Source organism: Oncorhynchus mykiss, chromosome 12, assembly GCF_057628025.1.
Source record: "Oncorhynchus mykiss isolate SJ-2025 chromosome 12, ASM5762802v1, whole genome shotgun sequence".
Taxonomy (NCBI): domain Eukaryota; kingdom Metazoa; phylum Chordata; class Actinopteri; order Salmoniformes; family Salmonidae; genus Oncorhynchus; species Oncorhynchus mykiss.
In genome coordinates, this window is record NC_143033.1 from 61,746,664 (window position 1) to 61,807,611 (window position 60,948).

The 60,948-nt window shown below is 42.7% G+C and overlaps 1 protein-coding gene and 2 pseudogenes across 4 annotated transcripts; 2 read left to right on the plus strand and 1 right to left on the minus strand.

Annotated features, from left to right (window-relative positions):
* Positions 1-26,057: 26,057 nt before the first annotated feature.
* Positions 26,058-38,916, minus strand: LOC110539152 (COP9 signalosome complex subunit 6). 2 transcript variants are annotated; one of them, XM_090191489.1, is made up of 10 exons: positions 38,862-38,916; positions 37,065-37,190; positions 31,615-31,746; positions 31,168-31,256; positions 30,911-30,973; positions 29,773-29,820; positions 29,568-29,682; positions 29,320-29,412; positions 26,415-26,515; positions 26,058-26,223 (listed from the first exon to the last, which is right to left on the minus strand). In XM_090191489.1, the coding sequence occupies exons 1-10, from the start codon at positions 38,902-38,904 to the stop codon at positions 26,083-26,085; spliced, it is 951 nt and encodes a 316-aa protein (XP_090047615.1). In that variant the 5' UTR covers positions 38,905-38,916; the 3' UTR covers positions 26,058-26,082. The 2 variants fall into 2 exon arrangements, with proteins under 2 accessions (XP_090047615.1, XP_021481788.1); XM_021626113.3 differs by having other exon boundaries at positions 38,817-38,877.
* A 363-nt stretch (positions 38,917-39,279) lies between these two features.
* LOC110539153 (F-box/LRR-repeat protein 12-like) lies at positions 39,280-41,962 on the plus strand (annotated as a pseudogene). Its single transcript, XR_016484765.1, has 3 exons — positions 39,280-39,402; positions 39,525-39,600; positions 39,980-41,962. The product of XR_016484765.1 is annotated as an F-box/LRR-repeat protein 12-like (transcript).
* Positions 41,963-56,214: 14,252 nt separating this feature from the next.
* Positions 56,215-57,779, plus strand: LOC110538918 (homeobox protein Nkx-3.2-like; annotated as a pseudogene). The gene is made up of 2 exons (XR_016484766.1): positions 56,215-56,719; positions 57,262-57,779. The product of XR_016484766.1 is annotated as a homeobox protein Nkx-3.2-like (transcript).
* Positions 57,780-60,948: the final 3,169 nt, after the last annotated feature.

Genomic DNA, 60,948 nt, shown 5'->3' on the forward strand with positions numbered 1-60,948 from the left:
AATCCTCTACCTCTCTAACCCACTAACTCTCCCCTCTCTCCCCCACTAACTCTACCCCACACACTCTCTACCCATCTACCTCTCTACCCTTCTACCTCTCTACCCCACTAACTCTACCCCACTCACTCTCTACCCCACTCACTCTCTCACCCCTCTACCCCACTCACTCTCTACCCCACTCACTCTACACCTCTGACCCCACTCACTCCCTACCTCTCTACCCCACTCTCTCACCTCTCTCACCCCACTCACTCTCTACCTCACTCAGCATCTACGTCTCTACCTCTCCACCCCACTACCTCTCTACCTCTCTAACCCTCTAACCCTCTACCTTTCTACTTCTCTACCTCTCTACCCAACTAACTCTCTACCCCACTAACTCTCTGCCTCGCTACCCCACTCACTCTCTACCTTTCTACCTCACTAATTCTCTACCTCTCTACCCTACTACATCACTACCTCTCTACCCCACTTCCTCTTCTCCACTCACTACCTCTCAACCCTTCTTCCTCTGTACACAACTCTACCTCACTACGCTCTACCCTACTAACTCTCTACCTCACTACTCTCTACCTCACTAACTCTCTACCCCACTACCTCTCTCCCTCCCTACATCACTAACCCTCTACCTCTCTAACCCACTAACTCTCCACCCACTAACTCTCTACCCCACTCACTCTCTACCCCACTCCCTCTCTACCCCACTCACTCTCTACCCCACTCACTCTCTACCTATCTACCTCTCTACCCACTACCTTTCTACTCCACTAACTCTACCCCACTAACTCTCTACCCCGACTCAGTCTCTACCTCTTTACCCCACTACCTCTCAACCCTTCTACCTCTCTACCCCATTAACTGTCTACCTCTCTACCCCACTCACTCTCTACCCCACTCACTCTCTACCCCACTCACTCTCTACCCCACTCACTCTCTACCCCACTCACTCTCTACCTCTCTACCCCACTCACTCTCAACCTCGCTACCCCACTCACTCTCACCCCCACACTCTCAACCTCGCTACCCCACTCACTCTCTACCTCACTCAGCATCTACTCTCTACCTCTCTACCCCACTACCTCTACCCCACTACCTCACTACCCCTCTACCCCTCTACCTCTCTAACCCTCTACCTTTCTACTTCTCTACCTCTCTACCTCTCTACCCAACTAACTCTCTACCTCTCTACCCCACTAACTCTCTGCCTCGCTACCCCACTAACTCTCTACCTTTCTACCTCACTAATTCTCTACCTCTCTACCCCATTACCTCACTACCTCTCTACCCCACTCAGTCTCTACCTCTCTACCCCACTTCCTCTCTAACTCACTACCTCTCAACCCTTCTACCTCTGTACACAACTCTACCTCACTACGGCTCTACCCTACTAACTCTCTACCTCACTAACTCTCTACCTCACTAACTCTCTACCTCACTAACTCTCTACCTCACTAACTCTCTACCTCACTAACTCTCTACCTCACTAACTCCTACCTCACTAACTCTCTACCTCACTAACTCTCTACCTCACTAACTCTCTACCTCACTAACTCTCTACCTCACTAACTGTCTACTTCACTAACTCTCTACCCCAGTAACTCTCTACCCCACTAACTCTCTACCCCACTAACTCTCTACCTCCCTACCTCTCTAACCCACTAACTCTACACCTCTCTACCCCACTCACTCTCTACTTATCTACCTCTCTACCCCACTCACTCTCTACCTCTCTACCTCACTCACTCTCTACCCCACTCACTCTCTACCTCTCTACCTCACTCACTCTCTACCTCTCTACCCCACTCACTCTCTACCTCCCTACCTCTCTAACCCACTAACTCTACACCTTCTCTACCCCACTCACTCTCTACCTATCTACCTCTCTACCCACTCTCTCTCTACCTCTCTACCTCACTCACTCTCTACCCCACTCACTCTCTACCTCTCTACCTCTCTACCCCACTACCTCTCTACCTCTCTACCCCACTAACTCTCTACCCCACTACCTCTCTCCCCTCTACCCCACTCACTCTCTCCCCCTCTACCCACTCACTCTCTCCCCTCTACCCCACTCACTCTCTCCCCCTCTACCCCACTCACTCTCTCCCCCTCTACCCCACTCAGTCTCTACCCCACTACCTCTCTACCTCTCTACCCCACTACCTTTTCTACCTCACTACTTTTTCTACCTCACTACCCCACTACCTATCTACCCCACTACCTCTCTACCCCACTACCTCTCTACCCCACTACCTCTCTCCTCTCTACCCCACTACCTTTTCTACCTCACTACCTTTTCTACCTCACTACCTTTTCTACCTCACTGCCCCACTACCTATCTACCCCACTACCTCTCTACCGCTCTACCTTCTACCCCACTAACTCTCTACCCCACTAACCCATTACCCCACTCACTCTCTACCTCTCTACCTCTCTACCCCACTCAATCTCTACCTATCTACCTCACTCACTCAGTCTACCTCTCTACCTCTACACCACTCACTCTCTTCCTCTCTACCCCACTAACTCACTCACTCTCTACCTCTCTACCCCACTCAGTCTCTACCTCTCTACCCCACTTCCTCTCTAACTCACTACCTCTCAACCCTTCTACCGCTGTACACAACTCTACCTCACTACGGCTCTACCCTACTAACTCTCTACCTCACTAACTCTCTACCTCACTAACTCTCTACCCCACTAACTCTCTACCCCACTAACTCTCTACCCCACTAACTCTCTACCCCACTAACTCTCTACCTCCCTACATCTCTAACCCACTACCTCTCTAACCCACTAACTCTCCACCTCTCTACCCCACTCACTCTCTACCTATCTACCTCTCTACCCCACTCACTCTCTACCTCTCTACCCCACTCACTCACTACCCCACTAACTCTCTACCTCTCTACCCCACTCACTCACTCACTCACTCACTCTCTACCCCACTAACTCTCTACCTCTCTACCCCACTCACTCACTCACTCTCTACCCCACTCAGTCTACCTCTCTACACCACTCACTCTCTACCTCTCTACCCCACTCACTCTCTACCTCTCTACCCCACTACCTCACTCACTCTCTACCTCTCTACCCCACTCACTCTCTACCCCACTAACTCTCTACCTCTCTACCCCACTACCTCTCTACCCCACTCAGTCTATACCTCTCTACCTCTCTACCCCACTACCTCTCTACCTCTCTACCCCACTACCTCTCTACCCCACTACCTCTCTACCCCACTACCTTTTCTACCTATCTACCCCACTACCTATCTACCCCACTACCTCTCTACTGCTCTACCTTTCTACACCACTCACTCTCTACCTCTCTACCCCACTAACTCTCTACCTCTCTACCCCACTAACTCTCTACTCCACTAACTCTACCTCCCTAGCTCTCTACATCTCTAACCCTCTAGCTCTCTACCCCACTCACTCTCTACTCCACTAACTCTCTACCTCCCTAGCTCTCTACATCTCTAACCCTCTAGCTCTCTACCCCACTCACTCTCTACCTCTCTACCCCACTCACTCTCTAACACTCTACCCAACTAACTCACTCACTCTGTACCTCTCTACCCCACTCACTCTCTACCTCTCTACCCCACTAACTCTCCACCTCTCTACTCCACTAACTCTCTACATCTCTAACCCTCTAGCTCTCTACTTCTCTACTTCTCTACCCCACTAACTCTACCCCACTAACTCATTACCCCACTCACTCTCTACCTCTCTACCCCACTCAATCTCTACCTATCTACCTCACTCACTCAGTCTACCTCTCTACCACTCACTCTCTTCCTCTCTACCCCACTAACTCACTCACTCTCTACCCCACTAACTCACTCACTCTCTACCCCACTCACTCTCTACCTCTCTACCCCACTCACTCTCTACCTCTCTACCCCACTAACTCTCTACCCCGCTAACTCTCTACCCCGCTAACTCTCTACCCCGCTAACTCTCTACCCCACTAACTCTCTACCCCACTAACTCTCTACCCCACTACCTCTTTCCTTCTCAGGATCTGGATCTTCTGCTGACCCAGGTGTGTGGCGTTATAGAGGCATTGCATGAAGGCATGTGCCCTTTGCTTGGAAAAGTACAAAAAGTACAGCTCACCTGGTCGTTGGCCAGCTCCTGGACAGCCTGACTGTCCGCATAACGAGCACTCTGTGACAAACAAAACACACACATGCTCTAAAAGCATGTTCTGTTGTTGTTCTCGGGTACACTAGGTGTGTGTGTGTGTGTGTGTGTGGCACAAAGTGGTCCTGACAGGGGTTAAAGTTCTCCGTTACTGTGACGCATTTACGTCATTGTGGATAGGTTGTTTTAGAGGTCGTGTAGAGGTCATTCAGATCTGAAATAAAACAACTCTGGGGGATGGGAGGGGGCTGGTGTCACGTTCTGACCTTAGTTTCTTTGTTTTTGTCTTTCTTTTAGTTTTAGTATGGTCAGGGCGTGAGTTGGGGTGGGCAGTCTATGTTTGTTTTTCTATGTTTTTGAGTTCGGCCTAGTATGGTTCTCAATCAGAGGCAGCTGTCAATTGTTGTCCCTGATTGAGAATCATACTTTGGTAGCCTGGGTTTCACTTTTGGTTTGTGGGTGTTTGTTTCCGTGTGAGTGTTTGGGCCACACGGCACTGTTTCGGTTTGTATATTTCACGTTTATTATTTTGTTCCAGTGTTCAGTTGTGTTTTTGAATAAATCAATATGGACACTTACCACGCTGCGTTTTGGTCCGATCCTTACTCCTCTTCAGACGAAGAGGAGGAAATCCGTTACAGCTGGTTTGGAGATGACATAGCCTAATACAGACGGAAGCAGTTTTGACCTTTGTTAAGCTTTTCACATGTGAGTTCCAAATATCTATAACCGTCGCCCCAGTGTGAGTTTCATTTATGCACGTGATGTCAGAATGCACTCACAGGACAGTGCTGCCCTCAAACACATCCTGCTAATTATCTATAGGCTTTACTATGTTTTATTTTGAACAGTTTTATGTTCCACCTCATTACTTCACACTGTTGCAGACAATTTATGTTCAAGGCTTTAAAAAAAATATATATATATATTTATATATATATATATATATATTTCACCTTTATTTAATAATTAACTAGGTAGGCTAGTTGAGAACAAGTTCTCATTTACAACTGAGACCTGGCCAAGATAAAGCAAAGCAGTGCGACACAAACAACAACACAGAGTTACACATGGAATAAACAAACATACAATCAATAATACAACTTTTTTTTTAAAAGTCTATATACAGTTTGTGGAAATTAGGTAAGATAAGGGAGGCAATAAATAGGCCATAGTGGCGAAATAATTACAATATAGCAATTAAACACTAGAGTGATGGATGTGCAGAAGATGAGTGTGCAAGTAGAGATACTGGGGTGCAAAGGAGCAAAATAAATAAATAGCTGTATGGGGATGGAGTAGTTGGAAGAGCAATTTACAGATGGGCTATGTACAGGTGCAGTGATCTATGAGCTGCTCTGCCAGCTGGTGCTTAAAGTTAGTGAGGGAGATATGAGTCTCCAGCTTCAGAGATTTTTTCCAGTTCGTTCCAATCATTGGCAGCAGAGAACTGGGAGGAAAGGTGGCCAAAGGAAGAATTAGCTTTAGGGGTGAAATATAGCTGCTGGAGCGTGTGCTACGGGTGGGTGTTGCAATGGTGACCAGTGTGCTGAGATAAGGTGGGGCTTTACCTAGCAAAGACTTATAGATGACCTGGAGCCAGTGGGTTTGGCAACGAATATGAAGCGAGGGCCAGCCAACGAGAGCATACAGGTCGCTGTGGTGGGTAGTATATGGGGCTTTGGTGACAAAACAGATGGCACTGTGATTGACTGCATTCAATCTGCTGACTAGTGTTGGAGGCTATTTTGTAAATGACATCCCCGAAGTCGAGGATCGGTAGGATAGTCCGTTTTACGAGGGAATGTAAGGAGGCTTTGTTGCGAAATAGGAAGCCGATTCTAGATTTATTTTTGGATTGAAGATGCTTAAACAATATCATAACCGGAAGAAGAGTTTACAGTCTAACCAGACACCTAGGTATTTATAGATGTCCACATATTCTAAGTCAGAACCGTCCAGAGTAGTGATGCTTGGCAGGCGGGCAGGTGTAGGCAGCGATCGGTTGAAGAGCATGCATTTAGTTTTACTTGCATTCAAGAGCAGTTGGAAGCCACAGAAGGAGAGTTATATGGCATTGAAGCTCGTCTGGAGGTTAGTTAACACAGTGTCCAAGGAGGGGCCAGAAGTGTACAGAATGGTGTCATCTGCATAGAGGTGGATCAGAGAATAACCAGCAGTGAGAGCGACATCATTGATCATTGATATACAGAGAAGAGAGTTGGCCTGAGAATTGTACCCTGTGGCACCCCCATAGAGACTGCCAGAGGTTCTGACAACAGGCCCTCCAATTTGACACACTGAACTCTGTCTGAGAAGTAGTTGGTGAACCAGGCGAGGCAGTCATTTGAGAAACCAAGGCTATTGAGCCTGCCAATAAGAATGTGGTGATTTACTTAAACGAAAGCTTTGGCAAGGTCGATGAATACAGCTGCACAGTAATGTCTCTTATCGATGGCGGTTATGATATTGTTTAGGACCTTGAGCGTGGCTGAGGTGCACCCATGACCAGCTCTTAAACCAGATTGTATAGCTAAGAAGGTAAGGTGGGTTTCAAAATGGTCGGCGATCTGTTTGTTAACTTGGCTTTCGAAGATCTTAGAAAGGCAGGGTAGGATAGATAGATATAGGTCTGTGGCAGTTTGCGTCTGGAGTGTCTCCCCCTTTGAAGAAGGGGATGACCGTGGCAGCTTTCCAATCTTCTGGGATTTCAGACGATACGAAAGAGAGGTTGAACAGACTAGTAATAGGGGTTGCAAAAATTTTGGCGGATAATTTCTACCTGGTAGCAGGGACCGAGAGACTGAAAAACAGCTTCAATCTCAAGGCCATCAGACTGTTAAAACAGCCACCACTAACATTGAGTGGCTGCTGCCAACATACTGACTCAACTCCAGCCACTTTAATAATGGAAATTGATTGGAATTGATGTTAAATGCATCACTAGCCACATTAAATAATGTTTACATACCCTACATTACTCATCTCATATGTATATGTATATACTGTACTTGATTCTGGAAAGGTGGGTTTTAAACAGTAGAAGTTCAAATTGTTTGGGCACAGACCTCGATAGTAAAACAGAACTCTGCAGGCTATCTGCAGTAAATTGCAACTCCGCCCCCTTTGGCAGTTCTATCTTGTCGGAAAATGTTATAGTTAAGGATGGACATTTCAGGGATCTTGGTGGTCTTCCTAAGCCAGGATTCAGACACGGCTAGGACATCCAGGTTGGCAGAGTGAATAAAACAAACTTAGGGAGGAGGCTTCTAATGTAAGGGAATACCCCCCTGAATTGTACAAAAATGAATGGCAAAATATTGGCATTGGACAAACCATATACACGATGTCCAATACCAACCAAAGCGGCGTTGATTCGTTCAAAGTATATTGCAAATGCCATATGGCAATTGCCAATTGTAACACTTCAAAAATCCAGCAGGGGCGTGTGCGCTCCACCGGGGTTTTTCATATTGCAAATGCAACCCAAGTCAACATCCAAAAGCAAAATTTTGAAAAAAGGATTAAAAAAAAAAAAACGTATCACCCCTTAAAACCTGTTGAGGATATGGCAGACAAACGCCCCCTTTGGAGAGATTGGGTACCCCTAGTAAACTGGAAAAAAAATCTTTCAAAAATTGTTAATATATGCAAATAAAAATTATTATTGGATAGAAAACACTCTAAAGATTCTAAAACCGTTGGAATTATGTCTGTAAGTATAGCAGAACTCACAGGGCAGGCATTCTTCCAAACTAGTTTCTGTGGCCATGAAAGTTGGAGCAACTTTGACGTCATGCCCCCACCCCTCCCAACCAGCTATGATTCTGGGGACACTTTCTATCTCTTCCGCTAGATGTCCTCTTTCATTAGAGCTTCAAACCGTTCAAATCGCGCGAGAATTGACCCTATGGGAGTGAAATTAGTGCGTGCCACGAGAGAATAGGCTGTGCGTATGGGCGCGAATTGGTCACAGTCATTCCTTTGTTTCCAGCACTGAAGAGAAGGGCAGACGATGGGCGATTGAATTGAAGTTTGTTTTGCACGTCTAAAACATCATAAAGCTTGCTTCTGCACTTAGTTTGACCTGTTTAGTCGACATATAATGTGTAATTTTGAAGTTTTGATGCGCAACTTATCCGGACCAGAGGACGTTTTGGGTGCATTTCAGCTGATGTTATTAGCAGTAGCTAATACAAAGACGCAAGACTTGAAACCAAACGATGTATTGGGTAAGTATGAAGCCTTCCAGAACATTCTGAACGAAGACCATCGAAGGTAAGGGAATATTTATGCTTAAATCTGTGTTTCTGTTGACTCCAACATTACGTGGAAATGTAGCTTGGAACTGAGCGCTGTCTCACAATATGGAATAGTGTGCGATTTCTGTAACGTTAAAAATAAATCTAACACAGCGGTTGCATAAAGAAGCAGTGTATCTTTCTAACTATATGTAGAACATGTATATTTAGTCAAAGTTTATGATGTCTATTTTACGTTATCTTGCCGCGCTACATAGATTTCCTGCGGGCGTTTTTGAGTAATTTCTGAAGGTGAACTCACTGTAAATGGACATTTATGGATATAAATGGCATATTATTGAAAAAAAAAAATATGTACTGTGTAATATGTCATATTACTGTCATCTGATGAAGATTTTCAAAAGGTTAGTGAGCGATTTATTTTTTAATCCTGCGTTTGTTGATTGCATGTTTTGGCTATTGAAATGAGCTGTGTCTGGTGGTGGTTTTACATATATATGTGCTATGTTTTCGCCGTAAAACATTTTAGAAATCTGACTTGCTGGCTAAATGAACAAGATGTTTATCTTTCATTTGAGCTATTGGACTTGTTAATGTGTGGAGGTTAAATATTTTTAAGACTATTTTTGCGTTCCATGCGCCACCGTTCCAGCTGCACGTGGGAGGGTTGATCCCCAATTGGGAACCAGTATCGTAGACAGGTTAAAAAAGTGCTTTCTGGACCTTTTTTCGAAATTCTTTGAAAATTTTTGTCAATTACACATGTGTAAGAACTGTATGAATATACTTTTGTCCAATTTTGTTATCATACATTTTTTTTTTTTAATTGCATGCGCATAAGGCATATGTTTTGTCCATTTGCAATATGATTTCATAGGAAGTCAAAAGTCAAAAGTCAAAAATGTCAAAATTTGGTAAAAAACTTCACACATCCTTAAAAAAGTGCTTTCTGGACCGTTTTTCAAAATTCTTTCGATTTTTGTGTCAATAACACATGTATAAGAACTTTATCAACATACTTTAGTCATACTATATTATCATATATATATATTTTTTTACTTATGTTTTCTCCATTTGCAATATGATGTCATAGGAAGTCAAAAGTCAAAAGTCAAAAATGTCAACATTTCATTATGTCCATTGGTTTATGTTTCCTTACTTTTTCAAAGTCACTGTGCATTTGCAATATGTTTTAATGGGCAGGTACCATCACGAATTTGTCATGCTCAAAATTCAAACTATACTTTGCTCAAACTATACCTTTGTCAACTTGTATTATCATAATTTTTTTTGTTTTACTTGTGCATAAGGCATATGTTTTCTCCATTTGCAATATGATGTCATAGGAAGTCAAAAGTCAAAGTCAAAAGTAACGATTTTCCTCCGTGCAACTGTTGATCTGAAATGTGCAACTGGTGATCTGAAATGTGCAACTGGTAACCCAAAAAAAAAAATTTTGATTTTTTTTGTTTATGTTTCCTTACTTTTTCAAAGTCAATGTGCATTTGCAATATGTTTTAATGGGCAGGTACCATCACGAATTTGTCATGCTCAAAATTCAAACTATACTTTGCTCAAACTATACCTTTGTCAACTTGTATTATCATAATTTTTTTTGTTTTACTTGTGCATAAGGCATATGTTTTCTCCATTTGCAATATGATGTCATAGGAAGTCAAAAGTCAAAGTCAAAAGTAACGATTTTCCTCCGTGCAACTGTTGATCTGAAATGTGCAACTGGTGATCTGAAATGTGCAACTGGTAACCCAAAAAAAATTTTTTGGATTTTTTTTGTTTATGTTTCCTTACTTTTTCAAAGTCAATGTGCATTTGCAATATGTTTTAATGGGCAGGTACCATCACGAATTTGTCATGCTCAAAATTCAAACTATACTTTGCTCAAACTATACCTTTGTCAACTTGTATTATCATAATTTTTTTTGTTTTACTTGTGCATAAGGCATATGTTTTCTCCATTTGCAATATGATGTCATAGGAAGTCAAAAGTCAAAGTCAAAAGTAACGATTTTCCTCCGTGCAACTGTTGATCTGAAATGTGCAACTGGTGATCTGAAATGTGCAACTGGTAACCCAAAAAAAAATTTTTGGATTTTTTTTGTTTATGTTTCCTTACTTTTTCAAAGTCAATGTGCATTTGCAATATGTTTTAATGGGCAGGTACCATCACGAATTTGTCATGCTCAAAATTCAAACTATACTTTGCTCAAACTATACCTTTGTCAACTTGTATTATCATAATTTTTTTTGTTTTACTTGTGCATAAGGCATATGTTTTCTCCATTTGCAATATGATGTCATAGGAAGTCAAAAGTCAAAGTCAAAAGTAACGATTTTCCTCCGTGCAACTGTTGATCTGAAATGTGCAACTGGTGATCTGAAATGTGCAACTGGTAACCCCCCCCAAAAAAAATTGATTTTTTTTGTTCATGTTTCCTTACTTTTTCAAAGTCACTGTGCATTTGCAATATGTTTCAATGGGCAGGTACCATCACGAATTTGTCATGCTATAAAAATCCTGCAGGAAAGTGAAATTGACTGGCCCGATGAACTCGGGATGGCTTTGCAGTGATTCTGGTTTATCTCAATCGTTCGTTAGGGTTGATTTCAGAATGTGACTTTGGTGATGTTTTTTCACTAATAGAATCATATTGCAAATGCACGTGCAACTGGTCACCCAAAAATAAAAAAAATGTTGATTTCATTATGTCCATTGGTTTATGTTTCCTTACTTTTTCAAAGTCACTGTGCATTTGCAATATGTTTCAATGGGCAGGTACCATCACGAATTTGTCATGCTATAAAAATCCTGCAGGAATGTGAAATTGACTGGCCCGAGGAACTCAGGATGGCTTTGCAGTGATTCTGGTTCATCTTAATCGCTCGTTAGGGTAGATTTCAGAATGTCGCTTTTGGTGATGGTACCTCACTGTTTAAACATATTGCAAATGTACAAGAGTCAAGTGGACAAGAGTCCATCAGTCAATTAGATATCATTCTGACCACCAAACTGATACAAACTGACACCAAACCCACTTTTTGCAACTCGTTTAGTAGCCAACTATTACATACTTCAGAGCTGGCCCAAAATTCACAACGCCTTCGGTTCAAACCATAAAAAAAACCATAAAACACGTAGTTACGTTCTAGCTGCGGGTCCATTTCTTATGTTATGTGTTGGCCTAGCTGAGGCGACCCCGAATCCCAAGTTTCGGCTCGATAGGTCATTTGGTGTCCGAGAAAAACCCTAATTGGTGCTGAAAATCCACTATTTTCCATGACTTGCTACGGGGTCCTTGAATGAGCTATCGGACAGAAACGTTGGGGTCTGTCTATATGGGCCGAGACGTTCGCAATCCACCTAGTCTTGCGACTCTGGGACATTTCTAAATGTCGTCATTTTCGTGATGCAAAAATGAATTGAAAGTATTGCAAATGTACGAGGCTGTTTCTCGGTCCGAGAACCTTCTAGAGCCACGTAACTCACCACGCACCATCGACCGGAGGTCTAGAACAGGTTTCTAAAGTTTCGGAACTCTAGGTCTGACCGTTCTTTTTTAGCTCGAACAAAGCTAACTATTGCAGCCACTGTCTGTCTCTACGCACCCCAATACGTCCCTCCTTCCAAGTTGTGTTTTAGTGTGATTTTTTTTCCCTTTGATTTGTTTGGGGAAAAATGACTGATTTACAGTTCATGGGGGTTGCCTAATCACATATGAAGTTTTGGAAAGATCTGACTTTTTTAACCCTTCGAAACAGCCCCTGAGACACCAATTATGGCACTTCTGGTTGGCACAGGAAGCTATAAGTCAACACATATCCTCATTGGGGTATGCTTTTACAGAATCCTGAGTTTTAAGTCTTTACGTTAAGAATTGACTGATTTACACAGGCTTGAATGCACTATGTCTGTCAAACTGCAGGCAGGGTATGGATATACACTTTTAGGGGCATTTTAACCACTTCCGGTTGGTCCAGGAAGCTTAGAATCAACACAGCCTCATAGTGGCCTGATGGACTGGTACCGAAGACAGGTTCATACGGCATTCATAACCCACATAGGCCTCAGGTTGAAATTAGGGGTGCAGGCAATGTATTCCTATGGGGAGAGAAGTCATTGTCATCTGTGAGATCAAAAAACACTGTTTTACTGTTAAGGGTTAATGCCACATGGTCAAGGCTTGCACAGATCGGGAGGACCTTAGGAACATTCCTGTGGTGGAATTTTTCTTCTCACCCTAACGGTTCTCTCACTGTCACTCAAAATCAAATGACGTTGTGGGGCAGGCTTCATTTTGGGCCTACTTTTCTAATGGTCGTTGCACTTAGACCGAGCGAGCTACGGTCAAGCGGGATAGCTCGTTGAACTCAGCACAGTCTGGAGACTATGATGATGCCATTGTTTGTGTTGATTTCAGAATGCCATTTTGGTGATGGTCCCTCTCCGTTTAAACATATTGCAAATGCACAAACGTCAACTAGCAAGTCAGTGTCCATCAGTCAATTAGATGTCATTATGACACCAAACTGATATCAATTGACACCAAATCCACTTTTTCCTACTCATTTAGAAGCCAACTATCACATATGTCAGAGCAGGCCCATAATTCACAGTGCCTTCGGTTGAAAACATAATAAAAAGGTAAAACACATAGTTACGTTCTAGCTGCGGGTCCAGTTCGGACATTATGTGAAGGCCTATGTGAGGCGACCCCGAATCCCGAGTTTCGGCTCGATAGGTCATTTGGTGTCCGAGAAAAACCCTAATTGGTGCTGAAAATCCACTTATTGTTATGGGGAGTGAATGAGGACCCAAAAGCGAACTAACTTAAACAGAGCTTCTTTAATAACCAAACATAGGTAGGCTCAGATAGACCGGCAGATTCCGACAGGACAGGACAAGGTTACAGCAAACATGACGATAGTCTGGCTCAGGCATGAAACACAACAAACAAGAATCCGACAAGGACAGGAACAGAAACAGAGAGAGATATAGGGACCTAATCAGAGGGAAAAAGGGAACAGGTGGGAAACGGGGTGAATGGGTAGTTAGAGGAGACAAGGAACAGCTGGGGGAAAGCGGGGGAGAAAAGGTAACCTAACAACGACCAGCAGAGGGAGACAGGGTGAAGGGAAAGGACAGAGACAAGACACAACATGACACTTATTTCCATGCCTTGCTACGGGGTCCTTGAACGAGCTATCGGACAGAAACGTTGGGGTCCGTCTCTATGGGCCGAGACGGTTTCAATGCACCTAGCCTTAAGTCTCTGAGACTTTTCTAAACGTCGTCATTTTCGTGATGCAAAAATGAATTGAAAGTATTGCAAATGTACGAGGCTGTTTCTCGGTCCGAGAACCTTCTAGAGCCACGTAACTCACCACGCACCATCGACCGGAGGTCTAGAACAGGTTTCTAAAGTTTCGGAACTCTAGGTCTGACCGTTCTTTTTTAGCTCGAACAAAGCTAACTATTGCAGCCACTGTCTGTCTCTACGCACCCCAATACGTCCCTCCTTCCAAGTTGTGTTTTAGTGTGATTTTTTTTCCCTTTGATTTGTTTGGGGAAAAATGACTGATTTACAGTTCATGGGGGTTGCCTAATCACATATATGAAGTTTTGGACAGATCTGACTTTTTTAACCCTTCGAAACAGCCCCTGAGACACCAATTATGGCACTTCTGGTTGGCACAGGAAGCTATAAGTCAACACATATCCTCATTGGGGTATGCTTTTACAGAATCCTGAGTTTTAAGTCTTTATGTTAAGAATTGACTGATTTACACAGGCTTGAATGCACTATGTCTGTCAAAAAACTGCAGGCAGGGTATGGATATACACTTTTAGGGGCATTTTAACCACTTCCGGTTGGTCCAGGAAGCTTAGAATCAACACAGGTAGACCTCATAGTGGCCTGATGGACTGGTACCGAAGACAGGTTCATACGGCATTCATAACCCATATAGGCTTCAGGTTGAATTTAGGGGTGCAGGCAATGTATTCCTATGGGGAGAGATGTCACTGTAATCTGTGAGATCAAAAAACCCTGTTTTACTGTGAAGGGTTAATGCCACACGGTCAAGGTTAGGCTTGCACAGATCGGGAGGACCTTAGGAACATTCCTGTGGTGGAATTTTTCTTCTCACCCTAACGGTTCTCTCACTCTCACCCAAAATCAAATGACGTTGTGGGGCAGGCTTCATTTTGGGCCTACTATTCTAATGGTCGCTGCGCCTAGACCGAGCGAGCTACGGTCAAGCGGGATAGCTCGTTGAACTCAGCACAGTCTGGAGACTATGGTGATGCCATTGTTTGTGTTGATTTCAGAATGCCATTTTGGTTTTGAAAAGTTTTGAAAAGATCTGACCTTTTTAACCCTTGGAAACAGCCACTATGACACCATTTAAGGCACTTCTGGTTGGCACAGGAAGCTATAAATAAACTCATATCCTGATTGGGGTATGCCTTTACATAATCCTGAGTTTTAAGTCTTTACGTTAAGAACTGAGTTATTGTGTTATTTCAGAAAATCACAGAAATGTCGCAGAGCTCCGCAGCACACTTTAAAAAGATTCGTATGAACACCCTGCAACTGGATCTGTAACCGTGGGGAAAAAAAACGCCTATTTGTGAACATCACCAATTTGTCATTGTTCCGTTTCTCTTAAATGACGATAGATAAATGGCTGGTTCTTTTTTTATTGACACCGGAGGCTCCTTGACTTTGACCTGAAGTGGAAAAATAATTTCTCTATTTCCATTTTGGACCTTTAATCCCAGAAAAATGGCCATAACTCAAAAACCGTTGAGGCCTAGACGCCATCCCGTTCGGGGCCAACTGCCCATTATGCCAAACCTACGCTCACCAAGTTTCGGCTTCGAAATATTTTCCGTTTTTGAGATAAGGCCCCGTCGTGACTCGTGATGTTTGATTCCGTATGCCCTCGTGAGAATTTCCGGGATAGCGGAAAAATGGTCCAAAACTTGTTTATTTTATTAAACGGAAACCGAATGTCCGACAAAGTTCATTCGATGACTTCCCGGTAGGTCCGGCCCTACCGCACGGCCCGACGCCGACCGCGAATTTTACAAACGATTTCGGACGTCTAGTAAGGGACCGTACATTTGCAATATGGACTTTTTCACTAATCATACACGAAATGCCGAAATGTTCCCTTAGGTATGTTAACATGAACGATACCAAGGCTTTTACGGTTACAGAAGTCATCAAAAGAGAACGCCTGGGGAATGAGAGTGGAGCTAGGGGCTGCAGGGCCTGGGTTAACCTCTACATCACCAGAGGAACAGCGGAGGAGTAGGATAAGGGCACGGCTAAAGTCTATAAGAACAGGTCGTCTAGTGCGTTCGGAACAGAGAGTAAAAGGAGCAGGTTTCTGGGCACGGTAGAATAGATTCAAGGCATAATGTACAGACAAAGGTATGGTAGGATGTGAATACAGTGGAGGTAAACCTAGGCATTGAGTGACGATGAGAGAGGTATTGTCTCTAGAAACATAATTTAAACCAGGTGCGGTCACTGCATGTGTGGGAGATGGAACTAAAGGGTTTAACTAAGGCATATTGAGTAGGTGTCACGCCTTGACCATAGAGAGCCTTGTTATTCTCCCTTTTGGTTTGGTCAGGGTGTGACTAAGGGGGGGAGGGGGGTGTTCCTATCTAGGTTGATATTTTCTATGCTGGCCTGGTATGGTTTCCAATCAGAGACAGCTGTTTATAATTGGCAGCCATTTCCCCATTGTGCTTTGTGGGATCTTGTTTGTGTAGTTGCATGTTAGCACTCCATGACTTCACGTTTCGTTTGTTTCTGTATTGTTTTGGTGAGTTTCATTAATTAAACATGTGGAACTGGTCCATTTCTTACAACAACAATCATGACAGTAGGGCTGGAGGCTACAGTGAAATAAGACAATAATCACTAACCAAAACAGCAATGGACAAGGCATATTGCCATTTCGGAGAGCTATGCGTAGCCGAGTGATCATAGGGGTCCAGTGAATAGCTAGGCAGGCTGGAGACACGGTGATTCAGACAGCTAGCTGGCCGTGGTTAGCAAATTAACAGAAAGGCCTTAGAGGGACGTTGCGACAGAAGAAGACTGTTGTAGCCCCCTCGTGCGGTTACGCCGGCAGACCAGTCGTGATGGATGCAGGGCTCCGTGTAGTAAAAGGCTCCAGGCCAATTGGCAAAATAGTTATAGTGGCCCAAGAAATTGTCAGACGGGCCTCTTTAGCGAACAGTCAAATATGCTCTAGACAGCTAGCGGGCAGCGGATAGCAGGCTAGCAGGTGGGCTATTCAGGGCACGTTGCGAAAGGGGAGCCTATTGAAAAACCAACCTCGGGCAGATTATGTTGGTACTCTAGTCATGATGGCTCGGCGGGGCTCCGTATCGGCAGTAAAAAGGGTCTAGGCCAATTGGCAAAATAGGTATTGTAGCCCAAGGAGTGGCTGAGGCTACCTAGCATAGGCTACCTCCAGGCTACTTGGTGCTTGCGTTGGGACAGAGACGTTAGCCAGGAGTGGTCACTCAGATAGCAGCTAGCTAGCTGTGATGATGCAGGTGAAAAGGTTCAGAGCTTACGGTAGGAATCTGGAGAAATTGAGAAAAATATGTCTGATATGCTCTGGTTTGAATCGCGCAGTGCAGACTGGCAAGAGTTGTCCGGGCTAAAGGTTAGCTGATGGCTGCTAGCAGTGGTTAGCTGACTATTATCTAGTAGCTAGCTAGCTTCTGTTGGGGGTTCCGATTCTGAATTAAAGAAAATAGCAGATCCGTACCACAATTGGTGAGGCGGATTGCAGGAGAGTATGTTGAAGTTGAGGTTAAGAAAAATATAAAAAAATATATGCGAAGAAAAAATATACAAAAATATATACACAGGACAAAAGACAAAGTTAAAAGACCTCCGACTGCTACACTGTCTTGGATTGAAAAAGTTACTGATGGCATTACGGAACCATCTTCGACGAGAGCCCAAGCACTTCCCCAGTGTTTCCCCAGATGAAGTATGCAGACCTTTGCGCATCTCCAGTCAGAACAGAACCTGCACAAACTCTTTCCCCCGGCACGTTTTACGGCTGGCGCCCACATTTTCTTTCTTTTTTTTCTTACTAATAATAACTTTGGACATGTGTGTGTTCCTATCAAAGTGCCTCACTATAGTTTCTGTATATCGTGTTGGCGTTTCCACTGGAGCACTTCATGCGTATGGAACATAATGTATACTGTATTATTCACATGTTTTCAAGTTTTGGTGACAAACCATGCATTCCAATTCTTGCATAGATTGTAATGGACACATATGATATGTGTAAAATACTTTTTGGAAGGTTGTACTGGTTATGCTGAGCTAATGCTAAGCTAAATACGGCCTATGTGTGGCACCATGCTTGTTGACAACATACAATATAAATCTTCTTAAGGCTAGACGTCCCGCTAGCGAGACACCTGCCGACAACATCTGGTGAAAATGGAGGGTGCAATTCAAATAAATATATCGGTTAAAAGCTTAAATTCTTGTTAATCTAACTGCATTGTCAGATTTACAATAAGCTTTACAGCGAAAGCATACCATGCGATTGTTTGAGGAGGCGCCCCACAACATATTTTTCAACCAGCACAGGCTTCATCAAATCAAATCAAATTGATTTATATAGCCCTTATTACATCAGCTGATATCTCAAAGTGTTGTACAGAAACCCGGCCTAAAACCCCAAATAGCAAGCAATGCAGCTGTAGAAGCACGGTGGCTAGGAAAAACTCCCTAGAAAGGCCAAAACTTAGGAAGAAACCTAGAGAGGAACCAGGCTATGAGGGGTGGCCAGTCCTCTTCTGGCTGTGCCGGGTGGAGATTATAACAGAACGTGGCCAAGATGTTCAAATGTTCATAAATGACCAGCATGGTCAAATAATAATAATCACAGTAGTTGTCGAGGGTGCAGCAAGTCAGCACCTCAGGAGTAAATGTCAGTTGGCTTTTCAGTATTTCTACCGCTCCTGCTGTCTCTAGAGAGTTGAAAACAGCAGGTCTGGTACAGGTAGCACGTCCGGTGAACAGGTCAGGGTTCCATAGCAGCAGGCAGAACAGTTGAAACTGGAGCAGCAGCACGTTCAGGTGGACTGGGGACAGCAAGGAGTCATCATGCCAGGTAGTCCTGAGGCATGGTCCTAGGGCTCAGGTCCTCCGAGAGAGAGAAAGAAACATAGAATTAGAGAGAGCACACTTAAATTCATACAGGACACTGGATAAGACAGGAGAAGTACTCCAGATATAACAGACTGACCCTAGCCGAGTATAGCCCACAAGGCCGAGTATAGCCCACAGAGATCTCCGCCACGGCACAACCCAAGAGGGGGCGCTAACCCAGACAGGAAGATCACAAATAGCTACAACATGCATGGTCATTTTGTTAGATAAAATCCTTCTTTATACCCCAAAAAGTATGTTTAGTTGGCGCCATCGATATCAGTAATCCACTCTTTCAACATGCAGACAAAGGAATCCAATAAACTACCGCTAAACTTTGTTAAAACAAGTCAAACTATGTTTCTATCCAATCCTCAGGAACCCTAAAATGTAAATAAACTATAATATTTAATACGGAAATAAATACTTCTTTAACGTTCAATAGAAAAACAAAATCTTCTTCATGGCGCGCGCCAAGACTGAATTTCAACTTTGACTCCCTGTATCCAAACTCATATTTCTTCTTCATAATTACAAATTACAAGCCTGAAACCTTGAACAAAACTGTTGACATCTAGTGGAAGTCATAGGAATTTGCAATCTGGGAGCTGGAATTAAATAGCTTTCCATTGAAAGAACATGGGATCTAAAAAAAAAAAATTCTGGTTGGTTTTTCTTTGGCTACCACATCAATTGTGTTATAGTCTCATACATTACTTTAACATTTATACAAACTTCAAAGTATTTTCTATCCAATGATACCGATTATATGCATACCCTGGCCTCTGGGCCTGAGTAACAGGCAGTTTACTTTGGGCATGTCAGTCAGGCAAAAATTCTGAAAAAAGGAGCCTATTATATTATCAAAACGTGGTTAACCTTTCTAGCGCAGGCGGAATCCCCTCGACAACATTCCGCTGACAAGGCAGCGTGCAAAATTCAAAAATATTTTTTAGAAATATGTAACTTTCACACATTAAAACTTCTTATGGCTGGGGGGGGGGGGGGCAGTAATTGAGAAGCTTGGATGAATAAGGTTCCCAAAGTAAACGGCCTGCTCCTCAGTCTCAGTTGCTAATATATGCATATTATTAGTAGTATTGGATAGAAAACACTCTGAAGTTTCTGAAACTGTTTGAATGATGTCTGTGAGTATAACAGAACTCATATGGCAGGCAAAAACCTGAGGAGAAATCAAACCAGGAAGTGAGAAATCTGAGGCTGGTATGTACTCAACACAGTTCCCATTGAAATCCGCTTGAGATATTAATGATGTTGCACTTCCTAGGGCTTCCACTAGATAGATGTCAACCGTCTATTGAAATTTGAATGAGGCTTCTACTCTGTTGTGGGACTGAATGACAGCAGAATGAATCAGGTGTCTGGCAGTCAGCCATTTTCTGGTCACGCGCATTGCACATGATTGCGACCTGCGTTCCATGGCTCCTGAAGACACAAAGGAATACTCTGGTTGGAACTTTATTGAAGATTAATGTTAAAAACATCCTAATGATTGATTGTGTACTTAGTTTGAAATGTTTCTTCGACCTGTAATATAACTTTTAGAAATTTTTGTCTGACATAACGCTGACCAGAACGAGCGTTTGGATATGTATACCAAATGCGCTAACAAAAGTAGCCAATTGGACATAAATAACGGACACTATCGAACAAATCAAGCATTTATTGTGGACCTGAGATTCCTTGGAGTGCATTCTGATGAAGATCAAAGGTAAGGGAATATTTAGCATGTAATTTATGGTTTATGTTGACTACAACATGGCGGCCATTTTGACTTGATTGTTCTGAGCGCCGTCTCAGATTATTATATGGTTTGCTTTTTCAGTAAAGTTTTTTTTGAAATCTGACATAGCGGTTGCATTAAGGACAGGTATATCTATAATTCCATGTGTATAACTTGTATTATCATCTACATTTATGATGAGTATTTCTGTTGAATCGATGTGGCTATGCAAAATCACTGGATGTTTTTGGAACAAGTGAATGTAACGCGCCAATGTAAACTCAGATTTTGTAATATAAATATGAAAGGTACAACCTCCTTCCCTCAGTAAGAGGGACTCTGACATTGAAGATGGGTCGTGGCTGGGTCTTCCAGCATGACAACGACCCAAAACACACAGCCAGGGCAACAAAGGAGTGGCTTCGTAAGAAGCATCTCAAGGTCCTGGAGTGGCCAAGCCAGTCTCCAAACCTGAACCCAATAGAAAATCTTTGGAGGGAGCTGAAAGTCCGTATTGCCCAGCGACAGCCTAGAAACCTGAAGGATCTGGAGAAGGTCTGTAATGGAGGAATGGGCCAAAATCCCCGCTGCAGTGTGTGCAAACCTGGTCAAGAACTACAGGAAACATACAGTGCCTTGCGAAAGTATTCGGCCCCCTTGAACTTTGCGACCTTTTGCCACATTTCAGGCTTCAAACAGGCTTTTTTGTGAAGAATCAACAACAAGTGGGACACAATCATGACGTGGAACGACATTTATTGGATATTTCAAACTTTTTTAACAATTCAAAAACTGAAAAATTGGGCGGGCAAAATTATTCAGCCCCCTTAAGTTAATACTTTGTAGCGCCACCTTTTGCTGCGATTACAGCTGTAAGTCGCTTGGGGTATGTCTCTATCAGTTTTGCACATCGAGAGACTGACATTTTTTCCCATTCCTCCTTGCAAAACAGCTCGAGCTCAGTGAGGTTGGATGGAGAGCATTTGTGAACAGCAGTTTTCAGTTCTTTCCACAGATTCTCGATTGGATTCAGGTCTGGACTTTGACTTGGCCATTCTAACACCTGGATATGTTTATTTTTGAACCTTTCCATTGTAGATTTTGCTTTATGTTTTGGATCATTGTCTTGTTGGAAGACAAATCTTCGTCCCAGTCTCAGGTCTTTTGCAGACTCCATCAGGTTTTCTTCCAGAATGGTCCTGTATTTGGCTCCATCCATCTTCCCATCAATTTTAACCATCTTCCCTGTCCCTGCTGAAGAAAAGCAGGCCCAAACCATGATGCTGCCACCACCATGTTTGACAGTGGGGATGGTGTTCAGCTGTGTTGCTTTTACGCCAAACATAACATTTTGCATTGTTGCCAAAAAGTTCAATTTTGGTTTCATCTGACCAGAGCACCTTCTTCCACATGTTTGGTGTGTCTCCCAGGTGGCCTGTGGCAAACTTTAAACAACGCTTTTTATGGATATCTTTAAGAAATGGCTTTCTTCTTGCCACTCTTCCATAAAGGCCAGATTTGTGCAATATACGACTGATTGTTGTCCTATGGACAGAGTCTCCCACCTCAGCTGTAGATCTCTGCAGTTCATCCAGAGTGATCATGGGCCTCTTGGCTGCATCTCTGATCAGTCTTCTCCTTGTATGAGCTGAAAGTTTAGAGGGACGGCCAGGTCTTGGTAGATTTGCAGTGGTCTGATACTCCTTCCATTTCAATATTATCACTTGCACAGTGCTCCTTGGGATGTTTAAAGCTTGGGAAATCTTTTTGTATCCAAATCCGGCTTTAAACTTCTTCACAACAGTATCTCGGACCTGCCTGGTGTGTTCCTTGTTCTTCATGCTCTCTGCGCTTTTAACGGACCTCTGAGACGATCACAGTGCAGGTGCATTTATACGGAGACTTGATTACACACAGGTGGATTGTATTTATCATCATTAGTCATTTAGGTCAACATTGGATCATTCAGAGATCCTCACTGAACTTCTGGAGAGAGTTTGCTGCACTGAAAGTAAAGGGGCTGAATAATTTTGCAAGCCCAATTTTTCAGTTTTTGATTTGTTAAAGTTTGAAGTTTGAAATATCCAATAAATGTCGTTCCACTTCATGATTGTGTCCCACTTGTTGTTGATTCTTCACAAAAAAATACAGTTTTATATCTTTATGTTTGAAGCCTGAAATGAGGCAAAAGGTCGCAAAGTTCAAGGGGGCCGAATACTTTCGCAAGGCACTGTATGATCTCTAATTGCAAACAAAGGTTTTTATACCAAATATTAAGTTCTGCTTTTCTGATGTATCAAATACTTATGTCATGCAATAAAATGCAAATTAATTACTTAATCATACAATGTGATTATCTGGATTTTTGTTTTAGATTCTGTCTCTCACAGTTGAAGTGTACCTATGATAAAAAATTACAGACCTCTACATGCTTTGTAAGTGGGAAAACCTGCAAAATCGGCAGTGTATCAAATACTTGTTCTCCCCACTGTATATACTGTATTCTATACTATCATTTTAGCTTCAGCTTATGCCGCTCTGACATTGTTCATCCATATTTATATATTCTTATTCCATTCCTTACGTAGATTTGTGAGTTAGGTATTTGTTGTGGAATTGTTAGATATTGCTGCACTGTCAGAACTAGAAGCACAAGCATTTCCTTACACTCGCAATAACATCTGCTAACCATATACAGTTGAAGTCGGAAGTTTACATACACTTAGGTTACAGTCATTAAAACTTGTTTTTCAACCACTCCACAAGTTTCTTTTTAACAAACTAGTTTTGGCAAGTCAGTTAGGACATATACTTTGTGCATGACACAAGTAATTTTTCCAACAATTGTTTACAGACAGATTATTTCACTTATAATTCACTGTATCACAATTCCAGAGGGTCAGAAGTTGACATACACTAAATTGACTGTGCCTTTAAACAGCTTGGAAAATTCCAGTTGATGATGTCATGGCTTTAGAAGCTTCTGATAGGCTAATTGACATCATTTGAGTCAATTGGAGGTGTACCTTTGGATGTATTTCAAGGCCTACCTTCAAACTCAGTGCATCTTTGCTTTGACATCATGGGAAAATCAAAAGAAATCAGCCAAGACCTCAGAAAAGAAATTGTAGACCTCCACTAGTCTGATTCATCCTTGGGAGCGATTTCCAAACGCCTGAAGGTACCACGTTCATCTGTACAAACAATAGCACGCAAGTATAAACACCATGGGACCACGCAGCCGTCATACCACTCAGGAAGGAGATGCGTTCTGTCTCCTAGAGATGAACGTTCTTTGGTGCAAAAAGTGCAAATCAATCCTAGAACAACAGCAATGGACCTTGTGAAGATGCTGGAGGAGACAGGTACAAAAGTATCTATATCCACAGTAAAACGAGTCCTATATCGAAAAAACCTGAAAGGAACACTAAACCAGGAAGAAGCCGCCACTGCTCCAAAACCGCCATAAAAAGGCCAGTATGCAACTGCACATGGGGACAAATGTCCTCTCCTCTGATGAAACAAAAATAGAACTGTTAGGCCATAATGACCATCGTTATGTTTGGAGGGAAAAGGGGGAGGCTTGCAAGCCGAAGAACACCATCCCAACTGTGAAGCACAGGGGTGGCAGCATCATGTTGTGGGGGTGCTTTGCTGCAAGAGGGACTGGTGCACTTCACAAAATAATTGGCATCATGAGGACCTTACAGATAATTGTACATGTGGGGTACAGTGGTGTTTAACATGATTTTTAAATGACTATTTGTGTGTTTAAGCACATTTTTACTCCAACTTATTTAGGCTTGCCATAAGTGGTTTACTACTTGAGTCAAGACAATTTAGCGTTTGATTTAATTTATTTGTAAACATTTCTAAAACCATAATTTCAGTTTGACATGAAGTATTGTGTGTCGTTAAACAATCTCAATTCAATCCCTTTTAAATTCAAGCTGTAACAACAAAATGTGGATAAAGTCAAAGGGAATACTCTCTGAAGGATCTGTATCTACTTGACTACAGGCTCCCTTAAAACTCTGGATGTCATCAGACAAGCATTGTCTGGATATCTTACAAGTGTAGAGGGACCTGGAAATTTAAACCATAATTATCCCACCCTCTACAGGTGACTTAACTTGATTGCATCACCTGTAAATGTCATCAATGTCAAATAATTTGCATACAGGGGAGGGGACAGGATATCTGGACAAAATGCAGACAGATGAGACAATTTACGACCAGCACAATCAGAATGTGGATAAGTCCAAGGACGCATGTTTGCCCAGATATAAACAGGGCTCTTGCGTAACTGTTTCAGATACCAGTGTACGCCTGTCCACGCCAGAAATGGAAGCACTACTGTAAGTCGCTTTAGATAAAACACCTGCCAAATAGCTATTATACATTAGGATCTCAACTCTAAAAGTCTTAGCCGTTGGGTGTTTGTCACATCATAATGCCACAGATCTCAAGTTTTGAAGGAGCGTGCAATTGGCATGCTGACTGCAAGGATGTCCACCAGATAATGTTATTAACTTCTCTACCATAAGCCACCTCCAACTTCATTTTAGAGAATTTCAACTGGCCTCACTACCCCAGACTACGTGTAACCGTACCAGCCCAGGACCTCCACGTCCAGCTTCTTCACCTGCGGGATCTTCTAAGACCAGCCACAAGGACAACTGATGAAACTGTGGGTTTGCACAACTGAAGATTTCTGCACAAACGGTCAGAAACAATCGCAGGGAAGCTCATCTGGGTGCTCTTCGTTCTCACCAGGGTCTTGACCGGACTGCAGTTCGGTGTCGTAACTGACTTCAGTGGGCAAATGTTTACCATCAATGGCCACAAGCACATTGGAAAAGTGTGCTCTTCATGGATGAATCCGTTTCAACTCTACTGGGCAGATGGCTGTGCGGATGAGCGGTTTGCTCATGTCAACATTGTGGGGTTATGGCAAAAGCTACGGACAACGAACACAATTGCATTATCAATAGCAATTTGAAAGCACAGGGATACCGTGACGAGATCCTGAGGCCCATTGTCGTGCCGTTCATCCGCTGCCATCACCTCATGTTCCGCAAGGATCTGCACACAATTCCTAGAAGCTGAAATTGTCCCAGTTCTTCTATGGCCTGCATACTCGCCAGACGTCACCCATTAAGCATGTTTAGGATGCTCTGAATCGATGTGTACCAGTGTGTTCCAGTTTCCGCCAATACCCAGCAACTTCGCACAGCCACTGAAGAAAAGTGGGACAACGCTCCACAATCAACTCTATACAAAAGATGTTGCGCTGCATGAGGCAAATGGTGGTCACACTAGATACTGACTGGTTTTCTGATCCACGTTTATTTTTGTGATAAACAGGAATCAAAGTCCCACGAAAAATCTGCAGATTATTTATTACTTACAGAAACATGGAACAAAACAAAGCAAAAAATGTGATTTCTGTTCGTGTACATGGATTCGTTAATGTGAATAGTCACCAACCTTAAACTGCGAGTGAGAAGTTTGTTTGTGTGATTTTATGGTATAGACAAGTGGTCTGAGACACTTCTAGCATTTGCTACCTTTGAAAACAGTAAACTGGTTCGATGAGACAACTTAACAAAATACAGACAAGCAAATGAACATTTGCAGTTCGTGTGACATCTTCTTTCATGCCCCCCCCTCCCTCCCTCCCGCTCTCTCTCTCTCGCTCAAAAGAACAGTCCTCTCATCCTCCGGCCGATGCCCTGTCTGTCGTACAAGACGTTGAACTTGTTGATGAACTGGTTCATGCTGTTGCAGGTCTTGGTGATGGTATCTAGGTAAGCCATGAGGCCCACGTCATTGCATTGCTGAGGATAGAAGGAAGGAGATTCATATGCTTTCACAGTACTGTGCCAATCCAACCCATGTAAGCTTAAATGAGTAAACACCCTTGAGTGATTTAATGTTGGAATTCAGCAAAATATGTATGTTCATTATCCTTCCAACTAGGCAGACTACCACATAACTGAGGCCAAGTGCCTAAGTGGGGACAACTTACATCGTAGAAGTCGGTCTTGAATTTGATGGTGCTGAGAACAGGCAGTCTATGGCACAAAGCATTGGCTTCTCTGAGGATCTCGTGGTTAAATGGCACCTCTCCTGGGTCGTACCAAATCAGAAGGGGAGAGTGTGTAACAAAAGAGAGCATGAGGGAAGAAATAAACACATAAGAAAGTTGTTTGTATATACAGTGCATTCGGAAAGTATTCAGAGTCCTTGATATCCCCCACATTTTATTACACTAGCCTTATTCTAATACGGATTAAATAAAACATTTATCAAGCTACACCCAATATCCCATAATAACAACGCAAATTTGAAGAAAAATAATATATATATTATCACATTTACATAAGTATTCAGACTCTCTACTCTGTAATTTGTTTAAGCACTTTTGGCAGCGATTACAGCCTTGAGTCTTCTTGGTATCATGCTACAAGCTTGGTACACCTGTATTTGGAGAGTTTCTCCCATTCTTCTCTGCAGATCCTCTCAAGCTCTGTCAGGTTGGATGGGGAGCGTCGCTGCACAGCTATTTTCAGGTCTCTCCAGAGATGTTCGATCAGGTTCAAGTCCGGGCTTTGGCTGGGCCACACAAGGACATTCAGAGACTTGTCCCGAAGCCACTGCTGCATTGTCTTGGCTGTATGCTTAGGGTCATTGTCTTGTTGGAAGGTGAACCTTCACCCCAGTCTGGGGTCCTTAGTGCTCTGAGGCAGGTTTTCATCAAGGATCTCTGTACTTTCCTCCGTTCATCTATGCCTCAATACTGACTAGTCTCCTAGTCCCTGCCACTGAAAAACATCAACACAGGATGATGGTGCCACCACCATGCTTCACCGTAGGGATGGTGCCAGGTTTCCTCCAGACGTGACGGTTGACATTCATGCCGAAGAGTTCAATCTTGGTTTCATCAGACCAGAGAATCTTGTTTCTCATCATCTGAGATGGTAAACTCCAAGCGGGCTGTCATGTGCCTTTTACTGAGGAGTGGCTTCCGTATGGCCACTACCATAAAGACCTGATTGGTGGAGTACTGCAGAGATGGGAGAACCTTCCAGAAGGACAACCATTTCAACAGAGGAACTCTGGGACTCTGTCAGAGTGACAATCGACTTCTTGGTCACCTCCCTGACCAAGGCCCTTCTCCCCTGATGGCTCAGTTTGGCTGGGCGTCCAACTCTAGGATGATCTTGGTGGTTCCAAACTTCTTCCATTTAATAATGATGGAGGCCAATGTGTTCTTGGGGAGCTCCAATGCTGCAGACATTTTTTAGTACCGTTTCCCCAGATCTGTGTCTCAACACAATCCTGTCTTATGTAAATATGGTCTTTTTTTCTATTTAATACGTTTGCTAAAAATTCTAAACCTGTTTTCGCTTTGTCCTTATGGGGTATTCTGTGTCGATTGCTGAGGATGTTTTGTTAGAATAAGGCTGTAGGCATCACAATGTGGAAAAGGGTCAAGGGGTCTGAATTAGAGGTCGACCGATTAATCTGAAAGTTTTCATAACAATCGGAAATCGGTATTTTTTGGGCGCCGATGTGCCGAATTTTTATTTTTATATACCTTTATTTAATCTTTATTTAAATAGGTAAGTCAGTTAATTAAGAACACATTCTTATTTTCAATGACGGCCTAGGAACGGTGAGTTAACTGCCTTGTTCAGGGACAGAAAGACAGATTTTTACCTTGTCAGCTCGGTGGATCCAATCTTGCAACCTTAAAGTTAACGAGTCCAAAGCAATAACGACCTGCCTCTCTCATTGCGCTCCACAAGGAGCCTGCCTGTTACGCGAATGCAGTAAGCCAAGGTAAGTTGCTAGCTAGCATTAAACTTATCTTATAAAAAACAATCAATCATAATCACTAGTTAACTACACATGGTTGATGATATTACTAGATATTATCTAGCGTGTCCTGCGTTGCATATAATCTGACTGAGCATACAAGTATCTGACTGAGCGGTGGTAGGCAGAAGCAGGCGCGTAAACATTCATTCAAACAGCACTTTCGTGCGTTTTGCCAGCAGCTCTTTGCTGTGCTTCAAGCATTGCGCTGTTTATGACTATGACTTCAACTCCCGAGATGAAGTTGGTGTAACCGAAGTGAAATGGCTAGCTAGTTAGCGCACGCTAATTGCGTTTCAAACGTCACTCGCTCTGAGCCTTCTAGTAGTTGTTCCCCTTGCTCTGCATGGGTAACGCTGCTTTAGGGGGGCTGTTGTCGTTGTGTTCCTGGTTCGAGCCCAAGGGAGGAGCGAGGAGAGGGACGGAAGCTATACTGTTACACTGGCAATACTAAAGTGCCTATAAGAACATCCAATAGTCAAAGGTTAATGAAATACAAATGATAGAGGAAAATAGTCCTATAATTCCTACAACCTGAAACTTCTTACATGGGAATATTGAAGACTCATGTTAAAAGGAACCACCATCTTTCATATGTTCTCATGTTCTGAGCAAGGAACTTAAACGTTAGCTTTCTTACAAAGCACATATTGCACTTTTACTTTCTTCTCCAACACTTTGTTTTTGCATTATTTAAAACAAATTGAACATGTTTCATTATGGATTTTATTGATGTATTATATTAAGCTAAAATAGGTGTTCATTCAAGTATTGTTGTAATTGTCATTATTACAAATAAATAAATATAAAAATAAAAATTAATCGGCCAATTAATCGGTATCGACTTATTTTGGTCTTCCAATAATCGGTAAGTGCGTTGAAAAAACATAATCGGTCGACCTCTAGTCTGAATAGTTTCCCGAAGGCACTGTAGATTGTTGAGAGATCAAGGGCTGGAAATGACTCCAAGGTAATAAAAGCATATTGCTTCCCGACTCACTTGAACAGTCATTCTTTCGGCCTTTTCATCACACAGACAGCGGTTCTCTCACCTGCTTCCACAGCTTTGACGTATTCCAGGATGACTTTCACCCTGCTGTGGAGCATCTTAATTGCACTGTGTTGGGCTATGAGATGTTCTGCCACTGAACAGAAGAGACACAACAGGGAGAGTGGTTGAGAGTGCATTTGTAAACCTTTGGCTGTATCAGACGTACCAGGCAGATCATTTGCTGCGGAGGCGTTTTAAAATGGTGGGCCTTGTAAAATTGGGGGTATAGGCAGCCGTTACTATAGTTACCTGTTGAATTCTCCCCTGTGCCAGTGGCTGTCATGCGAGCCACGTGGTCCACTCCGATTCGCTCCGCCTCTTCTGTGGCCAGAGTGTACCCCAGCTCAGCAAACAACATGGTTGCCTGCGATTTGGCAATAGGGGACAGCCAAGCTTACAACTCAGCCACTCATACTAATCACAGTGATGTGTGTGGTAGGAGAGCTTGAGTTACCTCTCCGTTGATGATGTCGATGACAGACTCGTACACGTTGACAGGGAGCTGGGAGAGACAGGACATATGTTAGAATTACCATATGTACTGTATAGCCAAGGAACGGTCTTGCATAAAAAGCAAGTAACGTTCATTTAAAGATGGAATCCGTATCAGGGGAACCAGTTGGACTGTCCGCCCCAGCACCATCCTTATTGGTTTTGTGGACAGTGGTAAAAAAGACAGTACATATTCTGCTGTTCTATGCAATGTTTTGCGAGGGGGGGAAAAAAACAGCATTTGTTGTTTGGAAAAACGTTTTTGTTGTTGTAATATCCCAAAATGGAAAGTTTCACAATTAAGGATTCCACCTTTAAGAATGTTTCCTACATGAGAGTCTAAGCCAGTGGCGGTGGGGTTTCTAATAAGCTATATGGAATTGTTTTAAGAAAATCATACCAAGGATCATTTTACTATTTGATTTTGAATTAAGACCCCTTGAAGTATCGATATTTTGATGAAAATGTGTATTTGGCCTTCCTGCTGTTAGCCCAGACAGACGCATTGAATAACAGAACTACAACCGATATTTAGATTTTTCGGGGGGGGGGTACCCATCCTATTTCTGGGAGATAATACTTGTATTTAACCCCTTATTGTCGTCACCATATACTTCCATAAATGTTTTCAACCGTTACCGGGGGGACCTTTAGACGAGGGTCATAGAGCAAAATGAAGAACATTGTGTTCCTGAGAGTGCTCTTTCATAGAGGGTCATAACAGTTTATAGGCCAAACCGTTAGGAAGCTACATATTTTGTGAGAAGACAGATTTTCGGGATGTCTCATGGTCTGAAACGCCGCTCTAGCTCCATCACCTCATGTTACATTGGTGGACGCGGTGGATTGAGACACATCCAATGCAAAAACTATATCCAGTGGGGTTTTGGGGGTGAAGAGTCAAGGGAGTGCAATTGAGTTTCTCCCGTGGCCTCTATTGGTTGACCTAGCTAGCTATAACTAGGCTACTCATGATGTATTGCTTATATGTATTTTTAGCTTTTGAAGCGCTTTGAAAAAAAATGTGTTATGAAAAAAGCACTAAAGAAGATTCATTTATTATTATTATAATATAAACAATTTCCAAATGAGAAACTCACATCTGTGTGTTTGGTCATTGGGTTGAGCTTGAGGAACAGAGGACTCTCAATGATCTCACACACCTGGAGAAGAGAGAAGAAAAGCCAATAAGAAAACAGCATCCTGTTGGCCAAACAACCTCAACTGACATTTCAAATCACAACAATCCACTGACGAATTAGTGTAAAAGTAAATTTTAGCATGACTCTAATTACTCCCCCACGGAACATGCCCCGCCTCAGGGAAAATGAAACGTAGTCCCCTTTGCTCTGCCTACCTGCTTGTGAATGTGGATGTCTGATTGGTCACAAGGACCGCCTGTGGTATACCAGCCCAGGAATTCCATGTCCTTGAAAACCTGTTTGACTGAGAGGCAGGTGAAAGAGGTCAGGTGCCATTATGAATCAAGCAGAACAGGAGTGCTGATCTAGGATCAGGTCCCCTACTAAAGTAAATCGTATTAATTGTGATTTAAAAAGGCAAAACCAAATCGTAGACCAGAACTCCTAATGAGGTTTAGTTCCACTTTGTCACACCGAGGGCTTCAGGCACAAGCCTACGATGACATGTTTAGCTTCAGAGATGGAGGGGAAACCGTGACACAGCACAACATACATCCCTTTTCATATTGCACTTTCCTCACCATCAGTAATTAATGCCATCTGACCTTTTCTTTGTAAGGTAGGTTAGTGAAATAAACACGCATGTGTGTGATGAGACTCACATTGCTCCTCCTTGGTGTAGTAGTACTCCTTGTCAATGTGTGCTCGGTCATCTACCAACTGATGAAGCAGCTCAAAGGAGTTCATCACCTCAATGTTTCTACCCTCCTGCTTCCCGATTAGGGCGCCAATCACTGGGTGATAAAGGAAAGGATCAAATGCAACATAAAACAGCCGATTGGAACCGACACACATACAGGCTATAGCAAAGCCCATTGAAACTGTCATTAACTGGAACCCAGGGCTGTGACGGCCATGGAATTTTGTATGACAGTAATTGGCCAGCCAAATGACCGCAGTCTTTAATATAACTGTTCGAATAGGAACAGCTTTTTTTGACACATTTTCTCCTTTCCACCTGACTGCATATGCTGCCATAGAAATAGAATGAATAGAACGGGCATCCCATTCAAGTCAATGCTGGCATAATGGGTGGACTGGCGGCCATTGCGAGGGTATCCATAGGAGCGAAGCAAGAACTAAAATATGTGCTGTGATTTGTTGATTCAACTCAACTGATGTTACAAAAAATACATTCCATGGCACGAGGCACCACATGATCATTTGAATGAACATTCTACATAGAAAATCACTGCATCACAATACCAGGCAGCCGTTGTGAGTGTACCTATGAGTTTACCAGTCTAATTGGTTCCAAGCCCGTTCTTGTCATTATATTTATGTATGCTACATTGATGAGGGTATTGCATAAGCAACCAAAGCCTAGTTCGCTTGTTTCAGCAAATACGTTTCATCACGTTATTAAGAGTCAAGAAACAGTCGAAACTAACCTAAACGCAAAAATGCCTGGTTATCCCATCTTCAGTCATCTGTTTGTTCCACACAAAAAAATAAGGGGTATTTAGAGATATTTTATTCCATAAGCATCATATAACCCTCGGTTATATGGTAATTGTGGCAGCCCTACTGTAACCATACCCATGTAAGATGCCCTTCCCACTGCTGTGTTTGTTCTCTTGCAGTTTCTTAACTATACTGAACAAAAATATCAAATGCAAAATGTGGGGTCACGTGTTTCATGAGCTGGAATAAGAGCTCAGAAATCTTCCATACGCAAACAATGCGTACATCCCTGGTGAGCATTTCTCCTTCACCAAGATAGTCCATCCATCTGACAGGTGTGGCATATCAAGAAGCTGATTAAACAGCATGATCATTACACAGATGCACCTTGTGCTGGGGACAATAAAAGGCCACTCTAAAATATACAGTTGTGTCACATCACAATGCAGCAGATGTCCCAAATTTTGAGGGAGCGTGCAATTGGCATGCTGACTGCAGGAATGTCCATCAGAGCTGTTGCCAGAGAAGTTAATTTCTCTACCCCAAGTTGTTTTAGAGAATTTGGCAGTACGTCCAACCAGCATCGTGTAACCGGGCAAGCCAAGCACCTCCACATCCGGATAACCAACTTCAGTGGGCAAATGCCCACTGTAGAAAAGGCCCATGGAGTTGGTGGAATAATCCTTTAATTCATTGCCATTTACTCAGCTGGGCCAGGGGCGCTTTAATTAGGTCAGGTGGAAATGTCCGACAGATCTCAACTCCATAAAAGGAGGAAATTGCCATCGCCTGATCTCGCTGCTTTCTCTTCCTTAACTCCATCTGATCCAGAAGTTCTGTGCGTCCATGAATCCACGTAAGTCCACCGACTATGTTACCTTTCATCTGAATTATCTGTGGCGATCGGGAGAGTGGGCCATCCAGTTACTGTTAATAGTTACTACTGCGGAGCGCGGCTTGGAGCGCAGCTTCAAACATATTGTGTAATGTGAATTGTCAATGATCACGGCCCTACGGATCCTCATAGGCCAATTATGCAATCAATATGGTTCATGTGTATTGAAATTAATTATATGTACACATGAAGACAATTGAAAGAGTGAAATGAGAAACGTCATTGTTGCTAACTGATTGACTTTGATAATGGGGATTATAGATTGTATAACCATTCACTGTTTGTATTCTTTCATAATTTATGATAGTTACGAGCCTAAATGACTCACGGATGATTACTATTGACTTCTTAATGAACTGGACTGTTGAATTCCCTAAATTATGTTAATAATGAATGATATGGTTTGATCTTTGATTATGAATTTGGTTTGATACATGTTATTTGTATCCTTTGTGATGCAGCACAGACTACTCAGTAAATATACCACTTTATGGTTAAAGGAATTCCTGCCTCAGTCTCATCCATTCCTCTGTCACCTGACACGTGACCACATGTTCACCTTCACTGTCAGTCATCCTACCTGTCCAGCTACCCACACAGATTCCACTAATCTTTCACCCACCGATGGCCACTGGCACCCTGGAGAAGTGTGCCAGTAGTCACCCATTTCAACTGTACCGTGCAGATGGCAAAAAACCCTAGACCACCTTTACTCCACACACAGATGCATATAAAGCTCTCCATAGCCCTCCATTTGTCAAATCTGACCATAATTCTACCCTCCTGATTCGTGCTAACAAGTAAAAACGAAAGCAGGAAGTACCAGTAACTCGCTCAATACGGAAGTGGTCAGATGACGCAGATGCTACACTACAGGACTGTTTTGCTAGCAGACTGGAATATGTTCCGGGATTCATCAAATGGCATTGAGGAGTATACCACCTCAGTCGTTGGCTTCATCAATAAATGCATTGACGACGTCGTCCCCACAGTGACCGTTGGTACATTTCCCAACCAGAAGATATGGATTACAGGCCACATCCGCACTGAGCTAAAGGGAAGAGCTGCCGCTTTCAAGGATCGGGACACTAATCAGGACGCTTATAAGAAAACCCGCTATGCTCTCAGATGAACCATCAAACAGGTAAAGCGTCAATACAGGATTAAGATAGAATCCTACTAGACCGGCTCTGACGCTCCTCGGATGTGGCAGGGCTTGCAAACTATTAGACTACAAAGAGAAACCCAGCCGCGAGCTGCTCAGTGACACGAGCCTACCAAACGAGCTAAATGCCTTTTTATTTCATGCTCCCTTAGAGGCAAGCAACACTGAAGCATGCATGAGAGCACCAGCTGTTCCGGATGACTGTGTGATCATTCTCTCTGTAGCCGGAGTGCGGAAGACCTTTAAACAGGTCAACATTCAAAGCCGTGGGGATAGACGGGTTACCAGGATGTATAGCCAAAGCATGTGCGGACCAACTGGCCAGTGTCTTCACTGACATTTTCAACCTCTCCCTGACAGTCTGTAATACCTATATTTCAAACAGACCACCATAGTCCATGTGTCCAAGAAAGCGAAGGTAACCTGCCTAAATGATTACCGCCCTGTAGAACTCATGTCGGTCGGTAGCCATGAAGGGCTTTGAAAGGCTGGTCATGGCTCACATCAACACCATCAACCCAGAAACCCTAGACCAACTCCAATTCGCATACAGCCCCAACAGATCCACAGATGATGCAATCTCAATCCACACACTGCCCTTTCACACCTGGACAAAAGGAACACCTATGTGAGAATGCTGTTCATTGACTGCAGCTCAGCGTTCAACACCATAGTACTCTCGAAACTCATCACTAAGCTAAGGATCCTGGGACTAAACACCTCTCTGCAACTGGATCCTGGACTTCCTGACAGGCTGCCCCTAGGTGGTAACGGTAGCCAGCAGCACATCTGCCACGCTGATCTTCAACACTGGGGCGACTGCGTGGCCAAGCTATTTCCAACACCATGATTAAGTTTGCTGACACCAACAGTGCTAGGCCTGATCACCGACAACGATGAGACAGCCTATATGGAGGAGGTCAGAGACCTGGCAGTGTGGTGCCAGGACAACAACTTCTCCCTCAATGTGAGCAAGACAAAGGAGCTGATTGTGGACTACAGGAAAAGGAGGGCCGAACAGGCCCACATTAACATCAACGGGGCTGAAGTGGAGCAGGAGGAGAGTTTCAAGTTCCTTGGTGTCCACATCACCAACAAACTATCATGGTCCAAACACACCAAGACAGTTGTGAAAAGGGCAGGACAACACCTTTTCCGCTCCAGGAGAGAGAAAAGATTTGGCATTGGTCCCCAAATCCTCAAAGAGTTCCACAGCTGCACCATCGAGAGCATCCTGACCAGTTGCATCACTGCCTGGTATGGCAACTGCTCGACATCTGACTATAAGACACTACAGAGGGTACTGCGTACGACCCAGTACATCACTAGGGCCAAGCTTCTTGACATCCAGGACCTATATACACTCGGCGGTGTCAGAGGAAGGCCCAAAAAAATTGTTAGACTCCAGTCACTCATACTCTTCTTCCAGCTACCGGTACCGGACCGCCAAATCTAGGACCAAAAGGCTCTTTAACAGCTTCTTCCCCCAAGCCATAAGACTGCTGAACAATTAATAGAATGGCTACCCGGACTATTTACATTGACCCCCCGCGCTTTGTTTTTACACTGTTGCTACTCGCTGTTTGTTATCTATGCATAGTCACTTTACAAATTACCTTGACTAACCTGTACCCCCACACATTGACTCAGTAGCACCTGTATATAGCCTCGTTATTGTTATGTAATTTTCTTCCATGTTACTTTTTACTTTAGTTGATTTAGTAAATATTTTCTTAACTATTTCTTGAACTGCATTGTTGGTTAACAGCTTGTAAGTAAGCATTTCATGGTAATACTGTTGTATTCGGCGCATGTGACAAATACAAATGTATTTGATATGACAGTGAAAAAAATTGCATTTTATCGATGGCAATTTGAATGCACCAAGACACCGTGATGAGATCCGGAGGCTCATTGTCATGCCATTCATTCATCCTCCGCCACCACCTCATGTTTCGCAAGGATCTGTTACACTATTCCTGGAAGCTGAAAATGTCCCAGGTCTTCCATGGCATACTCCCCAGGCATGTCAACCATTGAGCATGTTTGGGATGCTCTGGATTGACATGTACGACAGTGTATTACAGTTCCCTCCAATATCCAGCAACTTTGAAGAGCAGTGAAACAAAATTACGCAGACCACAATCAACAGCCTGATTAACTTTATGTGAAGGATAGTGTCGCGCTGCATGAGGCAAATGGTTGTCACACCAAATACTGACTGGTTTTCTGATCCACGCCCCTACTTTATTTTTAGGAATCTGTGACCAACAGATGCATATCTGTATTCTCAGTCATGTGAAATCCATAGATTAGGGCCTAATTAATTCATTTAAATGGACAGATTTTATATGAACTGTTACTCAGTAAAAATCTTTTCAATTATGGCAAGTTCTGTTTAAATTTTTCTTCAGTGTATTTTAATTATTGTCTTAACTTTTTACAAAGTATTTAAACTTTAAGACATTTACAGAGCAATATACTGAACCAATTTCAATCTCACCCCCATCCCCTTGTCCATTACTCCATGCCAAATGCAAGACAGTATAGAATTATTGGTATACTTGAAAACTGATCAGCACACATACCCTGCATGGGCCGCCCCTCCTGGGAGCGGATACGAATCCAGTGGTCTGAGATGTTGAGGATGACTAGAGGATGCAAGGCAACAGAGACACTGCCGGTGACCCCAGACGCCATAACACTGGAGCTGGCTGTGGGACAGACAGAAAGAGAGGGTGGGTTTCCTTTACTTTTGGCCATCGCAGCCAAACATGGCCTCAGCACGACCACCTGCTTTCGAGCAAACAAAGCATCTGTGTTCTTGTATTGAATATTGTTTTCTTTAGATGAATGTTACAATGTCAGTGTGTCGTTGAATTGAGCAGGATTTCAACAGACATGTACCACTTGGTAATATACAGGAAAGGTACAGTGAGGACATTGATTCTACTCAGCAGAGCTTCAGTTTATCAACAATGCTATTCCAATTGACATGTTAAAAGATGTGATCATGAAGTTAACTAATCTCCATTGCTATAGTTAACCATTAGCTCGGTGTGGGGGACCAATTACGTTGCGGTAATTAAGCTAGCTAAGAAAGCAAAATATTTAGCTAATTAGCTAGCAATAGACAAGCTAACGTTAGTTGTTTAAACTGCCGATGCTTAGCTAGCTAACTACAACAGACGGACCAATCAATGTGTGACAGTTGAGGTCAACTATTAACTAGCTAGTTAGCTAACAATGCAATCGTTTTGAAATTGCATAGATAATTAAGGCTTGGAATTCCCTGAAACCTCACGAAACGATATCGCAATATGATTTTTTATTTATTTTACCTTTAATTAACTAGTCAAGTCAGTTAAGAACACATTCTTATTTACAATGACGGACTAGGATCAGTGGGTTAACTGCCTGTTCAGGTGCAGAACGACAGATTTGTACCTTGTCAGCTCGGGGATTCAAACCTGCAACCTTTTGGTTTCCAGTCCAACGCTCTAACCACGAGGCTACCTGCCGACACATGCATTTAGATTCTCACGATTCTATATTTATTGCAATTTGACGATCCAAACATATTGCTCACCATACATTGCTCTCTTGCAGAGAGACAAGAGAGCCACGAGAAAACGATTCATGGAAATAAGTGAAAACAAATTGTCTCCCTATTTAAAAAGATGGAAAACAAGCTACTGTATGTACACTCTTAGTGAAAGGGTGATATCTAGAACTTAAAAGGGTGAACCCTTTGAAAAACCCTTAGTGGTTGCAGGTATAAAAAAAACGTGTTCTATGTATAAAAAAAAAAACTTTGGGGTTCCATGTAGAACCCTTTCCACTGAGGGCCCTTACATAGAACCAAAAAGGGCTCTACCTGAAACTAAAATGGGTTATAGCCGAAACTAAAAAGGGTTCTATCCGGAACCAAAAGGGGTTCTACTATGGTGACAGCCGGGGGACCATGCCATCTGCACCGTATAGTTGAAATGGGGACAGCCAAAGAACCCTTTACCTTTTTTCTAAGAATGTATGAAAGAAAACTACTACAGTTGGTGCAGGTACTGCAAACTACCGCAAAAATGATAGTCAAAACATACTAAAAAGTAATATCCCGATATGTAACTATAATTTTCTCCCTCATCACTACTAATAATAATAACACCGGTACAGTACGCACAAATACTAACAGCCACGTTAGCTAAATGAGCTAGCTATGCTAACTAAAGTTAGCTAGCCTCGCTGAAGTAACGTTAGAGAACGCAAAGAAGAAATAATGGCAAGCTAAACACCATCGACAAAGGAGTAAAGTTAGCGCCAACACAATATATATACACAACCTTGTCAAATTCAGATAAATAAATTGTGCTTAGGGATATTATTACCGGCCCCATCCACTTCCATTCCACCACCATTGCTCGTTGCCATCTTGTCCGACTGACAGCTATTGCAAGCGCAATAGAACAATGCGTTTTTTTCTCAAACGCTAAGGGGCAGTGTTTGCTGCATTTACACAGCTGATTTGGAAATTCTGAAGTTATGCTTATTTATAAATAAATAAAATTCCGCCTCTGTATATATATATATATATATATATATGCAATTCAAGGGGCTTTATTGGCATGGGAAACATGTGTTAACATTGCCAAAGCAATATCTGGTAACGTTACTCACATAAAATGTGTTCATTTCGCACAGAGTTTTTAAGAACGTGTAGGAACGTTTTCGCTTAAGCAACCGTTTCTGCGGGGTTCATTACTTGAATGCAACTTTGGTACGTCGGTGTATTTTGTCTGTGTACTCGACAGTACTTTTTGTTTACAAAATGGCAGACTTCAGAACTTCTACTCTCGATTATTTCCCAGAGAACATTTTAATTGATATTTTATCATATTTAGGTGTGCGAGAGCTCATCAGAACTGGAAGGTAAAACAAGTTAGCTAGTTGACGTCTGTGTTCAACATAAATATCCAAGATAGTTAGCTAGCAAACGTTAGCTTAAAAAAAACACGAATCTTTGTCATGCCATTCATGTGGTGTATTTGCAGGGTGTGTAAGAGATGGAGACGCCTTGTTAAAGACCAACGTTTATGGCGAGCTGTTGATCTAACTGCATGGAAAGGGGTAAGAATGGTGCCTATTGCATGATGATCTTACAATTTCATGACTTGACATAAAAATATTTCCGAGGCTGCTATGTCTAAAGAAGTCAGACGTTTTGTGATATATCCATGTTTCTCAGGTCCTACATACAATGATATTTCAGCAGACTTGATTCGATTATTGTTAACTTCCTGTTTAAGGCCTCTCACCTTCTGCAACAAAATACAATGTTGATGCTTGCATTGAAGGCCTGTTTCCTACCTGTAGACTAGCTAACTCTCTAAAGAATGTTCAAGTCATCACTCAAACACTGATGCATTGTTTCTTCTCCATTTCTCCCTCATTGGTTGTTGTCGTTCTACAACTGCTCTCCCTGCCCTTGGTGTCCATTTTGGGTCAGGTGACGTCGCGCATGCTGTGGGTTCTACTGCGCCCAGTATCTGGGCACTGGGCTCCGATGCCTGCGGCTGCGTGGCTTGCTGCTCTCTGCTAGAGGCGGGGCATTTCTCTCAGAGTCCTGGCTTAAGGCTTTGTCCTCCAGGTGCCCCCGTCTGCGCAGTCTTTCCCTGCTGCATGCAGACCTGAGAGGCTTGCGTAGTTGCCAGCTCCTACCCACAACGCTGCAGGTCCTAGAGTTGCGTGGCTGTGAGCTGCCACAGAGCTTTTTCACCCAGACCCCACCCAATCCTGAGAAACAAGCTGGAGCTGCATCAACTGCTTCTACTCAGCAACAGGGACGTGGTCAGACTGGGAAAGTGCCTGCCTCCACATCAGGGATTGCCATTGAGACAATGGTCCTTGATAACGTGCCCTCCTTCACAGACCTGCACCTGCAGAGTCTGGCTTCTTGGTTGAAGCTTAGCCACCTAGAGCTGCGCAACGTCCTTTGGGTCACAGCGGAAGGCCTTAGGCGCAGTGCTGCCCAAGAAGTACCTGGAGATAGGTCACTTTGGACGGCCTGGCGCCCAGCTACAGATGGCCTCCCTGGGGCTGGGGGTGGGCTGGCTCGGCCTAGAGGAGCTAAGCCTTGGCGGTAAGGAGGTGGGACCAGGCCTGCTGTCCGCCAGCCGCCTGAGGGACCTGAAGCGCCTGCGCCTCAGATGCTGCAAGCTGAGAGAGATGCAGGTGCTACGGAGCTGCACGACGCTGCGGGAGCTGCGCCGGTTGGAGTTCTGTGAGGTGTTCTTTCAGGTTTGCCCAAAGACACCAGAGAGAGGGGGGGAGAGGCAGGGTGAGGAGGGGAGGGAGGATGGTGCAGACGGTGGTGATGGGAGCGATGACAAGCTGGATGAGAATGACCCTGTGCCGAGTCTGCGCCGCTCACTTGCTGCTCTGCTGCCACAATGTACACTACTATTCACCAACTGCACTGTTACAGTAACATCAGACTAGATTACATACTATGTTACACATCTGGTTCCCTTATTCTACTGTGGTAAAAATACAAGCTGTCAAAGCTATACTTAAAACCTGTTTGCAAACTCTCATGAATCACCTTTTTGTTGACATATGTAGAAAACAAATGTACCCCATTAACAAACCCAATCAAATTATATTTTAAACTTTCATACAACTGTGCTATTGAACATAAAAAGGGACAGTGACTGGTTACACATGCAATGAACTGTCTCACAGGAAATGTAATGTTTCAATTCAACCCCTCGACCAGGGCTCTTCAGCTCTTAAAGGCACTGCATGGTCAATCCAATGTCTGCAGTGACCATATAGCATTTACTGCGATTCGGCCTCTGCATGCCTCCGGAGGCTGCCTTGAGAAGAGATTCAATTAATATATTGCAACTCTGGGGGGTTTCAGTAGGCTAGAAGTAGCCCACTAGTTTTGCTCACTGGCCCCCTGAAGTCTAGGAAAAATACTGTGTGATTCCCCAAAGCATTATGTTGCCTGTATTCATTAAGATATGAGAAAGTACAAATGGGAACTGTTTTAACCTTTTTCCACCAAGAAACTAACAAGAATGTGTTCTAAACTGACTTGCCAGTTAAATTAAATAAATCAATTGCAAAGTAGAACATACCTCAATAGATCATGAATAAACAAATATCCAGGAAATAGGATAAAGCTCTCTCAATCTGTAAAACACACAGCATTTATCCCAAACTTGGTCAGGTTAAAGAAGTACTTTTAAACCTTGAGACATGGATTGTGTATGTGTGCCATTCAGACGGTGAATGGGCAAGACAAAAGGTTTAAGTGCCATTGATTGGGTATGATAGTGTAACCGGCCCTGTACCGGAGGATAGGGCTCTGGACACAATTCTGCCGGTTGTCTCTTTTAATGACTGAATGGATACAAATACAAGGCAAAAGTTAATGTCTGGATGCCATACAAGTATATTTGCCTCTCCTCATCTGAGAAAACTGAGTAAAAGCATCAACAAAAAAAATAATTTTACAAAATGTGCATATTCATATTTTCAAAAGACTCATTTTGTTTTATAAATGTTGTACACCAATACACTAAAAATGTGCTAATAAGTGCTAAATATTTCTTAGTGTTCTATTGTACCATTATACCTGAGGCATACTAATGAAGCAACAATGCCATTTTTGACATGCCCGGGCAAGTAACAAAATGAACGACAGCTAACTAGGCACATTAAACATGAAATACAAAATCATCACATTTCACAACATACCTGCATGGAATGGATATAAATACAAGGCAAAAGTTAATGCTGCCGTCTGGACTCCCATACAAGTATATTTGCCTCTCATCACGCTCTGAGCAAACTGAGTTGGACCATGCTACGTGTTTGCCGAGTTGGACCATGCTACGTGTTTGCCGAGTTGGACCATGCTACGTGTTTGCCGAGTTGGACCATGCTACGTGTTTGCCGAGTTGGACCATGCTACGTGTTTGCCGAGTTGGACCATGCTACGTGTTTGCCGAGTTGGACCATGCTACGTGTTTGCCGAGTTGGACCATGCTACGTGTTTGCCGAGTTGGACCATGCTACGTGTTTGCCGAGTTGGACCATGCTACGTGTTTGCCGAGTTGGACCATGCTACGTGTTTGCCGAGTTGGACCATGCTACGTGTTTGCCGAGTTGGACCATGCTACGTGTTTGCCGAGTTGGACCATGCTTTGCTGCGTACTTAGCTGAAATTTACTATGATTGTGTTTATTTTCCACTTTGATGGCAAACTGTCTGTACTGCTACCATTTACTCCCAGTCATTTTGCTCTGGAGCTGGTCCAATGAATTAGTTTATTTTCAAAACGTGGAATTATTACGTTTTCTTAACCTTCGTATCTTCAACCTTGCTCCAAGGTAATTTGCCAAAGATCATTTATATAAAGACGCATAGAAACCGCTTATTCAATAGATATCCCTGATCACGCTTGTAGGCGATGTCATGGCGACATTAGCTAGCTAAGCTCATGTGCAGAAACACGTCATCGGGTCGAACGCTCGTGTTGTGCCGAACTACGCATGTGCAGGCTGTCAAATCAAAGTCACTCATCTGACATCAAGTTGTTTAAAAAAAAAGGAAAACATGTCAGTTTGTCACTTTCAAGAGGTTGTAGAATACAAGTTTCAACTACATAGGACATTGGCTCGAATCTAGGTTTTGCCTTTAGATTTCTTGATAATTAACAACTAAGGACACATTTTTTTACTTCTCCCATTGACTTGCCAAACCCCGGTCTGGTCTGTCGAGTCTACTTCGAAAAGCATTCCCGGATGTATCGTGATATTGGGCCTCTGGGTTTAGAAACTCTGTTACCTCGCTTTGCTCTTGGGTACACTTGCAATGGGGGAGTATAGGGGAGCTTTTGAGCTGTGTCTCATGTCTTCACTGTTCTTTCATTCTCAGTGATGCAGCTGGTCTCTCCTCTGCCTATCAGCTATTCCTATTTTTTTTTTTCAATTGATACTTTGAATACTTTCATGTGTGGTATGATTGCTAGGTAGCCTATTGCAGATCTGGACAAATGATCCACCTACCACTATTGTCACTATGAATGGTGGATAGAGGGCAGGATAGACAGACTGGAAGACTATAGTGACCTGTGGTAGAGTAAAAGTTATCACGTGGAAAAGCGTAGGGCAGAAGGGAAGTACCAAAACACCTTGATAAAGGGAAAGCGCAGATGAGGAAATTTGTCTTGGATGGAAGGAATTCTATAGTAAAACCTGCAAATAGCAAATTTAAACTGGGTTCAGTGCACTACCCTTCCCTGTGCCCAGGATGGGGGAAAAAACTCCTCCCCAGAGCAAAAAAAAAAGAAAAAGGCTTCACTTCTTCTTGGGTGCATATTTTATATGGTGGAAATCAGTGTTGTGTACGAAGGCACCTAAAGCAAGACCGAATGGCCCCGGACCCCTTATGGTCAGGGACCACTCGGAAATGGTTAACACTCAAGATAAATAAATGTAACACAAAAAACACGAACAACGCACAGACATGAAATTGAAACAGAAACAATGACGCCTGGGGAAGGAAGCAAAGGGAGTGACATACAGTTGAAGTCGGAAGTTTACATACACCTTAGCCAAATACATTTAAACTCCGTTTTTCACAATTCCTGACGTTTAATCCTAGTAAAAATTCCCTGTCTTAGTTAGGATCACCACTTTATTTTAAGAATGTGAAATGTCAGAATAGTAGTAGAGTGATTTATTTCAGCTTTTATTTCTTTCATCACATTCCCAGTGGCTCAGAAGTTTACATACACTCAATTAGTGTTTGGTAGCATTGCCTTTAAATTGTTTAACTTGGGTAAAATGTTTCATGTAGTCTTCCACAAGCTTCCCACAATAAGTTGGGTGAATTTTGGCCCATTCCTCCTGACAGAGCTGGTGTAACTGAGTCAGGTTTGTAGGCCTCCTTGCTCGCACACGCTTTTTCAGTTGTGCCCACAAATTGTCTATAGATTGAGGTCAGGGCTTTGTGATGGCCACTCCAATACCTTGACTGTTGTCCTTTAGCCATTTTGCCACAACTTTGGAAGTATGTTTGGGGTCATTGTCCATTTGGAAGACACATTTGCGACCTGCCATCTATTTGTGAAGTGCACCAGCCCCTTCTGCAGCAAAGCAACATGATGCTGCCACCCCCGTGCTTCACGGTTGGGATGGTGTTCTTCGGCTTGTAAGCCTCCCCTTTTACCTCCAAACATAACGATGGTCATTACTGCCAAACAGTTATATTTTTGTTTCATCAGACCAGAGGACATTTCTCCAAAAAGTATGATCTTTGTCCCCGTGTGCAGTTGCAAACCGTAGTCGGGCTTTTTTAATGGCGGTTTTGGAGTAGTGGCTTCTTCCTTGCTGAGCGGCCTTTCAGGTTATGTTGATATAGGACTCGTTTTACTGTGGATATAGATACTTTTGTACCGGTTTCCTCCAGCATCTTCACAAGGTCCTTTGCTGTTGTTCTGGGATTGATGTGCACTTTTCTCACCAAAGTACGTTCATCTCTAGGAGACAGAACGCGTCTCCTTCCGGAGCGGTATGACGGCTGCGTGGTCCCATGGTGTTTATACTTACGTACTATATTGTTCGTACAGATGAACGTGGTACCTTCAGGCGTTTGGAAATTGCTCCCAAGGATGAACCAGACTTGTGGAGGTCAATTTATTTTCTGAGGTCTTGGCTGATTTCTTTTGATTTTCCCATGATGTCAAGCAAAGAGGCACTGAGTTTGAAGGTAGGCCTTGAAATACATCCACAGGTACACCTCCAATTGACTCAAATGATGCTTCCTGACACTCGCTTAGCCCGGAAGCCAGCCGCACCAATGTGGTATATTCAAGAATACTACATCTGACATAACATTCATAAAAGGCTTATTTTCTTTGAAGGCCATTTTTATTGAAGTGTAAGCGCAGGAGAAAGTGAATGTTCACAGAGGCACTTGACCTATGAGAAGCCTTGCATGAATGTGCTTGAGTTGCATGTATTGACTATTGGGTGCCAAAAGGGGAGAGCAAGACCCTATGATTCCCTGTTTTTGGTTCGGCTCAAGCTGTTGTATTGCCGTTTGGTACCAATTGTTCGTTTGGATAGCCATTACCCAGGCCTTTGTTTGTATGGCCCGGGGGAGAGTTGAAAGAAGAACTCCCAATACATGTTCCTCCTTTTTGTGACGTTATGGCTTTGCGTCTCATTTGGTGCTGTCCAGCCTAGGATTTTGTCAGTGAATAGGTACGGCCTTTCACATGTCAAAGGTGCAATCTGCAATAGTTAAAGGATACGTTTACTTTATTTGAACCATACACTTCCTCGTGCTCATTCTTCCTCGTGCTCGTTCTACAGCGCCTGAGTTGAGCTGAAACATGAACGAAAGGGCCAACATCTAAATACGTCCTTTGAGAATCAGAAACACTAGTATATAGTGATGCATGCCTTTAGATGTTATACACATGAAATTGTGTCACACTGAACTTTATCTACTATGTTATATTTCATGTTGTGCGATATGTTTGGTCTGGGATATTTTTCTGTGTATGCGCACATGGAAAAGTCTGGCTTGAGTTTCACAAAATGGAATTTAATGTTGCGAATATGTTTGCAAGTGAAATCGCAAAAAAAAAGTATATGCTCTTCTATAACATGCAATTTACACCCAAAATACAGATTTGGTCAAAAAAAGTGAACTTCTCCTGTGATGCTACAATGATCCTTTCAATTAATGATGTTCACTAATCAATGGGTGATTATTATAAACTGGGTGGTTCGAGCCCTGAATGCTGATTGGCTGAACGCCGTGGTATACCTTATACCACAGCTATGATAAAACATTTTTACTCTTAGTAGAAATGTATTACCCCATTTTAACCCATACGGTTGTTTTCCCCCCATTTTCTGTAAAACTGTGTTTGAAAATAAACAATTTATAGTTTCAAGACGTTTAAAATGGCATGTTCAAATCTGAAAGGGGATATAAAGAGGGCCAAGGTGCAGTTTTGTCCCTTGAACATTATACATGAACATTATACCACAAAGCCCTGACTTAGCCCACCTGTAGGTCCCCGACACCTTCTCCATGTCAGTGTCCTCTCCCAGTCAGAAGAGGGACTCATCTTCTGTAATCTAGGCTCTCTTGTTCCTCCTCTTGGCTTGAGTGCATGACATGGACCTAACACAGTCATTTACTCAAACACTGTGGGATTTTTTATATCGTTTTACAAACCAGGTCCTAGAGAGCCCTTGTTCCAGGGCGGTTCCTGTCTCTCTATACATATCGAATTGTACGCCTATTTGCACAAGTCCCACACCCAGAAATGAAATGGCAGAAGAGAAGCTAAACTCTGAAAAGGGACAGACCGGTAGCTTATACTTTTATTGATGGTCTGAAAGAGTGTGTAGAATTAGATTTATTTTTGAGTTCCTTGACCACTGCTGCCAGTTCTTAAAATGCTATACAAATGAGAACTTTGAATGGGACACACCAATTTGGGATGAATTCTTTAGAGGTAAATGTTTCCCCTTCAGTGCCGCGAAACACCTCCTTTTACAAAGAAATGCTTTTATGCGTCGATCTTTCTTTACTCTATACATAGACAAGCGGAAGGTTTTATTGCATATCACTTACTATGCATCACCTATTGTCTTACTGTACAGACCTGCTGTTGCACTTAAGATTTCCTGCTACTTACTTTTTATTAGTCATCCCAGTTTGGTTATCCAATCATGCTGGAGCCCAGGAAGTTCTGGTTGACATTATATCGATAGCCAGGGTGAGTCGCTCTTTTGCCACACACCTGTGGCATGTGAACAAACTCGCCATTTTCCATCCTATTCTCCCTTAGCTTCTCTTTACCCAGTGGCTAAAGCAAAGAAGACTCATTACAAAACCTTTTAAACCAACAATTTATGATGTTTGGAATGAGACTAACGTGAGGTAAAGTAAATAATGAATGAATTCAAAAACTAATGGATCAGATAAAATATCTGAAAAGTTATTTTAATCACTTACACACACACACATCCTTTGCACATGAATGCTCACTCATTCGGGAACAATTGCAATCAATATATATATTTACGCTCAGTGTGTCGTCTTGATCGCTGGTGAAAAGTTTGTTTCTATTGGAGAGTTTAGGCCTCTCTCTCTCCCTCGCACTCTCTCTGTCTTGGTTAGAGGGGATAGTTCCGAGTGACATTCATTCATTTGTTATAGAATGGATGTTTCAGTTGTCGTTCTTTGCGTTCAATGATACCGAATTCCTAGCTGCAGACTAGTAATTAGTATCAAAGACTTGTTCTTATTCTGTCGGTATCGATAGTCTAAGAGTTTAACCACGTGGTATGGTTAAAAGATTCAGCAATGGTTTACAACCTTTGTCCCCTCCTAATGGAGAAAAACATGGTCTGGTGATAATTTCTCAAAGTTGGTTTTATTCGCTTCCCCAAGTTGTAACAATTGGACCAGTTCGTAGCTGGATTCTATACCGATCTTTTATACTTTCTCCGGAACATTAAATTTGTTCGTACCTCAAGATCTGTGAGGTGGATGGAATTCCTTTGTTCTATGAAAATGTACTCTCTCTATACTGTGTGTCCATGAGGAGATCCTCAGGAATTTACGATGTCTCTCTGGCCACAGCAGCCTAGTTGAAGGAAGAAAGGGGGAGGAGGGGGGGGGGATGGGGTTTGCCACACCCAAAGAGGCAACGTCATGACAGACTCTATAGCGTCCCACCTGGCCAACATCCAGTTAAATTGCAGAGCGCCACATTCAAAAACAGAAATACTCATAATAAAAATTCATAAAACATACAAGACATACATCGTCTTAAAGATATACTTCTCATTAATGCAACCGCTGTGTCAGATTTCAAAAAAGCTCTACGGAAAAAGCACACCATGCAATAATCTGAGTACAGCGCTCAGAGACCAAAACAAGCCATACAGATACCCGCCATGTTGTGGAGTCAACAGAAGTCAGAAATAGCATTATAAATATTCACTTATCTTTGATGATCTTCATCTGAATGCACTCCCAGGAATCCCAGTTCCACAAATGTTTGTTTTGTTCGATAAAGTCCATAATTTATGTCCAATTACCTCCTTGTTCATGCGTTTAGTTCATAAATTCACAAGGTGCGAGCACTTGGTCCAGACAAAATCAAAATAGTTCCATTACAGTTCGTAGAAACATGTCAAATGATGTATAGAATCAATCTTTAGAATGTTTATCATAAATCTTGAATAATGTTCCAACCGGACAATTCCTTTGTCTTTAGAAATTAAAAGGAACAGAGCTCGCTCTCACGGCCGCGCGCCTGACTTAGCTCATGGCATTCTGCCAGACCCCTTAGTCAAACAGCTCTTATTCACTCCCCCTTCACAGCAGAAGCCTGAAACAAGGTTCTAAAGACTGTTGACATCTAGTGGAAGCCATAGGAAGTGCAATCTTGGATAGGCAAAGACTTAAACTTACAAACCTCAGATTTCCCACTTCCTGGTTGGATTTTTTATTCTATTATACTCAGACATCATTCAAACAGTTTTAGAAACTTCAGAGTGGTTTCTATCCAAATCTACTAATAAGTTGCATATCTTAGCTTCTGGGCCTGAGTAACAGTCAGTTATGTTGGGCATGCTTTTCATCCGGAGGTGAAAATACTGCCCCCTACCCAAGAGAGGATAAGTCTGAAGTCAACTGAGGTAAGGAAGAAGTTGTTGTAAGATCAGCAGTCAACATTTTGCAAGAATAATAAGTAATTATATGGTCATAAACATGCAATTGTAGCACAACGAACAATCAAATGTCTGTACACAAGGGCATTCTCTTTAAATGACATGTAAAATAAAAATTAATTCCCCTTGTAAGGCAGTTGCACTGCAGGAAATGTCCTATATGTACTTCATGCTGCCAGTGTTTTAACTAGTTTGTCTTTAACTGAAAGGACAGTAGTAAGTAACGGTCTTTTTACATGAAATTCTTGAGAATAATTTAATTATCTCATTAAATGTTATTAAAATAAGAATTGTATAATAACTGTAGAAAAGACCCATGGAGTTGGTGGAATACTCCTTTAATTCATTGCCATTTACTCAGCTGGGCCAGGGGCGCTTTAATTAGGTCAGGTGGAAATGTCCGACAGATCTCAACTCCATAAAAGGAGGAAATTGCCATCGCCTGATCTCGCTGCTTTCTCTTCCTTAACTCCATCTGATCCTGTAGTTCTGTGCGTCCATGAATCCACGTAAGTCAACCGACTCTTACCTTTCATCTGAATTATCTGTGGCGATCGGGAGAGTGGGCCATTCAGTTACTGTTAATAGTTATTACCGCGGAGCGCGGCTTGGAGCGCAGCTTCAAACAGTGTAATGTGAATTGTCAATGATCACGGCCCTACGGATCCTCATAGGCCAATTATGCAATCAATATGGTTCATGTGCATTGAAATTAATTATATGTACACATGAAGACAATTGAAAGAGTGAAATGAGAAACGTCATTGTTTGCTAACTGATTGACTTTGATAATGGGGATTATAGATTGTATTATAGATTCACTGTTTGTATTCTTTCATGATTTATGATAAATAGTTACGAGCCTAAATGACTCGCGGATGATTACTATTGACTTCTTAATGAACTGGACTGTTGAATTCCCTAACTTATGTTAATAATGAATGATCTGATTTGAGCTTTGATTATGAATTTGGTTGGATACATGTTATTTGTTTCCTTTGTGATGCAGCACAGACTACTCGGTAAATATACCACTTTATGGTTAAAGGAATTCCTGCCTCAGTCTCATCCATTCCTCTGTCACCTGACCACATGTTCACCTTCACTGTCAGTCATCCTACCTGTCCAGCTACCCACACAGATTCCACTAATCTTTCAATAACCCTGATTTAATCAACCGGACAGCTGATCGTCCTCACAGTGGCAGACCACATGTGACAACACCTACACAGGATCAGCCTCCAGTATTTATGCTGCAGTAGTTTGTGTCGGGGGGGCTAGGGTCAGTTTGTTATATCTGGAGTACTTCTCCTGTCCTATTCGGTGTCCTGTGTGAATTTAAGTGTGCTCTCTCTAATTTTCTCTTTCTTTCTCTCTCTCAGGACTACCTGACATGCATGAACATCTTGGCCATGTTCTGTTATAATCTCCACCCGGCACAGCCAGAAGAGGACTGGCCACTCCACATAGCCTGGTTCCTCTCTAGGTTTCTACCTAGGTTTTGGCCTTTCTAGGGAGTTTTTCCTAGCCACCGTGCTTCTACACCTGCATTGCTTGCAGTTTGGGGTTTTAGGCTGGGTTTCTGTACAGCACTTTGAGATATCAGCTGATGTACGAAGGGCTATATAAATAAATTTGTCTCAGTTGTTGAATCTTATATTCATACACATATTTTCACGTTAAGTTTGCTGAAAATAAACGCATTTGACACTGAAAGGATGTTTCTTTTTTTGCTGAGTTTATTTATTAAATATTTTTATCTGGACACTTTCTGTATACCTGGAATTTTTCCTTATTGTAGGCAACTACCACTTTTAGTCTTTAGCACATGACCTCATGTGAATCCTTAAAGAGACGGGTGGGGCTGGTTTAAGAGGGTGTGAACAATGCTGAATGGGTGTAGACAAAGGAGAGCTCTCCAGTAGGTACCAAATCATTCAAAGGCCCTTTTCTCAAAAGTGAGTTTACAAGTGTATCAACTTTCAAAGCATAATTACTTTCCTATTGTTCCTCCAAAATGCAGTGTATAATATACCATGTTGTAACTCTGAGTCTCTACTTTTATCCAATGTAAAAAACTGAACTTCAAATTTTGCTACATCAGACCGAATCCAGGTGGTGAGTCACATATTGGAATGAGAAAAGTCAAGGATGCCAAATATTCAATAACACAATAGGGGGGGGGAATAAATAATTCTACATACAGTGTGTAAATGAGGTAAGATTAGGGAGGTAAGACCATAAATAGGCCATACTGGTGAAATAATTACAATTTAGCAATTAAACACTGGAGGTGATAGATGTGCAGAAGATGCATGTGCAAGTAGAGATACTGGAGTGCAAAGGAGAAAAAAAAATAACAGTATGGGGATTAGGTAGTTGGATGGGCTATTTACAGATGGGCTATGTACAGGTGCAATGATCTGTGAGCTGCTCTGACAGCTCAAGTTAGTGAGGGAGATATGAGTATCCAGCTTCAGTGATTTTTGCAATTCGTTCCAGTCATTGGCAGCAGAGAACTGGAACGAAAGGCGGCCAAATGAGGTGTTGGCTTTAGGGATGATCAGGGAGATACACCTGCTGGAGCGGGTGCTACGGGTGGGTGTTGCCATCGTGACCAGTGAAATGGGATAAGGCGGAGCTTTACCTAGCATGGACTTGTAGATGACCTGGAGCCAGTGGGTCTGGCGACGAATATGTAGCGAGGGCCAGCCGACTAGAGCATACAGGTCGCAGTGGTGGGTGGTATAAGGTGCTTTAGTAACAAAACGGATGGCACTGTGATAAACTGCATCCAGTTTGCTGAGTAGAGTGTAGGAAGCTATTTTGTAGATGACGTCGCCGAAGTCGAGGATCGGTAGGATAGTCAGTTTTACTAGAGTAAGTTTGGCGGCGTGAGTGAAGGAGGCTTTGTTGCAGAATAGAAAGCCGACTCTAGATTTGATTTTAGATTGGAGATGTTTGATATGAGTCTGGAAGGAGAGTTTGCAGTCTAGCCAGACACCTAGGTACTTCTAGATGTCCACATATTCTAGGTCGGAACCATCCAGGGTGGTGATGCTAGTCGGGCGTGCGGGTGCAGGCAGCGAACGGTTGAAAAGCATGCATTTGGTTTTACTAGCGTTTAAGAGCAGATGGAGGCCACAGAAGGAGTGTTGTATGGCATTGAAGCTCGTTTGGAGTTTAGATAGCAGTGTCCAAGGACGGGACGGAAGTATACAGAATGGTGTCGTCTGCGTAGAGGTGGATCAGGGAATTGCCCGCAGCAAGAGCAACATCATTGATATATACAGAGAAAAGAGTCGGCCCGAGAATTGAACCCTGTGGCACCCCCATAGAGACTGCCAGAGGACCGGACAGCATGCCCTCCGATTTGACACACTGAACTCTGTCTGCAAAGTAGTTGGTGAACCAGGCAAGGCAGTCATCAGAAAAACCGAGGCTACTGAGTCTGCCGATAAGAATATGGTGATTGACAGAGTTGAAAGCCTTGGCAAGGTCGATGAACACGGCTGCACAGTACTGTCTTTTATCGATGGCGGTTATGATATCGTTTAGTACCTTGAGCGTGGCTGAGGTGCACCCGTGACCGGCTCGGAAACCAGATTGCACAGCGGAGAAGGTACGGTGGGATTCGAGATGGTCAGTGACCTGTTTGTTGACTTGGCTTTCGAAGACCTTAGATAGGCAGGGCAGGATGGATATGGGTCTGTAACAGTTTGGGTCCAGGGTGTCTCCCCCTTTGAAGAGGGGGATGACTGCGGCAGCTTTCCAATCCTTGGGGATCTCAGACGATATGAAAGAGAGGTTGAACAGGCTGGTAATAGGGGTTGCGACAATGGCGGCGGATAGTTTCAGAAATAGAGGGTCCAGATTGTCAAGCCCAGCTGATTTGTACGGGTCCAGGTTTTGCAGCTCTTTCAGAACATCTGCTATCTGGATTTGGGTAAAGGAGAACCTGGAGAGGCTTGGGCGAGTAGCTGCGGGGGCGGAGCTGTTGGCCGAGGTTGGAGTAGCCAGGAGGAAGGCATGGCCAGTCGTTGAGAAATGCTTGTTGAAGTTTTCGATAATCATGGATTTATCGGTGGTGACCGTGTTACCTAGCCTCAGTGCAGTGGGCAGCTGGGAGGAGGTGCTCTTGTTCTCCATGGACTTCAGTGTCCCAGAACTTTTTTGAGTTAGAGCTACAGGATGCAAATTTCTGCCTGAAAAAGCTGGCCTTTGCTTTCCTGACTGACTGCGTGTATTGGTTCCTGACTTCCCTGAACAGTTGCATATCGCGGGGACTATTCGATGCTATTGCAGTCTGCCACAGGATGTTTTTGTGCTGGTCGAGGGCAGTCAGGTCTGGAGTGAACCAAGGGCTATATCTGTTCTTAGTTCTGCATTTTTTGAACGGAGCATGCTTATCTAAAATGGTGACGAAGTTACTTTTAAAGAATGACCAGGCATCCTCAACTGACGGGATGAGGTCAATGTCCTTCCAAGATACCCGGGCCAGGTCGATTAGAAAGGCCTGCTCACAGAAGTGTTTTAGGGAGCGTTTGACAGTGATGAGGGGTGGTCGTTTGACTGCGGATCCGTAGCGGATACAGGCAATGAGGCAGTGATCGCTGAGATCCTGGTTGAAAACAGCGGAGGTGTATTTGGAGGGCCAGTTGGTCAGGATGACGTCTATGAGGGTGCCCTTGTTTACAGATTTAGGGTTGTACCTGGTGGGTTCCTTGATGATTTGTGTGAGATTGAGGGCATCTAGCTTAGATTGTAGGACTGCTGGGGTGTTAAGCATATCCCAGTTTAGGTCACCTAACAGAACAAACTCTGAAGCTAGATGGGGGGCAATCAATTCACAAATGGTGTCCAGGGCACAGCTGGGAGCTGTGGGGGGGGTCGGTAGCAGGCAGCAACAGTGACAGACTTATTTCTGGAGAGTGTAATTTTTAAAATTAGTAGTTCGAACTGTTTGCGCATAGACCTGGAAAGTATGACAGAACTTTGCAGGCTAACTCCTCCCCCTTTGGCAGTTCTATCTTGACGGAAAATGTTATAGTTGGGTATGGAAATCTCAGAATTTTTGGTGGCCTTCCTGAGCCAGGATTCAGACACGGCAAGGACATCAGGGTTAGCAGAGTGTGCTAAAGCAGTGAGTAAAACAAGTAAGTAAGACAGGGGTATGGTGGGGTGTGGGTACAACGGAGGTAAGCCCAGGCACTGGGTGATGATAAGAGAGGTTGTATCTCTGGACATGCTGGTTGTAATGGGTGAGGTCACTGCATGTGTGGGAGGTGGGACAAAGGAGGTATCAGGGGTATGAAGAGTGGAACTAGGGGCTCCATTGTAAACTAAAACAATGATAAATAACCTGAACAGTATACAAGGCATATTGACATTTAAGAGAGACATACAGCGAGGCATACAGTAATCACACGTGTTGATTGGGAGAGCTAGCTAAACCAGTAGGTGAGACAACAGCTAATCAGCTAGCACAACAACAGCAGGTAAAATGGCGTTGACTAGGCAGAGAGGGTCGGATTAACTACACAGAGAGCCTGAGTGCGGCTGGGGCCGACAGATAAAACATAAACAAACAGAATGGAGTACCATGATTAATGGACAGTCCAGCAGGCATCAGCTATGTAGCCAAGTGATCAGTGTCCAGGGGGCAGCGGTGGATGGGACAGGGAAGCTAGACTAGCGAGTATCATCCAGGCTAAAAAAACTGGCTGGCTGTGCAGAAGGTAAAAGCCGCTAGCAGTGGCTTTTAGTGGCTAACAATGACATTGTACGGAATGGGGTGAGTTTACATTACATCTAGGATACATATTGAACTTCATTAGTCTCAGGCCAGTAGCACAATGTATGAATTTATGGTTAGATCAGAATCACATCATAATCATTGGCGTGTACAGAGAATTCAGTCAAAACCACCAGTCCAAATCCACATCTCCATCCATAGCTTAGGAAAGGGCCGGTTTAGCAAGCTGGCTACTGCAGGACATCAACAAAAAAACAGACCAGAAACATTTGTCTGACAATGATGATGTTTAGCTTAGGATGTGACTTGATTGGTGTGAAGCCAAATCCAAACTGGCCTCCCTTGGGGGCATTTTGCTGTGTCGGGACAGTTGAGCTCAGCTCAAAGCTGATTGGCTAATTATTATTTTAAAAAATTCTCCAAGGGATGCCAAATGCCTGCTGGCATGAATCAATCAAATGCTAAGGCAGCAACATGTCATACTCTTTTGTTCCAGACAACATCAGACACATGGGCTAAACATAGGGGCGCTGTTTCCCCTCGCTTGGATGTTTTCTCTGATGAGATTCAGCCACTTGCGAATTGACGAAAATTATGAAAACAAGAGATACAAAAGATACATTTGTTATTTTTATTGGTCAAATATTTTGGGAATCCTGGTTTCCCTTGGCATCCATGAATACATGCCACTGTTGGTATCTACAGTAGAGCAAACTGTAGGCCTACAGCTGTATGTGTGGATAGGGAGAAGAACATCAGCCACCAAGGTAGACTGTATTAGTATTAACCTCGAAGTTCAATTTATTATGAGTCAGATTGGCTACAGTTGTAGCTACAGTTGTGCGTTGGTTAAGACAAAAATAGGCAGGCCTACTCTCATTTCAAGGGGTCGTTTTCTTTTCATGGTTATTGGTTTGGCTTGTGAGGGGTTAAACCCTTCAAAAGGGTATTTATTGCCAGACGCAGTGAGCGTGTCGTAATTTATGGTGGCCAATCACCACAATACTTTCCTCTCCTCTTGTCCAATAGGAAATGGAGTGGAATCACTGTCACAGGTGATGTTGGATATGCAGGAAACGAGAGAAAGCGTTGGCTGATGCAGGAGCTACACAGAGCAGAAGCATAACACCTCAGGGAATAGGCTGAACGCCGTATTTCCATCGCCTTTTCAGTGGAAATGCAATGAGATATTAAACATGGGAGGAACAAAACAAAACAGTCATAGCGCTTCAGGGGGATACGATGCCGAAGAATTGCCATTGGTTAATTTCTACACTTTTTACAAGAAATAAACTTTGCTTTTGAAAATGCCATTTCACAGCAACTCCTTAATGCCTTTCTCTATCCAAGCCATTTTGAACAAAAAAAAAAAAAAAAAGAGTACAGTGGACACTTGGCAGATTTCGACGACTGCTTCTCGAAGAATGCGTGTTGGAAAATATTTGGGGAAATGGATACTGGTTCGGAGGACTTTCCCGCATCGTGTAGAAGTGACGAGGGGCTTGCATGGTCAGCGATCAGAAAAGTTACGACTCCGATTCAGGTCTCAGTGATGACAATGCCAGCAAGGCCCTGGCCGTTTGTAAGTCAGAGAAAAACAGGGATCCTGTTTCAGACGTTCTGGAAGAAAGTTTGCAGGACGAAACGGCCCATGAATGCACTTCTGTCGATAACGCACAAGGTCTTAGAGACTGTGAACCTAGTGTTTCAGGTAAGTTCATGCGTTGATATTTTTAGTGAGATACCGGATAATAGTCTAGTATTCTAAAAATACTTTATGTGGAACATCCAAGTCCAAGGCCTTTTGCCTCTTGGTAGGCCGTCATTGTAAATAAGAATTTGTTCTTAACTGACTTTACTAGTTAAATAAAGGTTCAATAAAGAATACCTTTACAAAAAATAGCAGTTTTGAAACTGCAGCAAAAGTGCAGTAACTGCAGTGGTATTTTGGACGCAGTAATTGCAGAATAACTACAGTTATACTGTACTCTGAATTTTCTCAGCAGGGATAATTTTGTGGCTATAGCCTATGTGATGATAAACATGCTATTCTACTCACAAGATGCAACGCCTTTATGCACGAGGCAGCGGGATGTTATGCCATGGCATACACACATTTTTAAGCCTTATTGTAATGTATGTCATTAAAGTATTAATATGGCCGTGATAGTGTGGTTTATGAAGGTGAGAGGTTCGTTTTCATACAGCCTTGGATACATTTTCCATCTTGTTGTGCACTATATCTTCTTTCAGATTCCAACAACGTAGACGATGCCAGTCGTGATAAAAGTTCGGATCAGCCCAAACAGAGGAAAAAACGCTCAGGGGCTGCGTTCTCCCACGGGCAAGTGTTCGAACTCGAGCGGAGGTTCAATCGCCAAAGATACCTATCCGGACCGGAGAGAGCAGACCTGGCGGCTTCCCTGAAGCTGACAGACGCAGGTCAAAATATGGTTCCAGAATCGTAGATATAAAACAAAACGTCGTCAAATGGCTGCCGACTTGATTGCCCCGGTCCCTGCAGCAAAGAAAGTGGCGGTGAAAGTGTTAGTTCGAGACGACCAGAGACAGTACAACCCCGGAGAACTACTGCGGACTCCTCTCCTCTCTCTCCAACCGTCTTATTACTACCCCTATGCCTATTGCCCTGCATGGACGCTCTCTACTTGTGCTGGGAATCAATGAGATTTGAATAGCCTACGTTGTATTTATTTGTCCCCATTAGGAAATCGAGGCATTTGCTTTCTTGGCCCTTTAAGAAGAAACCAGGAGAGATTAAATAAACTCGGAAATTGTTATGTCTCACATATTTGAACTGCCTAATGGTGTCTAGACTGAAGATGCCCCCCATTCCATTGTTTCAGAATATAGTCCGTGGAGTGTAAACCTCCTATGTATGCTTACGAGCACTGGAGAGAGATAGAGCCACAAGTGACATTTTGAATAACTCATTACTGCTTTTCTTTTCTTGCTGCGGTTTAGGGTAACGGTAAGATTTTCAGCACTTTTCGAAACAGAGATAGTGTGGACATATGTCCGACTGAAATATCGATTTGAAGGTACGTTTTACTTATGACCTTAATGTGAACTGAGGCAGAGACAGTAACAATTGAACTCTTGTTATAATGCACTTGTTTTTTTAAATTGTTCTAGAACTGATTGATTATTAAGAGAGAAATCAAACATTAAAAACATATCAGGCATATTATATTTCAAATCTATCGTGTTTGATTCGAGCTTTAACTATATTTAGAAACTATATTTAGATGGATGTCCTTTTTTCCTTTTTAGAGTTTGAATTTAAGTTAGTCGGCTACAATAAGGATATTATTGACCATGATCAGTAGGCCTAAATGAATGGTAAGTGTCAACCATTATTGTTGTCATAAAAATAACAAAATTCTAATGAAAATAATAACTTAATAATAATAATAATAATCATAATAGTAATAAGAAATGAAATACCTATGATGCATTGACCACATGAATGCATGTTCATCACAATAACAAATGGAGGCTTTTATTTTCATGACCTAAATTACTAAATTGGTGGTCATATATTACATCAAACAATACGTTAATAACAGAACTTGGTCCGTTTCCTTTCGTCATCCTCATAGCTTCAGGTAGGCCCGTCCACCTTATTCTGCAGCGATGTACCATTTAGGCCCAGAGCTGAGAAATTACTCTCAAATCAGTTACAAAATAACTGTTTGGTGATTATTTATTTAACACTGTATTTAAAGGACTTTAAACTGTTCAGGAACTATTTATTATTTTAGTTAACGGCAAACACAGGACAATATTGCCTATTCCAAAATCAAGGACGATACCGAAATTTGAACAGAAGCTTGGATTCTATAAACATTGAAATAAATGTTGTCCAGTTGCTCATCATTAGTAGGGTAAAACTAACTTGTCTCAACGACGGTCGAATTAGATTGGGAGAGAACGATTCGGGCCAAGACCAAAAACTGCAGGGTTCAAGAGCACACTATTTGCCTTACCATTTCATCTTCCTGTGAAACGGAATCATTGATTGAATGAGGTGGAGGAATTCAATGTCAGAAAATGGAATTGTGCTGATTCATATGATTTTATTTGACTGAACAAAATGCAGAGATATACAAATAAAGAACCATAAAACTTAACAGTTATATAATGATTCTTATAATTCTGAATTTATTTGAATGGCTATTAGAAGGTAGCCGAGTAGTGTGTTGAATACTGATATAATGCCATCATAATCTTCCCCTATAGGTCTACATCTCGCTTATCCTCATCTCCAGAGTTTCAATGAGAGGCTTGTAGCTGCACTACTTCGCACCACACACACCTCTGTGCTTCCACCCATAATGCACAACTTCCGGACAGGTTGGCCATACTCTAATCGTCAATTTCCTCCCCGCTAACACACATGTTTAGACAGTGATTTATGTCTCCCCAATTCCTGAACTATGTAAACTGTCAGGGACCATCAAGGTGTACGTCAACATGAAGATATCTACACCCAGGAGTGTTTGGGAGTTAAAACCAGGGCAAAATAGGGCAAAATTTTGATTCAAAGTAACACAATAAAATAACAATAAAGAGGCTATGTACATGGTGTACCGGTACAGTCAATGTGCGGGGGTACAGGTTGGTCGAGGTCATTTGAACATGTAGGTAGGCGTAAAATTATAATATTTATTTCTTCCTATTGAGAGCTCTAAATATCACAATGGGTGGACTCGTTAGACTGTAACCGTTCATTTGCCATTTCCCAAACTGGGCTCACTTGCTCAGAGGGAGAAACAATCGATTCATTGTCTCTATAGGTCAGAACATGTGCCAAGTCACTCGCTACGCAAATGTAGGGTCTGAAACCTGACATATCAAGTCAGCTCCGCTTAGAGAGTGGAAACTGAGAGCAGACACATACGTTGTTTTTTTGCATTATAAGGCACAGAACCCTACAGCGTTCACAGAGCGCGTTGTACACCAACATGTCAGTCGAAACCGGTCCAGAATCGCTCAGTCTCATATGGGTGATTTAACATCTAAGAAGCTAAGGAGGAAAGGGAGAGAACGTAAGCCTATGTTACGTCTGAGCACAACCAATGGAATTTCAGACCAAAATATGTAGCCTGCCCAACAACTGAGGCTTGTTTTTGATGCAGATAGAAAATAAGGCTACTGACTTTTAGAACCAAAACTAATTTAAATCTCGATACTATTTCGGTTAGATACTTTTTTGGGGCCGAGAAATAAACAAACAATATTAGCTAATCAATAGTATTTTTCAACATATCATCTCACAGACCTAACCAACAGAAATGGTCCCAAGCACAAAGGTAATTTTAAACCGTATTCTGAAGAATTCTTCCACAAAGTTACAAATATCTTATCAACTACTTTGCGCGTAGCCTATATCTGATACAGCCTGCAGATATGCCTACATACCAACCACATAATCATATAGCATCCCATAAAGTCACAATTCCACAGAATGGGCCTCTTGTTAGCCATCTTGCGAAGTGACAAACGATAACATCCACGAAGTGATGGGACTGCACTCAATGCACGTCTATAGCCCTACAGCCTAGCCCTCACACACAGTTCAGTTTTATTTCTATGTTATTTGAAAATAAACGAAAAATATTTCATTTGTTAGATTGACGTAATTTTCGTTACACTAAGCGAAATATCCCACTGGGCACAGACGTCTGTTCAAAGTCTAGTTTTTATTTGAGTTGTCAACTAACGTGAATTCAACGTAAAGTTAACCAAAAAATTTCACCATGCCATTAGATTTAGGTAAAACGTTTGGGTGAAAAAAAGACCAAATTCCTTTACATCGATGTCTTTTTGCGTTTACTTGTTTGTTGTTGAAATGACGTGGAAACAACGTTGATTAAATCATTTTTTGCCCAGTGGGATATCTCTCTAGCCAAGGCTGTA

Excerpts from the sequence above, each read along its gene's own strand:
- LOC110539152 (XM_090191489.1), bottom strand. The coding sequence starts at position 38,904 with ATGGCAACGAGCAATGGTGGTGGAATGGAAGTGGATGGGGCCG. Across the intron at positions 29,683-29,772 it reads TCGACATCATCAACGGAGAG|GCAACCATGTTGTTTGCTGA; the intron begins GTAACTCAAGCT and ends GCCAAATCGCAG. Across the intron at positions 26,224-26,414 it reads TCAAGACCGACTTCTACGAT|CAATGCAATGACGTGGGCCT; the intron begins GTAAGTTGTCCC and ends TTCTATCCTCAG.